The 70,182-nt window shown below is 39.4% G+C and overlaps 2 protein-coding genes and 1 long non-coding RNA gene across 3 annotated transcripts; all 3 read left to right on the top strand.

Annotated features, from left to right (window-relative positions):
* The first annotated feature begins 24,046 nt into the window (after positions 1-24,046).
* On the top strand, positions 24,047-25,039 carry LOC124264567 (UDP-GlcNAc:betaGal beta-1,3-N-acetylglucosaminyltransferase 7-like). The gene has a single exon (XM_046699317.1). It carries the CDS (start codon positions 24,047-24,049, stop codon positions 25,037-25,039), a length of 993 nt encoding a protein of 330 aa, XP_046555273.1.
* Positions 25,040-33,550: 8,511 nt separating this feature from the next.
* LOC124264573 lies at positions 33,551-44,427 on the top strand. Its single transcript, XR_006895171.1, has 4 exons — positions 33,551-33,630; positions 34,333-34,334; positions 39,377-39,383; positions 44,418-44,427. It is a non-coding gene; the product is annotated as an uncharacterized LOC124264573 (long non-coding RNA).
* A 16,743-nt stretch (positions 44,428-61,170) lies between these two features.
* On the top strand, positions 61,171-69,460 carry LOC124264574 (zinc finger protein 845-like). The gene is made up of 2 exons (XM_046699324.1): positions 61,171-61,223; positions 65,493-69,460. Exon 2 carries the CDS (start codon positions 65,595-65,597, stop codon positions 69,204-69,206), a length of 3,612 nt encoding a protein of 1,203 aa, XP_046555280.1. The 5' UTR covers positions 61,171-61,223; positions 65,493-65,594; the 3' UTR covers positions 69,207-69,460.
* The last annotated feature ends 722 nt before the right edge of the window (positions 69,461-70,182 follow it).

The raw sequence follows: 70,182 nt of genomic DNA, 5'->3' as shown, positions 1-70,182 counted from the left end.
GAGCATGTTTAAGTGAATTACCGTGGAAAGGTGATAATACCAGGTGTTCGTATCCTGCACCATCGTTGGCACCCGTCATGACTGACTGACTGACTGAGTTTATTGTTTTACGCCGCGTTTAGCAATATTCCAGCTACATCACGGCGGGGACACCAGAAATGGGCTTCACACATTGTACCCATGTGGGGATTCGGATCCTGGCCTTCGGCGTGACGAGCCAACGCTTAAACCACTAGGATATCCCACCGCACCCGCACCCGTCATCATGAACATATGCAGAATCTCGTCAATTGTACATCTGGAAATAATTTGGGGAAACATATGGTACAAGTCAGAATAGAGAATTGCATCCAACATCAATTTTGTCACTGAATCATCAACTTTGAAAACCTGTCTTACATGTTTACCATTAAACTTGCTAAAAGCTTTACTGAGGCATTGATGTTGTAACCTTGATCTAACAAGTTCAGAGCAAGATTTGTGTGACGCTCTTTGAAATCTTGGTAAAGGGCATGCCTGATTGTACCTCAAAAGTGGTAAAATGTGAACACCAAAGGCAAGAGAGCTGTTGGAATATTGATCGTCGTGACAGAGAAGAAGACTTCCCAAGTTGGAAAAAATTGAAACTCTAATCATCATTTTTTGCCACACAGCCGTGTGGAGAGTTTGGGTTTCTTTGTTTGCTTGTTGTTGTTTTGTTTCTTTCTTTTTCTTTTTCTTTTTTCTTTGTTTTTTGGTGTGTATGTCTTATTCTTCATTCAAAGATATAATTATGAAAACAGTTGAGGTCGTCTTTACTTTTTGTCCTCTAAATTTCACTTCGAGTTACCGAAAGTCAAATAAAAGGACCGCCTCCGTGGTGTAGTGGTTAGAGCGTCCGCCCGGAGAGCGGAAGGTCGCGGGTCTGATCCCCGACCGCGTCATACCAAAAGACGTTAAAATATGGTACTTGTTGGTCCCCGCCTGGCGCTCGGCATTAATGGGTACAACAAGGACTGGTCGGCTCCAGAGTCAGTATAATGTGTCTGAGTGGGGTATTCATGCTTCACTGCGGCATGGTATCCCAGTGGGCTAGCACTATAAAACCAGCTTTAAGTCTGGGCTAGTACAAGCAGCCGCACATACACATACACACGCATGCCCGTCGTCATATGAGCGAACATTCTCAAGCACGACGTAAAACCCAATTTCACCTCACTGTTTGGGCGTGTTCTTTGTTGCTTTCTGATTCACAGTCCCTGTTTGTATCTGACCAGAACATGGCAAATCATTAATCTGATGGCATGAACAACGATATATGCCCCCTCAGTACGCCAGTACACAACACACAAGGTACATATTGAAACCCACTTGTTTCTTGTGCAAGCGTTTGGATTCTGTTGACCTATTCTTGATCCCTACAGACAAGGAGGGACATACAGCAATGGGCACACTATCCCTGCGTCCAATAATTTTTGTACATGGTCATTTAATATGAACAGGATGCTTTTGAGGAAAAAGACATCTTCAGTATCCTGTTTATGCGTGTTCTATGTGCTTCCAAAAAGTAAAAAACAAATACCTATTCTTGTACACTTCTATAATGAGTGTTGTCAACATTTTAACATACTTTAACTGAAACGTGAATTACGTTCGGAAACAAGGAAGTACCCACCTTGGACACATCCTCCTGTAGAGTAAGAAAAGAGGTGCGTTATGTTACACTTCACACATCCCTTCCATGCACACCGAGTTAGCAACTAGGCAGTGATTAGAAGTGTTGCAAAACCCAATGGAGGTACAGCTGGTATAGTAATCATCACTGTAATAAGAATTATGTATCATTGAAGCACATTGTCAATATATGAAAGGGAATTTTGTCCCTCAATTAAAAGAAGGAACGTCTCATGATAAAGCAGAGGGTTAGGCTGTCATACTTCCATTCACCACATAGCTTATAAAGTCTATCAATGCAATTGATCTCAACATTCAACCCGATTCAATTCCATTTGACAGTGTACCATTTCATGGTTAAACATGATTATATGGAATCTACAAATGAGTTCTAATGATGGCGTTTAGGCACACTTTTTTAAAACTTGACCGAAATGAATGTTAGAAGCAGTCACACACATATTCACTTAAACATCTGTGTAACTTCTTACAAAAAAGTTGATAATTACCTGGGGAGTAGAGAGTACATTCTGTATTTACTGTTGTCCACATAGGTCACGGCGGACGGGTCTGTGAACCTGGCACTGTAGGCGACACATCTCTAACGTGTTTGATTCAGAAGCCACACGACACAGCCAGATCATGTTGGCCACATCTGGCAGCACACTCAAACAGGCTTGCTGTGTTCTGTTCCGTCCACATCACATGTTCAGTAACTCGATGGTTTTCAAACCCGTGCATCATTTTAATGATTCCACACACCACAGTTCCTGCTGACACTGACTACACCATAACACAGTGCAAAGAGGCACACAAGACTTCTGTTGCCCCCATGGTTTTCCGTTTAATGAAGAACTCCTGAATAATAACTCAGCTTTTGTGGTGTGTGTTCCGTCTCTCCTTCCTGAAAGCATTTTCATTACATACGTTCCTCCTTTCTCATACGTGTCTTCACGTCACAAAATATCTCATGTTATCGGAAATACGATATCAACAAGGAGACAAATATGTACATGAGACATTGACACGTGCAACATTCAACTGAACAGCATTGCATATAAATACTCATCTTGTAAGCGGTGGACACTGATGGCCATACACACATGATAGATCTAAAATAATTGATATAGATCAGATAGGATACTCTATGGCCATATACCGAACTCCAACAAAACTACGGCCCTTCAGTGGCTAATGTATACAAAGGCAAATGGGCTGTGAAACTAATAATGATGGGCGTAAACTGTTTTATTGATGATCTTTCTGTATAATGATTGAAGTGTCAAGAACTGTATCTCTATACTTCTATTGTTTGTTCAACAACAATTGAATATCAATACATGTTTTAGTTTGTTTTAATCATGCATGGAGATATGAACAATATTTACAGGGTTGTGCTTTTTCTGTCAGGTAAATTATCAAAATGTAATTATGGCTAATGCAATTTCATTTTGTCCCTAAGGATATTTCCAGTATAATCTACCCGTGAAGGTCTGAGTTAGAATATTGATCATCAGTAACCCATGCTTGTCGTAAACTCACTGTCAAAATATTATCCCAGTTGATAAGTACGATAACAATGTCAAAGGTACATATAAACTTTAATGGAGGGATCATGAGACCATAACAAGTCGGGAGAATTTCAATTGAAAAGTCAATCACAATGACGTCACGAGTCCACAAGCGGGACAGGGGTCAAACGACCATGTCACAAGCTCAATAACGGGTATGTCCACCATCGGCATTGAGAACAGCAGTGCATCGACGACGCATAGAGCCTATCAAACGTGCAAGGAAGGCTTGTGGGATGTCACGCCAGATTCTCTCAAGTTCTGTTGTAAGGTCAAGGACGTTATCTGGCGGATGAGGAAGACGGCGTAGACGTCGATCCATCTCGTCCCAAACATGCTCTATCGGGGAGAGATCCGGTGAATTTGCAGGCCAAGGCAGTAAGTCAACGTTGTGGTGTTGCAAGAAATCCATAGCAACCCTTGCCGTATGAGGGCGGGCATTGTCCTGTTGGAATGTTAACCCAGGGCCATGACGTTGCAGAAAAGGAATTGCCACAGGTCGAAGAATCTGATCCCCGTAGCCCACACCAGTTAAGTTGCCCTGAACAATCACCAAAGGAGTTCTTTGGCGTGCTGTTATTCCACCCCAAATCATCACGGAACCACCACCAAAGCGATTCCTCTCCAAGACACAGGCCTGTGCATAACGTTCTCCCACGCGTCTATAGGCACGTTGACGTCCATCACTATGGGAAATGTTAAACCTGGACTCATCTGTAAAAACAACATTTCTCCACCAAAACAAGGGTCTGCGGACATGATTTCGGCACCACATTCGGCGAGCTTGTCGATGACGTTGTGTCAGGATAGGCCGTATGGCGGGACGTCGTGGTCTGATCCCGTGATGACGTAAACGTTGTCGAACTGTGTTGGGGTGGATACGGCGAAGTCCTGGGATGGTTCGGGCAGTCATCACTGCAGTCTGAAACCTGTGGCGAAGATGGGTCACCCTTATCCATCTGTCCTGTCTTGGCGTTGTTACACGTGGACGTCCAGAACGTGGCCGATCGATGACGTCATTTGTGTTCTGGTAGCGTCTCACCAGTGCAGAAATGGTGTTCCGGTGGCAGTGGAAATGTGCAGCCACTTGTCGTTGAGACATTCCCCCACGGACCATCCCAATGGCCTCATGACGTTGTGCAGACGTGAGCCTTGGCATGCTATGCGTTCTTCAATAGCCGTTTAATTTTTGAACGATCGCAAGGGCAGGGGTTGAGCTTTCCAAAGTGACAGTATTGTGTGGCATTCATTTGCTCTGTTTCTCTTTCCGGAATGCACGTGCAACAACGTATTGCACGTCTCAAGGACGAACCCACTGACGTCACGGAACGTGGCACGTGCATGCATGTGGATACATGTCACTAATCTCTGAGTTTAAATCCTTATGTGTCTACACAGGTTTGATAAATTTAGATTTTATATTTTTGTATGCACAGTTTCTTTATGTGCCTAGTATACAAAACTGAAAAACGAAAAAAGAAATCATTTTCCAAACGTTTGCATCAATTTCAGAGAGGAGTGAGCTTTAGTTTTACGTCGCACTCCAGGAATATTCCAGCTAAATAATCTGTAAATAATCGAGCCTGGACCAGACAATCCAGTGATCAACAGTATGAGCATCGATCAAATGGGATACGATGAGATGAGTCAACCAAGTCAGCGAGACTGAAAACCTGATCCAGTTAGTCGCCTCTTACGACAAGCCATGGGTTACTGAAGATCAATTCTAACCCGGATCTTCAAGGGTTCACTTTACGTAAAGCCACCATGTTATGATTTCCAGGCATTTTCACTCCTTCCTTTCACAGATGAACCGGTTTCCGAGAATATTTTTGACAGACGAATGAGAGAAAGGGTATTGCATACACTACATTGTCTTGATAGATCAGAATATTTTTATTTAATATTTCTAAAAGACTTTGTTTTGTCCGATTAATAACTGAGCATACACTAAACGCCAAAAGAAACGTTACCCTCCTTCCTTAATGATGCAGGTACCTATTTTTCAACTGGCGTTGTGATGCGTTGACGTTCACTTCCCAGTCTGTCTGAAGCCCTGAATAAGTCTTATAACCGTGATACGGTGGCATCTGAGAGCATTGGCAACAGCATTGTATGTCGACCCCACCTGCACCATCCCAATGGCTCTGTATCTCTCTTCAGCTGTTAATCGTGGCATATTTCTCGTATTTGTGTATCATATCATGTATTCTAGGGTCTCTTCATACCCAATAGAGATCATTCTACATGTGAAATGGATGCAAATACTGTTTGAATCTTGCTGCGTTTTGGCGTTTGCTATGTGTAAACAGAAAATGGAACAATGTTACTTTGCATGCAAAATGTTAACAAAATCATTGTAGAAGTTCCTAAGCATTTTTCCCCAATATCAAGACACGTTTTACTTGTTTTCACCAATGCAAATCAGGAGAAAAATGCTTTAAAAAGACTGAAATCATAGCTTTTCACCTAAATATGAATGCATTTGAGATTTTTTCGTGATTTGCATAAAGCTGTGTTGTTAAACTAATACCTTCTACCATATCTTTGATAGTTTCTAAGTAATTCATAAAGGTAGGAGGGTAACGTTTCTTTTGGCGTGTAGTGTATATCAAACTACACATATTGCAATTTCAGAAATGTTACTTCATACCAGATCCATTGATGAGCGGCATACAACATAGTGCAGGAATGTTTCCCGACATGATTGAAATATTGATTTTGCTATTTGCCGACGATGTTATCCTAGTATCAGATACTTTTGTTGGTTACAAAATCAACTTAACATCCTAGAACGTTATACTCATGATTGGAAACTGTCAGTTAATTTTGACAAAACAAATGTTGTCATTTTTAGAAGAGGACGCTCAGTTGCACAAATTTGAGAAATGGTCCCTAAATGGAAAGTTGATTACTATTGCTAATCACTATACTTATCTGAGTGTACTGTTCACTCATTCAATGAATTTCACGAAAAGTGTTACTGATTTGACATCACGAGCCAAGAAAGCATTAATCAACCTCATGGCTGTATCTCAGAACTTAGGCGTTTTAACACATAGTATATACTTTAAATTGTTTGAGTCTGAAATTCAACCCATAATGTTATATACCCATATGTTATATGGGGGTTCCAAAAACATGATTGTATTGAGAAATTGCATCTTTTAGCTTGTAAAAGATTTTTATCCGTTGGTAAATAAACGCCAAATTGCATGATATATGGCGAATGTGGTAGATATCCTCTTTTTATGAACTCACAAATAAGATGCTTAAAGTATTGGTTTAAGATTCTCGGAATTCACGAACAACGAATTCCAAAATTAGCTTATAATATGCTTCTCAATTTAGATAATATTGGTAAAATAACATGGGCGTCACATATAAGAAACCTTCTATTTTCTCACGGTTTGGGGTTTGTTTGGTTAAATCAAACAGTTGGCAATGTTCCCCTATTTCTTAACCAATTTCGAGAACAATCAATCAACATGTACCATCAAGAATGGCATTTCACATTAGAAACAAGTTCACGTTATGATCTATATAGATCCTTCAAGAATCTCATTCAACCAGAAAAATACCCATCTGTGCTAACATCCAAATATCTCAGACGCAATTTTATTCTATATCGACTTGGTCTTTCAGACCTATTCATAAATAAGGGTAGAATATTGTCAATAGAGAAATGTTTAAGATTATGTCCTTTTTGTCATTCAGCCATGAAAATGAAATCCAGTTTACATTTTTCTGTCCATTTTATGTTGATCTAAGAACCAAATATATACCAGTACAATATCAGTCAAAATATCCCGAAACTGCGTTTGAAACAATTGTATCCTCAGATAATTAAAACCTTATTCTCCAACTTGTCTTATATGTAAAACATGCTTTATCTTTAAGAAATGAACTGTTAAGCATTGATTAACTTTATTCCTTTCATCCTTGTATTATTGGGTGTATTTATATATGTATATCATGTATTCTCCTTGTATGTGGGCCGGAGGCCTTAAATACAATAAACACTTTGACTTGACTTGAACTAAAAATGAATGTATATAACACTTAGTCACGGATAATCTTCTTACAGTATTCAATATCGTTTATGGACTCATTGAACATCACACTGTGATCTTATCAATTATACGCCAATGTGGCTTTCTGTCTGTCTTTACGGTCGTGGAAGAAATGGTCAATAACGGATGAATATGCCACTTAGAAACAGATGGTCTTATTACACACATTCAGTGTGGATTTAGAAAAATATAAAATCACCATTTATCATTTGGTTACTATTGAAACGTTTAGTTTGTTTAATAATCCTGTGATTAGTAAAAACACCCTGTAGCTATATTACTGGAATTTCAAAATCATAGAAATATGGAAATTTAATAAATATAACAGTTTATAACCAACAGGCCTTCTCAGGAACTTGTGGGATCTGCTTTGTCTGGCCTGTCCCATAAGTTATCATATTATTGGTAACGTTGTTCAGCATAAAATGAAGAGAGTTTGTTTGAAGTTTTGAATTACTGTTATGATTGATCCTTATTTGTCAATGATCGCCTCAACTGTTTCAAATTTAGATCTATGCATAAATATTTAGAGTGACAAAAACTCTCCAAAAGGCTGTATGACAAACGGATGATTCCAACTTTCTAATGGTCAGCTTCCCCTTCATGTCGAGCAATATTCCAACAGCTCCAGCCATGGTGTTTAAATTTCACAACGTTTGAGGTACAATCGAACGTGCCCTTTTTATCAGGATTTCAAAGAGCGCCATGCCACTCTTGCTCAGAAGTTGTTTGCTCAAGGTTACAACATTCAATGCCTCAGTAACTCTTTCAAGAGTTTTCATGCATCAGTGACAAAGATTATGTCCGATGCAATTCCCTATTTTAACTTAAACCATTAGTTGCCGAATTATTTCAGGTGAACAAATGACTAGACTTAGCATATGTTTATGCCGGGTGTCACCGGTGGGGCAGGATGCGCTCACCTTTCATAGTGATTCATAAACACATGCTCTGTCGTCGTTTCGCATGGTGAAAATCACTGGATTGTCTGGTTCAGACCCGATTTGTTTACAAACAGCATCATACAGCTGTAATACTGCTGAAACAAATATCTGCTCATGATAAAGTCATAATTGCAAATCGCCGCTGCTTTGGGCAGGGTAGCCTAGTGGCTAAAGCGTTCGCTCGTCAAGCCGAAAGCCCGGGTTCGATTCCCCATGGGTACAATATGTGAAGCCCATTTCTGGTGTTCCCGCCGTGATGGTGCTGGAATATTGCTAAAAGCGGCGTAAACCATACTCACTTACTCGCTCACTGCTTTGGGCAGATTTCTTACGAATGTGGAGAGGGATTTTGTGGCTTCTATTTATCATGTCGAAGTAAACATATCCACACACAGGCAGTTGCTTCTTTGCCATAATAGATCAATGATTGGGAGGAGGTAAGTTTTATAAATTTCTAAATGAAACTAAGTTACTTTCATGTCTATATGCAATATAAAGAACATCGTGACCACGGTTAATACGGGCCGCACATTCCCTTTGCAGCGGTCAAAGGAAGCCATGTCATAGGGAATACTTTTGAAAAACTTTGGTATACCATACCATACCATACCATACCATACCATACCATACCATACTCCTGCAGCAAAAAGTTAAGACTCACTAGTGTAAATGTAGCCACTTGCTTAAAGGTCACATGCAACGTAAAACACAACTTTGCAGATTCTGATACCTTTCGGTATGGACGTACCGAAACAAATCATCAAAATGCAAATTCAAGTTATAAAGTTGAAAATAACGCGATGATAAAACCGCGCGAAATCGGAGTTCAAACGATTCACTAATTTTCCCCTGAAAATTTCGGGGGAAAACGGGTTTCAACAGCTGGGCTGCGCTCATAGCATGTGCGCAGTGAAATAGGTTCGCGCAACTTGGAAGCGGGCTGTCTGGTGAATACTCGGTGAAGGCTTTGGTGTGAGCTATTTTCATAATGTTTTGTTGATATCTCACAGGCGCGAGCTTTTTATATGTTATGACAGTAAATAAACTGTTTATATAATTTCATTTGTCTATTTCACCACACGTTCTTTCTTACCGAGTCACTTTCTCAGTTCGATACTTTAAAAGCAATGTCATTATTTAGCGTTGACAGAATTTCTAACTGTGATATAGATATGTCGTTGTCACAGACAAAACTCAATGTCTTGTTTTATTGACACCTGTGTGTCTGCCTGCCTGTCTGCTAATGACAATATTCAATACACAACTGCGATCACTGACCACATGCAATTTGAACTTAACACCAATCAGGCTATACACCATAAACAAAATGCATTGATTTATGGCCCGAGTTCGGTCTCTGTCACATTATGTAATTACACAGACAGGCAGGTGTGATACTTGAACACATGACATGTTATGATGTCTGTTGATTGCAAAATGTTATACACAAAAATGAGCATGTATTTACAAAACCCAACATCTCTATATATACACACACAATGAGCCGTGGGGGCGGCATCTGCAAATGAACCAGCCGTTACACTTGAGTGCACACCCACCCGCTCTGACTGGGTTCGGTATCCCGGCTGCTTCGTTTCGAGGGAGGTAAACCCAAGTACAAAATATTGCACTTTTGATTTGCGATTATACGCTTATAATTTTGTTTATTTGTTGTTTCATAATCAGCAATGCATATTATATGTCATGAAGAAGTGATAATTGTGTTTTAATTATGTTTGATTTTTGCTTGCATTTCGTGACCTTTAAGTCAACTCTTTCTAAACTAGGATTTTGCGAAAGTTTCAAACTGTTTAAGGCGTACTGTTTACACATGAACTGGGAAGTATTGTATAACAAAATTCGTAACGTTGAAAGATTATTGTCATGGGTTAAACAAATGATGAAACTGAGTGAAAATCGGCGATTTTTAAAGAAATTTTACACCACAACACAAATGCTCACATGCACGATATTTGCACATGCTTTTATTAATTTAATGCATGATCCTCGTTGCAATTCATCTGCATAAAGTTTGCAGTTGGTTCCCCAAAGTTAGTGGAGAAATTCATCTTCGATGTAACCTCGTAAGCATATGCATAACATATAGTGTTTTTAAGTGATTCTAAACTTTTTGATGGGTATTATATCTTATCATAAGCTAAATGTCTGAGAATAGATGATCAGCGTGACACTACATCAGGTATTCGCTGTTCGATGAATGTTAACACTGATGAAAAGTCGCGCCACAATACATGACATTAGTATATTCTAATTGAGCACAACCCTACATACAACTTCATGACGATTATTACAAACAGAAATCATTCTTATTCCAGATCTTGGCGAGATTCAGTCGTGCATGTCGTAAAACATAGCCTTATTAGACAAATCTTTGATGTACATAGAGATTCGTTTTACAAACTAACCCACATTGTCAGAGGCTAAAAGGGTATCGTAAAGACATGCTATATTCAAACAACAATATTTTACCTACCACTGTTTTAATGATCGCATACTTACAGATTTCAAATTTGTTTTGCTTTTATTTGCGAAGTCGCCAGGGGAAAGATGGCAATCCTGTGTCAGTACTATGCAGATAGAAGAATGTGTGACTTTAGTTTTACGACGCACTCTGCAGTAGTCCAGCTATATGGCGTCGGTCTGTAAATAATCGAGTCTGGAGAAAACAATCCAGTGATCAACAGCATGAGCATCGATCTACGCAATTGGGATACAATGACAGAGGGAGCGTTAGTCCCCATATGGTCCCTAGTGTGGTGGTCTAACTTAGATTCCTGCTGATCTTTTTTTTTGTGTATTTTAGGTATAGTCATTTTTTATGTTTTCATCTTTAGGCCAAATATAAATTTGTGTAGTCACTTATCAATTTTAACAGGGTTTTTCTGCAGTCTAAACGCATTATTGTATATATTACTTGAAGTCACTATGTTACTGTCATTCTGCAGATTTGACCATAAACCTTCAAACCGCATTGCAAATGTGAACAGATATGGCTCAGTAGTAGCTGCGGATATTTTGCACAGTGATGTATTGAAAATCAGGATCAGACACTGATCTTTATCTTTGTTTGTTTGTTTGTTTTTACACCGCACTTAGCAATACTCCAGCTAATTGGAATGTAAATAATCGAGTTTAGACCAGATAGCCCAGTGATCAATAGCATGATCTACGCAACTGGGATACGATGACATATGTCAACCAAGTCAGCGAGCCTGACCACTGGATCCCGTTAGTCACCTGATACGATAAGCATGGGTTGCGGAAGATCAGTTCCAATCCTGATCATCACGGGTGCTTGATTGGTGGGAATAAAGGCGGTACGGCGCTTTTGGAGACGGTGCTATAGCTATATCTGCTGTGTTCAGAAAACAAATGAACGATTGCCATTCAAAACAGATATTTATGCCTGAATGCATGCATGATGCATCGTGCATCTCGATTTCAATGTAATGTTTGTGCGAATTCTTCCCTTTCCACAAACAAAAACATTTCTTACCCCTCAGTCTCAAACAATACTTTATTGGGCAATACAGGCTATACTACCACGATTCATATTTTCCTCAAACTTGACTTCCAGCGTATATTTTAAAAAATATAGGTTCAAAATACTCCATTGATACTTAAATGTCATTTCCAACATTACGACGTTTCTTTTTTGCCTTTCAGTATATAATGTATTTATGATGCCTCGTGAGTATCAATTGAAATAATTATCTAGCAATAACTATATGTTTTAACAATGTTGCAAACTGCATGTATAACAAGAGAATTCTGCGAGTTTAATAAATTTACTATTAACATACTGTTTTTATTGACATGTTTAATATTTGAAAGATATTTCTCTCTCAGATCTTTATATGTATCACAAACTAATAATACATGAAATTTATCTTCAATAAAGCCCACTTTACAGTTTGTACATTTAATTAGATCAATATTGTCTTGTTTATACCTTCTAGAAACATTGACATTAAAATTGTGTAGGGAAAGTTTAAATGTACACACGACTCTAATCTAATGCCTATTTTTTTCAAATGATGTTAAATATTTCTTTGGTTCTATAGCGGACTTCACGTGACCACATATTCATGTTATTGGTAAAACATTATTAACGAGGAGACAAATATGTACGTGACAGATTGTACACAACATCCAACTGAGCACAGGATTTACGTTTTGTAAAAATAAAGTCACGATATGGCTGGAAGTATTGCCAAAGTGACAATAAATTTTAACTCACTCATTCACTGCTGTATAAACATATAACGTGTAATACCAGTTTGGTGAATATCGATGGTATACATAGGCCATACACATGTCATATAGATCTATAATAAGCGATATAGATCCAATAGGATACGCTGTGGTTGTGTATGGAAACTTAACCTTAAGTGCCTTATATATACAGGTCCTGAGAGGACATTTAGATTAAATTTAGGCTTGCCACGTTTTAATCGTAGAATATGTGTGCTTTTAATTTATGGCTAGATTTCTCTTCTGTCGCCAATGGCTGAAGGAATGGTGTAAAATCAACTAGGGTCCATGCAGGTAGCAAAGTAATGTAAGTCCCCATGGTCCCTGGTATGGTGATCTACCTTCAGTTATTGGCGATTTATAGCCTATTTTATACTGTATTGTTTTTCCCTATAGTTAAAACGTTTTAGATTTAATTACTAGTTTTACATACATATCTGTGATATTCTAGTTGTTTTACTGTCCTTCGTCGGCAGTTTTTATAATATACATATATTTCATTTCAATATCAAATGTTCTCGTCACGATATGGCTGAAATATTGCCGATGTGACGTTAAATATTAACTCACTCACTCACTAATATATACAGGGCAAATAGGTTGTGAAACTAACAATGATAGGTGTAAACTGTTTTATTGATGATCCTTCTGTATAATGATTGAATAAGAACTGTATCTCTATGCATATTTCTTCAACAACAGATTGTGTTCTCAACAAACCACGCTCGATAGGTGTCCAATAGATACAAATAATAAGCACTCAATTGATACAACTGCAAATAAGATATTGAAACTAATGATGATTTTCATGAACAGTTATATTGTTGACACGAATACAAGTGTTATAACTGTATCTACTACTACATCTGTCGTTGCAATGTCTGAGTACACAATTTCATAAATCCCCAGCATATTCAGAATTACTATCTCTTTGTACAAAAATATATTTAAACTATGTTTACTTTGATGTGAATAGTTGCATCTGCCTTATTTTACAACACATTCTCCACTGTTCTGCCTCTTCAGTGAAATAATGAACTGATGGTTATTGACGTTTAGCTGATCTACACAGTATCATTTTCGCAAACATTCTGAAATGATTTGATAATACTATGATATTACAGAAAGGTGGCTGATTATTTTGGAAATGTCAATGGACGTTAGTCAAACCAGTTATTACTGTGTGCATGGCGACTGATAGAACTATGGGGTCGATATCACAAGTTAGCATCGATATCCCATGCACTATCAGGAATGTCAATATGATGAACGGGATAAGGGAAGGCGTATAAAGCGAAGACAATATATCGATAATGCAAGCAGACCACATTTCATAATAATGAGTGAGTGAGTTTAGTTTTACGCCGCACTCAGCAATATTCTGTAAATAATCGAGTCTGGACCAGACAATCCAGTGATCAACAGCATGAGCATCGATCTGCGCAATTTGGGGACCGATGACTTGTGTCAACCAAGTCAGCGAACCTGACCACCTGATCCCGTTAGTCGCCTCTTACGACAAGCATAGTCGTTCATAAAAGTCCAACATTGCATGCACATGGACATTGTTGACACATTTACATTTGTCTATTTTATATATACTTGTTTAGTGATGCCTTAGGAAAGGTCTTCACTTTGACTTAAAGAATTTATTGACAGTTTCATCGAAACTATTTCTGAATTTATTGTTGGGTCATCACACATTGCATGCTCCATTCAGTTTTGGAATAGCAAGACATGTAATTGGATTGTATAGGTTAATATTATTGTACCTGAAACGGCCTACGAACGGCCTGATACGATATTCCTGACACGGGATATTTATCACCCCTAAACACAATGAGTGTGATAACCCACCACATATTGTTCAGTGACAACTGACAACTGCATACAACCTTTACGGAAGCGAAGAACAAGGAGAAGGTTTCACCGCAAGGCGAAAGTGGCTCACTGAACTGCACCTTCTTATCTATCCAATCTTCAACCCATGTACACGCCTTCCCGATCTCCGTTCACAGGAAAGAACTTGCTTGTCGTTCCCAAAGTAAAAGACAGTGATGTATGGAAAGAGGTCCTTTGTCCATGCAGTCTCCCGCAGAGCCTCAGAGACTGTTGTGACTTTAATTCTTTTAGATCCAATCTAAAACACACATGTTCAAGATAGTCTTTGAACTGTAGCTCTTGACCATTAATCTCATCTTTATCTTGCGCGCTTTTGAGCATGCTTTAGTATGGATATATGCGCGTAACAAATATGCTATTATTATTATTATTATTATTATTATTATATATCAACGCATCCTGATTGGTTGACGTGGTTGACACCTTTTCATAGTATCCTACTTGCTTAGATCGATGTTCATGATGTCAATGATCTTCTAGAATGTCTAATCTAGACTCGATTTTGTACAGATGTAGCGCCATATACCTGGTATATTATCATAACAGTATTCGGGCGTCAGTAAACCCTACAACGATCTACCTACTAACCATGGCCGTTCCACATTGTCAGGGGAGATGGTAGCTCAGGGCCTCTCCACTCACTTGGTCCGTTGCAGGATACGAGTACTAAGTCAAGGAGTGAGGGTCGGAAGACCGTGACTCCTAACTAACCGCATTACATTCATGTACTGGAACACATACATTCAAATATAAACGCAATAACAGGTTCTGAAATCACACAGGGTATACTTCGTCTCCATTCCATTTCTCGTGCTACAACTTCAAACACAAGACTACCACACGGGGAACTGAGTGACGTGGATAAGCTTCCGACAATGCACAGCCCTCCTAGTGGTAAACATGTAATTTTAAATGTTTCGAACCTAGCCTGAACATGGTCACATGTTTCCAACATATCGTTTTGGTTTGTTAAAACTGTATGTGACCTTGAACTCCTGTGTAGCTCGGGATTGGAAGATTATCGGGCAGCATCGTTCGGCGACTCATACCCATTTTCACTGATTTGATGATTGTTTTAGTGTAAAGCTTACTCTATTCTACCTTTCACGACGAATGTGTTCTGTTACTACTTAACATAGCCTACGGCCAAACGCCATTCTCTATCAGTTTCCGTGTAAATCTGTCTCCATACCATGCCTAACCGTTAGTACCATGAACCAAACTGCAAATTTATATGCGGAATCCTGACAAGAGCTGGCCATAGCTCGGATAAGATTAAATACGAGATCAGGTCAGATATGTTAAAACAAGGGGAAGCAAAATAGGATGGTAATTTCTTGATAGGAAATGATAACCAATTTCAGACTTTGGAAATATTCGGGAAAACCAAGTGGATACTCTCGTATATGAGAGCGACTATTCTTGCCAGAAGTGAATAAGAGAGAATGATCCTATGTTTTTTTTAGTGTAACCACAAAGCATATACATCACACACACATATATTACGAGATTATAACCCAACACTAGAATTAGAGTCAACATTGAACTGAATGACCACTCATTCACAAAAAGTTCACATGTCTCTTGGTCACATCTAATAACTGGTTCTTGTTTACTGAAAAGTCATGTCTGATTGGTTCTTGGGTTTGCACTGAACCCTGTTCACTCTTGTGCGTGGCCACAAGAAAGTCATTATTGTCTGAACACACGATCTTTGTCCTATCACACAGTACAACCTGCAGGGTTTGGGTATCGAAGTTAGAAGACGACATGTTCTGCGTAATGCGAGTGATTGTTGTTTTGTTTTAAACATATTATACAACTTAGAACACTTTCCGTAGGTATTTACATGGTATTATTTACATTCATTCTACAAAGTGGACAGAGGAAGAACAAGAACAGAAGTATGGGAAAAGAGGAACCTTTGCAACAGTGCAAAATCGTTTTGAATGACAAATATATGTTTTGAACAATTTTAAATATGGGCGATTTATGTGAACAGTCAGATCTGCATTGCCATGTGAAATGGTAACTCATAGGTTATATCCACATTTGTAATACTGCGTAAATTGAAATTTACTTCGTTCTCTGTACTATATATAATTGACGACAGTCAAATGGTAAATGATAGAATTTTTTCGCAAACGACTCCACAAGAACAACTTGGGTTATCTCTTAAACCAGCACGGAATAGATCATAGTTCAGCTTACTACACATGTAACGTAGTTTTGTAAGGATGATGTTAGTGATTCTTAGTGATGCGAGTGATCACTCGTGTTTCGCTGAAACCTGTTCCTAATTCGTACGCATCTTGTAGACAGGGGAACATGGTGAAATCGTCAGTGATAAACTGAAGATGAGCCTTCGTGATCAGTGTGAATGAAGCTCGTGGAACAGCGTTCGTCGGTAACAGCAGGTGTGGAGCCAGTGCGCCGTGAACCGCGAATTCGTTGGTATATGACCAGATTGTGACCACATGAATACGTGCAACGTGTAGTAAAACGTGGAAAAGGTATTGTGACTATGTGTCCCAGTCCAGCTCGTAAGGATGGGAAAGCCGCATTAACTTGATGCTCTCTAATGGTTACGAGGTGCTGCATGGTCCCCAGGGTGTTGAAGTTGAAAATACGATGTGCGGGTTGGTGCATCCACCGATCGAGGGAAAACAAAGCACTTTGAGCGTAAATGGCAGATTGGGAATCAGTTCGCTTCTGCCGAAAAACGCGCCGCCGGCAAATGTCGGTAGCGAACTGCTTACGTTTGAGAATATACGCTCGGTGGCGGCACGGCTGCAGTTGACAAGAACAACATTTTCGATTGATGCATGCGTGCAGAATGCCGACTCTGAGTCAACCATGTAGAATGACTCTTTCTGGCATATGCAACACAGGGCATCATCGATAAGAATAAATGAAATGGCGTATAAAACCATGGATTGTTTCCCTTGTAGTCCTATAATAGTGTATGATCTTACAACATTCAGTTAATGTTTTGCAGTTAAAACACTAAACGAATAATATATACATATGTGATGAACTGAGAGAAAAATATTGAAACAAGGATAAGAATCTATCCCATAAGCAATATTGAATCAACAGCAGAATGGGATGTAATAGATGAATTGAGAATGTATGAGACATCAATTCAGAATGCAGGTATTTATCACCCTAAACACACGAGGTGATAACCTCCACATATTGTTCCAGTGACAACTGACAACTGCATACAACCTTTACGGAAGCGAAGAACAAGGAGAGAAGGTTTCCTGCAAAGGGCGAAAGTGGCTCACTGGAACTGCACCTTCTTATCTATCCAATCTTCTAACCGTGTAATATATGTCCAAGCATCCTGATTGGTTGACTTGGTTGACACCTTTCATAGTATCCTACCTGCTTAGATCGATGTTCATCATGTCAATCATTAGAATGTCTAATCTAGACTCGATTTTGTACAGGTGGCCGCCATATTCCTGGTATATTGTTATAACAGCATTCGGGCGTCAGTAAACCCCTAACAACGGTCTACCTACTAATTATTATGGCCGTTCCACATTGTCAGGGAGATGGTAGCTCAGGCCTCTCCACTCACTTGGTCCGTTGCAGGATACGAGTACTAAGTCTAGGAGTGAGGGGTCGGACGACCGTGACTCCTAACTATCCGCATTACATTCATGTACTGGAACACATACATTCAAAGATAAACGCAATAACAGGTTCTGTATTCACACAGGTTTACTTCGTCTCATTCCACTTCTATGGTGTAAATCAACTAGGGTCCATGCAGGTAGCACAGACTGTAAGTCCCCATGGTCCCTAGTATGGTGATCTACCTTCAGTTGTTTGGGATCTGAAGCCCATTTTAATTGTATTGTCCAGAAAAAGATTCTACTTTTAAAGATATATGCTAGCTAGCTCAATCTGTGATAATCTAGTGGTAACTGTCCTTCGTTGACAGGGTTGTAATTTTATATGTATGTATTATAAATTTTGTTTAGTCACGATATCGCTGAAATATTGCCGATGTGACTTTAAATCAACTCACTCGTTTCCACTTCTTTGCTTTTCAACACAAGACTAGGCATCCATGTGACCGGGGAACTGAGTGACGTGGATTAGCCTGACAATGCTCAGCCCTCCTAGTGGTTTGGAAGGTTAAATGGTTCGAACCCAGCCTAAACATGGTCACATGTTTCCAACATATATCGTTTTGTTTGTTAAAATTGTATCTGACCTTGAACTCCTGTGTGTGTCGTGTTTGGAAGGTTACGACACCCAGTTTCACTGATTTGATGATTGTTTTAGTGTAAGCTTACTCTATTCTACCTTTCACGATGAATGTGTTCTGTTACTACTTAACATAGCCTACGACCAAACGCCATTCTCTCTATCACTTTCCGTGTACCTCGAGACAATCCGTCTCCATACCATGCCTAACCGTTAGTACTCATGAACCAAACTGCAAAGGTATATGCGGAATCTGAGAGAGCTGGCCATAGCTCGGATAAGTTAAATACGAGATCAGGTCAGATATGTTAAAACAAGGGAAGCAAAATAGGATGGTAATTTCTGATAGGAAATGATAACCAATTTCAAACTTTGGAAATATTCGGGAAAACCCTGGATACTGTATGGAGCCAGAGAATAAGAGAATGATCCTATGTTTCTTTGGGTAACCACAAAGCATATACATCACACACATATATTACGAGATTATAACCCAACACTAAATTAGAGTCAACATTGAATGGTAATTTGTCACTGAATGACCACCATTGACAAAAAGTTCACATGTCTCTGGTCACATCTAATAACTGGTTCTGGTTTTACTGGAAAAGTCATGCTCCGACTTGTTCTGGGTTTGCACTGAACGCTGTTCAGTCTGTGCGAGGCCACAAGAAAGTCAATGTCTGAACACACGATCTTGTCCTATCACACAGTACAACCCGTGGCTTGGGCATCGAAGTTAGAAGACGACATGTTCTGCGTAATGCGAGAGTGATAGTGATCACTGGTGTTTCGCTGAAGATGTTCCCTAATTAGTACGCAACTTGTAGGCAGGGGAACATGGTAGAAATCTTCAGTGAGTAAACGCAAAGATGGGCCTTCGTGATCAGTGTGACCAAACATGTGGAACAGCGTTCGTTGGTAACAGCAGGTGTGGAGCCAGTACACTTAAATGAACCACGAATTCGTTGGTATATGGCCAGATGGTGGCCACATGAATACTTGCAACGTGTAGGTAAAACGTGGACAAGGTATTGCACTTTGAGAATGAATGTAGATGGGATGGACTATATCGCTGTAAATACCCATATAATAAAAAATCAAAATAACATTCATACATTTTGAAATATAACACGCTCAAGTAAACTTCAACCTGTGTGCAAACCACAGTTGACAAGAACAGCATTTTCGATTGATGCATGCGTGCAGAATGCCAACTTGAGTCAACTATGTAGAATGACCCTTTTCCGGTATATGCAACAGGGCATCGATAAGAATAAATGAAATGGCGTATAAACCATGGATTGTTTCTGTAGTCCTATAATAGTGTATGATCTTACAACGTTCAGTTAATGTTTTGCAGTTAAAAACACTAAAACGAATAATAGATACATATGTGATGAACTGAGAGTATACATTGAAACAAGGATAAGAATGTATCCTAGCAAGTAATATTGAATCAACAGCAGAATGACGTAATAGATGAATTCCCAACTATCCATAATGTATGAGACATCAATTCCGAATACAGGTATTGTATCTATATAAAAGATATAAATATAATTCCGTTGGAATGAATATTAAGATATTGAACAGTCTCTTAGTGACTCGGTAATTATAAAGGTGGGAAAACAAGATGATAATTAATGTTAAAGCTATTAACAAAAATAATAACTATAACTTTAGAACATGGAGCATTTATCGACTACTGTCACTTTTCAAATTCTGAACCATTATATGGTATCAAGTGTATATAACACTGACAAAACAACTGGCCTTTAACAGGTTGTTGAACTCTATCACAGTACGAAATATGATGTGTCGAAATTAACATTAGGAACAACTGACTGAGTTTAGTTTTACGCCGCTTTTAGCAATATTCCAGCAATATCACGGCCGGGACACCAGAAATGGGCTTAACACATTGTGCCCATGTGGGGAATCGAACCCGGGTCTTCGGCGTGACGAGCCAACGCTTTAACCACTAGGCTACCCCACCGCCCCATTAGGAACAAAGCAAATGTTTCATTTACCTACACGTGTCAGTTTTCGTCGTGTAATATTCCAGCAACTCGTGACTTTGGAGTATTCTTTTGAGACTTTTGAAAATCTGTTGATTCCGGATTCAGATTCAATGGCTTCTTCTGATTTCTCCCTAACTTCATACGTTTCAAACGTTGTTTGTCACTGCTACAGCAGCAGAGGCCTCAGTAGAACGATTTACTAGTTTTATGGTATACACGTGGAGGAATTATGAAGTATCAGTTGCAAATATTATGTCTGAGGCAATTCATTATTTTCATTTGTACTGATTATCCTCCTGGGAGGGTACGTAAGTCCCAAAACTTTCAAAGTAAATTTAAATTTACCAATTTTTAAACGTAGTATTTTTGTTATTTTAAATTTCGACAAAATTTTCCTACAGTCAGCAGCGGCTAAAGGGTTGGTGTAAATCCAGCTGGGGCCCATGCAGGTAGCAAAGGTACTGTAAGTCCCCATGGTCCCTAGTATGGTGATCTCCCTTCAGTTGTTCGGGACCTATAGCCTGTTTTATATTAGTCTTCGTAGATAACACAGTTTTAGATTTCCATGCTAGTTTTAGACACCATATGTGATACTCTAGTTATATCAGTCCTTCGATGACTGATTATTTAACATTTAAAATTATTTTGTATGCAATCCTTTCGATGAAATATTGCCCAGGTGACGTTACATTTCAAAAACGTGCGTTTATTGTGGGACAACATGCTAAAACGCACCTGCACGACAATCGAGTTATTTTAACTGATTATTAACATTTAAAATGATGCAAAATTTCTCGGCTGAAATATTGCCCAGGTGACGTTAAATTATAAATCACTCACTCATTCATTTGTACTGTATGTTCCCGTGTATGTGTCAGGTGATCAACATACCTAACGTGCGTGTGTCATCTGTGGGACAACATGCTAACCACGCACCTGCACAGACAACCGAGTGGTTGAAATCATGAACAACCCCAATATCCCATAGTATTATCCAATAATGGTTGTCACCCCTATAACCCCAAAAACCTCGCAATCAGCAATTAAAAGCTTGATCCAACCATTATTGGCATGTATACCTCGCAATCAGCAATAAACGTCCATTTTTCGTCAACTCTACAAGTAACTTTTCATTGGGCGTCTATTCTGAACCAGAATATTTGTTGACAAAATGTTTCGCAAATGCAATAGATGTTAAGCCTTGTATTCACATCACTTCAACAAGTGATAAATATGGCACATTATTATGATAAGCTTTACGATAAACTGGTGTGTATGTGTAAGTACCGTACTTACATTAAATACACAACATTAACACGAAATACTCCCAAGTTCACTGAACTACGTTTTAAGGAACATCTTCATAACCAACTAACGTTTATAACGAACATCTTCATAACCAAACGACGTTTATAACGAACACCTTCATAACCGACGTTTATAACGAACACCTTCATAACCAACTGACGTTTATAACGAACACCCTCGTAACAAACTGACGGTTATAACGAACACTTTCATAACAAACTGACGGTTATTACGAACACCTTCATAACAAACTGACGGTTATAACGAACACCTTCATAACACGGTTATAACGAACAACTTCATAACAAACTGTCGGTTATAACGAACACCTTCATAACCAACTGACCGTTATAACGAACACTTTCATAACAAACTGACGTTTATAATGAACACCATAACAACTGACGGTTATAACGAACACCTTGATAACAAAGTGACGGTAATAAAGAACACCTTCATAACAAACTGACGGTTATAACGAACACCCTCATAACATACTGACGGTTATAACGAACACCATAACAACTGACCGTTATAACGAACACCTTCATAACAAACTGACGGTTATAACGAACACCTCCATAACACGGTTATAATAAACAACTTCATAACAAACTGACGGTTATAACGAACACCTTCATAACCAACTGACCGTTATAACGAACACCTTCATAACAAACTGACTTTATAATGAACACCTTCATAACCAGCTGACTTGTATAACAAACACCTTCATAACCAACTGACCGTTATAACGAACACCTTCATAACAAACCAGAGGTTATACCGAACACCTTCATAACAAACTGATGGTTATAACGAACACCTTCATAACAATCTGACGGTTGTAACCAACACCTTCATAACCAACTGACGTTTATATCGAACACCTTCATAACAATCTGACGGTTATAACGAACATTTTCATACAAACTGACGGTTATAACGAACACCTTCATAACAAACTGACGGTTATGACGAACACCTTCATAACAAACTGACGTTTATAACGAACGGACGGATCACGCCTGGGGCGTTTTCTTTTCATGGCCAGTTGTTTTATACAAAAGTCGAAATCCTTATAACGAACTTTGTCTATAAAAAAACAAACCGAAGTTTTGACTTAAGTAAACGATTCTTCTCGAATATGAGAAAACGAAGGAAAATGCATTTCCCGGAATAAACTGAAGATTTTAACTCACACATAGTAGACAAGATAAGTTTAGTAAATATTTTACTTGAGTTGTTTTGACTTTTTTGATTTTAGAAATGCATTTGTGTTATAAATTCAGCTGTTTCAAAGTGTCAAACTCAGTTTGAACTTTGAGTACAAACTTAAGTTTGTTTCGAGAAATCAGGTCCAGTGCTCCCTTTGAGTTCGTTATAAAAGCAATTTACAGCATGCCCTCTATGGCGTCATACTTACAAATGCAAATTAAGACGTTAGTGACTGACTAATAAGGTTCAACCCGTATTTACATGTGAGTGCGTGTGTGTACGAGTGTAAATACCCATATGATGAAATATTCGGAAAAAAGATCACTGGTGCCAATAAAGCTCCCATAAAGCAGGAACTACGGTACAGTAGCCATAGTCGAGTGCAGTCGTTGTGTTGTTTCAATAGGATTTCCCGAAAACAGTACCCAGGTTGAGTCTGGATAGTAACTTGCAGTGAAAGGTGAGAGATAAACATCAGAGCAAATCAGTTATATATTTACGTAACATCAGCGTTACCTAATTAATGTCATGTAAACACAGAGATTCAAACTGCAAGAGAGTAAGAGGCTCTCTCTCTCTCTCTCTCTGCGTGTGTGTGTGCGTGTGCGTGTGCGTGTGCGTGCGTGCGTGCGTGCGTGTGTGTGTGTGTGCGTGTGTGTGTGTGTGTGTGTGTGTGTCCTCATTCGTCGTGATTTGCCAGTTCGTTTCAATGCGTGTTTTTTTCCTATATAATTCCAGATATAAACAACCACAATCTATTTCTATTTCAACAAGAGCAATATGTTCAAATATACAGTGCGGTTACAGGTGTGAGATGTATCAGAGTTTATCAGCTCATCGTCCTTATACTGATCATGGTAACCTACATTGGGTACTTCTTCTTCATCAGTGAAGCTATGTGTCGCATGGGCTCGCCAACTTGTTGCGCAACCGAAACAATTCAGAAAACTATCATGGGAGACATTTCTTCTAAGCAACCAACCTCCATCGTTAAACATATTCGGTTTCTCGTACACAGCTACATCTGCAAGGCATTTCCTAACAGGGACAAGAAGATATGGTTACTGGTAGCTGTAGTCTCAACGTTCGGAAACTTCAAGAGACGCAAAGTCATCAAAGAGACATGGGGATCCGCCTTACAAGACAATGCCCCAGGACACGTGTGCCTCATATTCGTTGTCGGGAAACAAAACCAAAGCAATCTTTCACACCGGAAACAATTCCTGAACGAAATACACCATTACGGGGACGTTACACAAATCAATAAAGATGAGACATATCTAAATCTTGTTCATAAGAGTATAGGTATTTTGAAGTGGGCCAACTTCTTTGTACCAAGCGTGAAATTCATCCTCAAAATCGATGATGACGTTGTATTAAATCCATCAAACCTGTACTATAGACTGTTAATGCATAGTTACCAATCTAGATTCATCATGGGATACGTCGGAAGAGGAGCAACTCCACAAAGGGTGAAAACTAAAGAGAATTATCTGCCATATAATTACTATTCCGGAAATGTGCTCCCTAACTACATCTTCGGGCCTTCCTACGTCATATCCGGTGACCTTATCCGTGACCTCTTGACCGTCATTCCCAAGATTCCCTTGTTACACATAGAAGATATATTCATCACAGCCATATCTGCTTCGTATACAGAAGCTGTTCACATTGGAAGATGTGGCTTCATCTATCCTAAAAGCCAGAATGTTGAAGAGTTTCGATGGGGAACATCGTTCGTCTCTTCACACAGCTACCAATCAGCCGAGTTATCTTCGGTCTGGAAATATGCCCGAATACAATCACATCACCTGAGCTATTCTGCCCTGTTTCTTCAGCAACTGTGAACCAGCAAAGTAAATATCAAGGAACCTCAATGTTCAAATACGGATCTTTATGTCATCAAAATTTACAGTAGTAACGACGCCGTATTTATTAAGTTTCATATTACATATTTTAAATGCAACGCTATTATTCAGGGCATTATCCTGAAAAAATAGCGTTACCGTTATTATAGCTAAAATGGATAGAATTTAAAAGAATAAAAACAAACAACGGTATCGGTTTGGAAGGATCTACTGCAAATAACAAATAACGGAGGTCACTGACCCACTTTTTACAAATATGGAAACGTCATAGAACAAGGCAGATGACGTCAGTATTGAGAGTGACGACATTCGACCTTGACCTTTGCCCATACTACCAGCCGCCATTTGTTTCAGTGCTAAGCAACGTTAGAGTTCTAGTCGATGTTTTCATTGCTGTAATTTATGGTACAATTGTTAAGGTTGGCACCGACAAGAAAGTACATAATAACACAGATACATGTGACAAATGTGAATCAGAAATATCGTCAATATTGAACCAAGTTCAAACGAGCCGTAGGTGATTGAACATCAAGAGCTGAGCTCCTTATGATGTCACCTAAGAACGGGCATGATAATGGCCCGTCGTCAAGCAATTTGGGGGCATTATCAAGTTACAGTGGCCCGCTCATTTCGGATAACATGCGGACGTTTTAATGATAATGCTATCCATTTTAGCTATAAAACAGAATATTATTAAGCGATAATACCATATCAGTACTAACTGCAACAACTGTAATCATGGTCAATTACCAAATCGTTTATCAGTTTCCTATGTTAAAAGTCGAACCGAAATACATAAACATGACGTATTACATATCACAGAATATTATTAAGCGAGTATACCAAATCAGCACTAACGACAATATTAAAGTAACAACTATAATCATGTTCAATTACCAAATCGTTTATCAATTTCATGTGTAAAAAGTCCAACCGAAATACAGTAAGATGATTTTCGTTGTTTAACAATAAACTTGTAGCACTGTCATCCGTTTTAAATGCACCTAGGCATCACAATGACGGATGTGTAGGTTGTATCTGTTATCAGCTGCCCTTGAAGAAGCCGGGGCGTCCATCCACGCTGTTGAACTCAGGTAGCAATTGGCTGATGTTGGATTATAGTCTGCGGTCTTACAAAGTAAGCTTGTCTCATTGACGCAAGCCTCTTGGCACTCTTTCTCCGAGATGGAGGGTAGTTTCTTGTCATTGTGTTCGCGTAGGATGTGACCAACATATCTGGTGAATGTCCTTCCATATCGGGCACAGTCTGCAAAGAAAAGTAACCTTTGTAACTTGGAAAGTAACCTTTGTAATACTCTGGAAACGGCTAACTTTTATCAAGGTGTTTTAATATCTGTATTACGTATGTAATCTTCATATATTAATGCTGGGCTGATTGTAACGAAACACCCGCCAATATCATCTTGATGTCGATGACTGAACATTGTGCGACAATGAGCCTATACATTTGTGTTCTGGTTTGTTTGTTGTTGTTTTTGTTGTTATTTTGTGTGGGTTTTTTGTTGTTTTTTTGGTTGTTTGGGTTTTTTTGTTTGACGTCGCACTCAGCAATATTCCAGCTATATGGCGGCGGTCTTTAAATAATCGAGTCTGGAACAGACAATCCAGTGATCAACAGCATGAGCATCGATCTACGCACTCAGGATGATGACATGTGTTAACCAGGACAACGAGCCTGACCAAGCGATCCAGCTGGAAATTGAAAGTACGATAATCTTCGGTATGGCTGAAATGTAAAAAATCGAATTATCTCAAAACATATTATACTAAAGTAATATATCTACATGTCCATTGTCGAAAATCAACTCAGGTCAAAGGTTCGCACGTGTTCAAATGTTGGAAACACACTTACTGAAAACCTCTAGAACTGGCATATCTGATTCGAAACGGGATTTCTGAAGGATTCATTGAATGCATTGAAGTTGTGGTTTGCCTTATGTGACCGTTACTAAAATGGCTTTAACTCTTCATGTAATTGTTTAAAGATTCAGTATGTACACACTTTGAATGCATCCACCATGAGCTTCAGAGAAGATAAGCATCATGTCGCAGACACACTGTCCCTCCAGACAGGAGGTGTTGGCCACTGAGCAGTCAGCAGATGTCTCGCAGGTTCCTAAAGCTGGGCCGCCTGGAACAGTCACTGCAATAGAATAACTCTTAGGTAAAGGGGCGGATACAGCTTTTTGAGAAAGGGTGTGCACAGGTGATTTTCACCCGTTTTTCGCGAGAGTTTCAATGGTCATTTAAGAAACTTTCACTTTACCCCTGCACACACCACCAAGTGGACCAAGATCCAGATGACAATGTTCCGGAGAAATCGAGCTAGTTATTAGATTATCTCTGATAGCCTGATAGGTCTCTATAGCTCTGATTACTGGCGTGTGCAGCCCTATTTTACTGGCATCAAATATAAATACTGACGCTAACGATGGGGTAACACCTCTTAGTATTTCACTGGTTACAGTTTACTCATACTATGTGATAATAATATAATTGTTTTGCTGTCCTTTTTAAAAGAAACATATTCATTTCAGGTACAGAGAATCATGTTTTCTTTGGAAGTGCGTCAAACGACTCTTGCACAGATGTTTGATCACGGTCACTACACGGCCTAAAACAACATTCAAAACGTTTGTGGCAAACACGTAGAGGACTAAGTCACATCTGGAGCATTAGTGACGACAAGGAATACCGATGCAGTTCATTATTTAGATTTGTAGAATTAGTTTCCGTTTGGGGGTATTCTAGGTGAAGTATCGACTTGTCTTCGCATATGCTTGTGACATGTTCCACTGATGGTGCAGGATCCGCTCCCTTTTCGAGAACACCTGGTGTTCTCACTCTTTGATAGTGATATAAATACACATACTCATGTAAAAGACGGACGATTGCAATCTAGCCTGCCAATTTACAGAGATTTCCTGAAGCTATGAAAAGGATTTGGTCGCTTTCATTATTATGTAAACTTACATCCAGAGTAAATCATTTGACATTTGGAGTTATCAAATGTGTTATATCTGTTCTAAATATTATCAGAATGAAATATCAAATTGAGAATAATTAAATTTAATATTTGCCGAAACATTTTCTTTGGTGGTAAAATATACTCTGCAAACAAAGAAACACACAGGTGTGATTTATGTATACTAATGTGGGGATAACTGTACTGTGTTTGACGAATTGGGGACGTATACCGAACTGAACTGAGAAGTTTATTCAGTAGTATTTGGGCTTAAGGCCTTTGATACAGTTTACAAATACAATTTAAATTACACGTGATCATAAACATTTGAGTTTCATATTGATCTTATTTTGAATATCTCATTGAGATAGATAGCTGTTAGATGCTGTACATTACTATTTTGTGACTATTTTGAGACAAAATTGCCTGAATGGTTAGTGGGCCTCTGTAGACTGATTGTAGCTTCTGTAGTTCTGGCTTGATTATACTTGTCACAGACAAAAAATACATGGTTGCCATCTTCATTATGGTTATGATTACAAAGTTCACAGATGGGGTTGATTGCCGTTGTATCTTTATTGGTTCTTAGCTTGTTTATCTTGAAGTTTGTTAGCGAAGCTCTAAATTTGAAGTAGACTCTTATTAGGTGTTTGTTCCTGATGTTCATGATATATGATTCTCTTTCAAGTGAAAACTTGAATGAAACGTAGTGGGTAAGGAAACTTGAACTGTTTATCTCATGATGCCAGTTTTGGTGTGATATATCTTTGAGGCTCTGTTTTAAACATGATAAGAAATTATTTACATCTCCGACATCCTGTGCGATCCATACATGTGAGAATCCTATCTTGAACAATGTTTCTCTAATATCAGAAGTCCAGTTTCTTTTTCATCGAGTGATTTAAGCATTCGGTAACACTGGTGTGCGTGGCTATCGGTTGTCATTCGTAGAACTTTTATCCAGTACTTGATGACCTTTACTTGTGTTGATATATAAATCAAATGTCTTCCAGTCTCGCCAAGAATTGCCTTGTTTGAAGCAAATTTTCCAGCTTTGAGAAGGTGTTTAAAGTAGTTTGACTGAACTTTTTCAATTGAAGCTGAATACTTGCATCCCCACACTTCTGCTTCATAGAGGAGTATTGGTAAAACTTTAGTGTCGAATATCGTACATGCAGTTGAAAACGTTATTTCTTTATTTTTCTGTAGGAATCTATTTATTGCAAGGCATGCCTTACTAGCTTGCTGTGCGAGAGTGTCACATGCGTTTGTCCATACCAGTCGTGATGAGAAGATAAGTCCAAGGTATTTGTAATATGTGACGGTTTCGATAGGCAGTCCTTTATAAGTCCATTTTTCATTCTGTGCTAGTTTTCCACCATTTCTAAAAACTATAATTTTGGATTTATTAAACTTCAGTTGTAATCCTGATTCTGAGCAGTAAGCCGATGATGGTAAACGAAAATAACACAACGTCATCCGCAAAAAGTAGGAGCATCAAGTCTTCAATATCTTGGGTGACGAATATTACTTGTACATGATCTATACATGGCTGTTACAAGTTCATTTATATATAATATAAATAACACTGGGCTGAGAATGCAGCCTTGTCGAACCCCTGCAGATGTTGAGAATATTTCCGTTGCGTTGCCTTGCACCATCACACACGCCTTGATCGATGAATACATGTTCTTGAGAAGAGTAATGACTTTTCCATGACATCCTTTTTGAAGCAGTAGAGTTAACATTCTTTTCCTGTCCACAAGATCGAAGGCCTTTCGGAAGTCTATAAAACAACAATAAAATCTACCCTTTGGTTTACAAAGATATTTTGAACATAGTGATTGAAGCGTGAATAGGTGATCTGCTGTAGAATATCAGGGACAGAATCCAGCTTGACTCTCTGATATAAGTTCGTTTGTTTCAACCCATCGTCTTAACCTTTTTTCGATAGTATCAGTAAATATTTTACCCATAACGTTGAGAAGTGAGATACCCCTATAGTTGTTTGGATCCTTTGGGTCTCCTGATTTGAAGATGGGGATGACCATTCCATTGTTCCATTCTTCTGGGAAAGTTCCACTGTCAAGTACTTTAATGAAAAGCTTTTTCAGATATTTGAGGAAAAAATCACTAGTCATTTTGAACAGTTCTGGGGGTATACCATCTTGACCTGGTGATTTACCGTTGACAAGGCCGTGGATTGACTGTTTCATTTCTTCTTCCTTGATTTCATATCTAGAAAGGCATCACTGTCAGCTAAACCATCACAGTCTTCGCATGAGTGTTGGGGATTTGTCTCCTGTCGTAACATCGGGGTTCACTAAGTTCCTGAAATAAATCTGCCATTCGCCTGTGTTTATTGTATTACTTGAAAACGAGTCGAACTGACGTTTCAGAGTCCTCCAAAACTGTTTACAGTTACCGTTCTTGGCAGCGTTTTCTACTTCGTCTGCTACTTTTCTGTCATAAAGCTTCTTTTTGAGTTTACAACACTGTTTGAAATTTCGTTTTGCTGCTAAGTATTGGTCAGTATTAAAGGCGCACATATATCGTCTCATTTTATGTAGCATACTGTATTTTCCGATTTCAAATTCTGGCAATCCACATCAAACCATGCAGGTTGCATCCGTTTCTGAGTTAACTGCAGGCCAGAATAAATGGGACGTATACCGGTGGTGATATAGCCGCAAATTTAGTTATATCGGCGACGCGTAATTCTAGCTCTAATTCAACTCTTTTACGCTGTTTTTTCATGAAAGAAATTCATTATTTAAACCAGGTCAAAGTTCCTCAAGGTCACAGGTTAATCATATCACTCCTTGAACTTACACCATCGCCAGAAAAAGTAGCTCCCTTTTCAAACTTCAAAATCTCTTTTGTGCACACTGACTAAATCTGACAATGAAGAATAAATTATAGTGTAATAGCTAAAAAGGATGGAATTATCCTGAAACCGTCCTCCGGGCCGCTGCAAATTATAATGGCCCGTTGATTCCTTAAGGTTTTAATTACTTTGCGATATCTTGCTAAGGGTGGACAAAGACGTCCTTTGGGTGGATTATTTTTTATCTGCTTGAAAGGGGAAGCAACTCTCACCAACCGGAAGTAATGTAAACGCAGTATTGCTATCTTTCGCGCAGAAGATCACGATTGTAAGTTACGATTTACAATCGCGATATTTACAATTCCCTTACAATAGCTTTGAGGAACGACAATAAATTGTTATTTACGATAATTATAAAGTTGATCGTTGGGCTTACAACTGATTGTAGCTACGATCGCTTTGAGGAACGGGGTCCAGTTCTGTTGTGACGTCACGCTCCATTTTGACGTCATAAATCTTGTACTATGATCTAACAGGGTTGGGTCAAGTAAACTTTCAATTGAATTAAGATACTGTTTTGACTCTTTTAGCACAAATTCCATCCATTTTGCTAAAATAGGGGAGTTAATTGAAGACCTCGGGCTTCAGCAAATGACAATGTTCTGAAAACATCGTTACCCCAATAGTGTAAGGATACATTAAAAGGTTTTGGTGAATCGGTTATCAAATTGTGACCGTATATGCTGATTATACGGTCGGAAATTTATAGCACTGACCAATCAGATCTCGTGTTACATACTAAGTTGAATTAGAATTTATGTATTATGTACATAACCAACAGATTAAAAAAAATTGTTCATATCTGGCACACTTGGTCACTGACCGAAGTTCACCATGGCACACATGAAACAATCGAACGTCAAGGTGAAGATCACCTGTTCTCAATATCTTGCATGGACCCCATGAGAGTCCAGAACCAATTAGATTTGTGATTTGTGGCCTGGAGAATGCTAAAATAATTAATGGATGGAAAATTGTGTTTGCTTGCTGCGCAATAGGAAGGACGAATGGCCGAAGTAACGTTGTGCCGTTAAATGGGAGAGGGCGGCCAACATTATAACACAACTGCAGCCAAACCTGTCCACTTCCTCTATGCAGTTTCGAGCATAACGTTTCCCACAACGTTATCCGTTTGTACGACAGAAGCAAAAAACGCGACTCGTCACTAAACCAAACACTTCTCGATCGCTGTTTTAGCCATGCTCTGTGTCCTTGACATCACTGTCGTCGCAGCTGGTTGTCTCGGATGAATATCTGAAGACGGTTCCTTACACTCTGGGCTCAAATCCTGATATTGCCGCGCCTGTAGAGGTGGCCACGTGAGTGATTAGCCTGTCTTGACTTGCAGTTGTGACACGTGGACGTCCAGAACAGCCACGTGTTCATCCCTACGTCTGATAACAGTACCAAAGTGTTGCAATGGTGCTTGGCGATACGTGGACAAAAACTGGCTTCGACCGAAGCTGAGTTCCCTGACTGCAGTCGGCCGATGGCTTTGAAGCGATGAGCTTTTGTCAGTCGTGGAATGTTTTTGTAGCGAGCAGTTTTGTCCGAGTCCCGTGCTGGGATTCGAACCACGGACCTTCTGATCCGAAGTCGGGCGCCTTCTCCACATGGCCAAAGAGGTTAACGTAAGGATGACTACGTGCCCTGCTACTTTTTCACATTTTGATTGCTGTAAAATTGTTTATAGACAAATAAATTTAAATCCGTCACATGATTCATAATTCACGTTGCATGTCCATTTCATGTTGTTGTGCTTGACCGTCACCCTCCCACGTGGTTGCGTTTCTCCCACCTTTTTCGTACTTTTGGACCGAACTTCATTCTTCCTGCACAAATCACTCCCGATGCATACAATTCATATTTGATATTCATTTTGTAAGAATATCAGCAAAGCTCCGTCATATATTTCCAACTTTTCTACTTTTGCGTTTCTTGTTTTGCAGAGTATATGATGAAGGGCGATGAATAAGGGATGAAATAAATGGAATAAATCACAGATGATATTTGATAAATATATCTTAAGTAATCAGTAACACCCAGCACCGAAACAATTTTCATGAAAAAGTAACTGATTGTTGCTTCACGCCGCACCCAGCAATACACGCGGCATGCTCCACACACTTGACAGGTTGTATTGATATCTATGTTAAGAGTGTTAAAGTACTGTAGTCATGGTAGCCTCTTTACAAATCTAGGAGACCTGCACCTACTTACAATGTATTTATTAATCAACGGATGTCTGGTTTATGAACTGTGAATGACACGACATGTCTCTGTCTTAAAACTTTTTTACAGGACAAGAATTATTTGTACCTGGAAGCAGTGTGTAAAATAGTTTCCACATTTTGCTAGCCAGTCGGGCTATCTATGCCTGAAAGTTACTAGCCCACAAAATAATTCACTAGCCCGAAATTTGAATGTGCAAACTAAGCGAAAGATTGCAAAAAGGTAAAATACCATCAAAAACCAATAAGAAAACACATGTCTGAAATATTTTGTTTATGCTCAAATATGTGATCTTAAGCTGCTAATATGATTTATCAGACCATGATTTAAAAGTGTATTATACCTTGACAAGTGAAAGAGTCCGATATATTTACAAAATGACTCCTGAAAATTCACTAGCCAGTCGGGCCAGTGATTGTGGAGATTTACTGGCCAGACTGGATTTTCCTAGCCACGGGCTAACGGGTCAGTGCCTATTTCGCACACTGCCTGGAAACGTAATTAGACATTCTCAATAGAAAGGTTATTGTCACTGCCATGTTCTCAAATTTGAGGTTACTTAGTGGATAAAGTGTTAGACACATGCCGAAGTCCTGGATACGTGTTCACACAAAGTGTTCACTCTGTAGGAAAAGGTAATCAAAAGGGGAAGTAATTACCTGGACATAAAGAGTACATTCTGTATCCTGTGTCGTCATCGTAGCTGACGCTTGCCGGGTCTGTCAACATGGCGCTGTAGGCGACACAGACCGCCTTGTTTGGGCTGTAGCCACACGCCATAGCCAGGTCATGTTGATTGCATCTGGCAACACACTTCAACAGACTGTCCGTCTTCTGTTCCGTCCACATTACATGGTCAGTCACTCGCTTGTGTTCAAACACGCCCAATGTCTTAACATAGCACATCCGAGTTGTGCTGTAAACTCCAGCAATTATAATGTAATTCACCACCAAGACAGTTAATGTGAACATGTTTATCTGTAAGATGTCTACACGAAAGAGATGCAACGGTCTGCATCTACCAAGCATAAAGATATCTTAAAAGGTTTATCATGTGAACCCTTGGTGAACAATGGGCATGCATGTTAAATAAACCTATTCCAATTAGAAAGAATCAGTATGAAACGAATCAATACTGACTCGTTTCAGTACATAAAGACTCGTGAGGCGTGATTGTTTATGTTTAATTTACAGGGTTTTTCCATCAACATTCAAAGACGAAAAAAAATAATGTATATATATTCAGAAATATCATCCTCGATAATCTCCAGGGTATGCGTTACGATCAATCTCCACTATACCCTGGATGCATCCACAGCATGGCCCGATGATTTTATTACCTCCCTTTGCTGGCTCCGCACTCTCATAGTAGCCAATGATCTAAGCCGCCGTTACTTCCGAGCTTGCCAGTGTCAACAATGATAGCAGTTGCAGTCGCGAAGGTGTGTTCGCAGTGCCACTCAGATTTTGGGAGAAATAATACAGACAAATTGACAGATCTGAAACTTTAATAAAACATATGGAAGAACTCCTTCTACCTCTTTCAGAGGATGAATCCAGGGTATAGTGGAGATTGATCATAACGTATACCCTGGAGATTATCGAGGATGCAGAAATATAAGCGACCAAACCCATTGCACATCCACAAGAAATGTCTGCCAAGGGAGTCATTACCTTATGCACAGTCTTGATTCAATTACAGTTTATGCTGTTTCAATAAATAGAACGCCCCATGAAATACTTGAAGGCTAAACAACATCTGTCTGCTGGATGGTGAAGACCAGTTAACAATATTAATGTAACATATGTTATATTGGGGATTACACTTTCTTAGTAAAGTACAGATTCTAGTATTTTGGGGGTTGAAAAAAGGCACCTAATCGCCAGCACCTAATCTCCAGCACACAAAGTCAGCCGCCTAACCCACTCAGCCACCACAACTTCGACTTGTGGAAATGCGCTGGCTGAGCTGGTTAGGCGACTGACTTTGTCACGTTCCTTCAACTTTCTTTCCAAAACTTTCCAAAATACTCGAACCAACGAGTAAATACTTGAAATTTCAAGTTTTTGAAGGACAATTGAAGCAACGAGAAAATACTTGAAATTAGATTGTTTTTGAAAAATATTGAAACATCGAAAAAATATTCGAAGCAACGAGAAAATAATGGAAGTAACGAAAATATAATTGAAGTAACGAAAAAATTCTTGAAGTAACGAGTAAATATTGGCAATTTCAAGGTTTTGATGGAAACTTGAAGTAACGATAAAATGTTATAGCATAAAGTGTAATAGCATGTTATAGCTTAAAGTGATGTGTCATCTGCAAAGAGACGGATATTGCTGTTAATTCCTTCAGCGATGTCGTTGATATAAACTATAAACAATAGGGGTCCTAAGACAGAGCCTTAGGGAAACCCAGCCTAGATTGATCTTTGATTAACCATTCATAACAACTAGCTGAACTCTCGATAACTCTCAAACCATTTCAACAAGCTTATGTATAATATCGTATCTTAGAGGTTTTAAATATCATCTCTCACGTAAAACGTTACAAACAGTATACAAACAATTTATTTTGCCTATTTTCGACTATTGTTGTCCCATTTGGGACAATTGTACCAAACAGAAGGCACTAACAGTTGAAAAACTAAATTTTGATGCGCTTAGAACTCTTTTCGATGCTGTTCACGGTACGAGTCATAATCAAATTTATAATGATACCAATTTCCAACCACTAATCACTCGAAGATACATCCAAAAACTAACATTTCTTTATAAAACTCCAAAATATCCCTCCTAAGGGATCTGACACTACAAACTACAATTTAACTACTATCTGTTGGAATGCTACCCGTCATTATCACTACGCCGTTCAACTACTACATGTATCTGTGAGAATGCTACCCGTCATTATCACTACGCCGTTCAACTACTACATGTATCTGTGAGAATGTTACCCGTCATTATCACTACGCCGTTCAACTACTACATGTATCTGTGAGAATGTTACCCGTCATTATCACTACGCCGTTCAACTACTACATGTATCTGTGAGAATGTTACCCGTCATTATCACTACGCCGTTCAACTACTACATGTATCTGTGAGAATGCTACCCGTCATTATCACTACGCCGTTCAACTACTACATGTATCTGTGAGAATGTTATCCGTCATTATCACTACGCCGTTCAACTGCTACATGTATCTGTGAGAATGCTACCCGTCATTATCACTACGCCGTTCAACTACTACATGTATCTGTGAGAATGTTACCCGTCATTATCACTACGCCGTTCAACTACTACATGTATCTGTGAGAATGTTACCCGTCATTATCACTACGCCGTTCAACTACTACATGTATCTGTGAGAATGTTACCCGTCATTATCACTACGCCGTTCAACTACTACATGTATCTGTGAGAATGCTACCCGTCATTATCACTACGCCGTTCAACTACTACATGTATCTGTGAGAATGCTACCCGTCATTATCACTACGCTGTTCAACTACTACATGTATCTGTGAGAATGCTACCCGTCATTATCACTACGCCGTTCAACTACTACATGTATCTGTGAGAATGTTACCCGTCATTATCACTACGCCGTTCAACTACTACATGTATCAGTGAGAATGCTACCCGTCATTATCACTACGCCGTTCAACTACTACATGTATCAGTGAGATTGCCACCCGTCATAATCACTACGCCGTTCAACTACTACATGTATCTGTGAGAATGCTACCCGTCATTATCACTACGCCGTTCAACTACTACATGTATCTGTGAGAATGTTACCCGTCATTATCATCGCGCTGTTTATTGTCTGCTTGATAACTGATGTATATGAGGGGGAGTGGGGGTAGTCCCGTAAGTTAGACCTTTGGGTCGAGGTAAAAATCCTTTGATGTTTGATGTTGTGACAGAGGTGTTGTTTTAAGGGATCAAGACACTGGTGTTCTACAAAAGGTAAAATGTGTTCACTCAGGAAACCAAATAAGACTATTTGACTATAGATCTTGTTATTTGACGTCATGCAAATTATAATAATACCTTGTTAACCTTTCATGCTAATAATACAACAGCACTCTGTATAAGTAACATCACTACTGGCAATAGTATATCCACAATACAAATTAATATTCTGTGCCAACCAGTTAATCGAATGCCCTTGCATATCATGTACAAAATCAATTACACTCACCCTCCCCATAATTTTTAAGCATAATTTTTTAACATTTTTATGTACAAAATTGCCGACCCCCAGTACATGTGTACAAAATTGACGCTCCCACCCCCCACCTCCCCAGAACAAAATTGGTGACCCCCTCTTAAAACCATCATCACCCTCCCTTGCCATAAATTATGAACGGTCCCCTGTATAGTGATTAAAACATGTTATACATTCATGATACATAAAGCTGAATTATATATGTTACAGTCAATCTGTCAAACCGGTCATTTGGTCAAATGACTGTAACGATCAGTCATTTGGTCAAAAGACAAAAATTCTCAGTCATTTGACCAAATGACTAAATCATTTCGGTTAAAAAATAAAACACAACAAAATGAAGTGAACACTTTATTTATCCAGTTTCAACAATAGAGTTTTGCATTACTTGTTTGGAAAAGTGAGACTTGAATGACACCGTCTGTTGCACAGAAGATTGTTTTTGAAGCATTTGCATTTCTTGGTCCCACATCTCTTGCTACCAGCACAGTTACACTTGACGAAACCCTGGCCTCCCGATAAAGACTCGGCTCCAACAGCAATACGAAGGAATACTGAAGTTTCAGTGTTGACTTCTGATAAAGTTAAGAGTTTCTCTGGGCACAAATCGACCACACCCAGAATGTCCCACGCATCCTCATTTTAGTAATTTGACCAAATGGCTGAAATATTCAGTCATTTGGTCAAATGACTGGTCTGACAGGTTGACTGTAAAATATACACCAAGAACAGTACAAGAGCTGGAACATGTAAGATATCTATGTAAAACTAGCAACCTTGAAATTATTTTACGGTGGACGACAGTCAAATATAATAATGGGCTACAGATCGCCTACACCTGAAGGTAGATCACCACGGGAGCACTTATCTGCTAAACTGGATGAAATAGTCCTGGATCCAATGGCGATGGAGCTGGCTACTGCCCCACGATCCTTGGATCCATCTGTAAACATGTAAGTATCATATGTGTGTCCTAATTGATTATGCTTAAGTTGATGTATGCGTTGATTTTGTTTCAGATTTATTGAATGAAATTTATGTTAACTCCACGCTTGGCTTTATAAATTGCCATGGTGGTGGAGACAACAGATGAGTGAGGGCTTTATGTAACAGATCTGTTTTAGGAGCAGAAAATGTCAGATTGTAGTGGTATTCCAAGGGGAGGAGTAAAAGATATTCTGTTGTATTGTAATGTGTTCATAGAGAGGATTAAGTACACAGCTGTAGCCTGGATTAGATTTAGTAGAGTGTAGTTTATAAATATGCTGCAAAGACAAGTTAATTCGACGTTGTGTGTAAGAGATGGCTCATCAGTCTCCACATATATACTTTGAATTGGACAAGTCCTAAATGCTCCAAGGCAAATCCTGAGGCCTTGGTCAGGAATTGAATCTGGATTTTAATTGCGTTTACAAATTCCACCATAAATGATGGAGTCGTAATGAAGATTAGTGCGGATGAGCGGTCTGTACAGTTGGAGGAGGAGTTTTCTATGTCCTCCCCATTTGGAATTTGAATTAAATCCAGTGCCTTCAGATATGTATTCTTTAAATAATTATGTGCAATAAAAAGGTTAAGTGATGGTCAATGGGACCTCATGTGGCTTGTATTTTCTACAAAAATGAAAGCAGTTGGTTGTGGGTTTTAAAAAACCATTTTCAAGACACCATCTACTAGATCTATTTGAATACAAATGTAGTTTCCTTTAAATAGTATGCATGTTTTTACCACGATAAAAATGCTAAAATCATCCACAAAAAGTAATCCATCAACTGAGACATTTCAAAACTTTTATAAAATCCTTTATCTTGATATTAAACAATGTGACAGACAAGATCCTGATTATAGTGATGCGACTGGGGAGCCAACGCGAACTTGCCTATCATTTAAAAACTTGAATATAAATTCAGGCAAACGTTATGTAAATCTTATTTTGTAAATACAGTATTCTTTTTCAAGATCCAAAAGTATAGACACTGCGTGTTGTTTATCAATAATGGCATTATTAGGTTATTGATTTCTCAGTTCCAAACTAGTCGATTATCTACCATGCGTTTCATGGTTTTGCAAACGCAGCTTGTTAATGAAATTTGGTCGATAAGAAGAAGGGTCGGTTTAGGGATGGGGACAATTATAGTGTATTAGGAAATTTTCCAGACGTCCAAATGTAATCAATAATAATTAAAAATTTCTAAGCATGATTCTAGTAAGTGTTTCAGGAGTTGATTACATATGTTACCGAAGCAACGTGGTGAGCTTGATCAAGTGCAACATGGAGCTCATGAATAGAACATATTTCATTAAAATCCTCCCCATTATCTGAATCAAAGTCCAATTAATACTTTTCTTTTCTTACTACTAGTTTTCATATGTACTCATTGGAAGCCGTGACCAGGCTGTTGACCTGAACACCGCAAAAATGGAATTTTCAAATATGTCCGAGAAGCATAAAGCGTCAGTTTAGAGAATGATTGTTGTGTACATCCTTGTGAAATATTGACCGGCTTGAGTTATGAACTAAACGGCATCAAAACAAAATCCCGTTTCTATATCCCCACACCCTCCTATTCTTTTCACAACAATGATCAAACCATATTTTATTAATGGGTACCGATACACATACATAAAGGTCTCATTTAACTACGTCTAACATACATTGACTGGTTCTGAATCAATACTCCCCATCGAAATAAGTCTGTCAGATATTAATGAGTCCATAGAAAGTTAATTCTAAAATGTTACCGACGGTATGTCTCTAATATGTTTAAGTGATTGTTGATTAGACGTTTTTGTAACGTCTTGCTATTAGATATGTACTGTAAATAGACGCCTGCAGCTGACGGTTATTTAAGTCAAAGGGTCACAAAACTCAGCGCCTATTCATAAGCCGTCGTATATGCTTCAGAAGGGGATTTTTACATAAGTGGCGGTGGGGTAGCCTACTGGTTAAAACGTCCGCTCGTCACGCCGAAGACCCGGGTTCGATTCCCCACATGGGTTTAGCGTGTCGTGATATTGCTGGAATATTGCGTAAAACTTTGCTCACACATTCTTACATGAGGGGAAGGGGAAAGGCGCACGGGTACACGGAATTAATCCTTTCAGACATTCATTGGTAGGATTCATGGTGGTTGATGGCCTTTCAAGGTGCGGTCCGACTTTCACTGCTCAAGCTGATGATAATAATATTCATAGAAAAGATGAAAACAAACGCGATTCTGCAACGATGGGTATTGTTTGTTTGTTTGTTGTTTAACACCTCTCTCAGCAGTATACCAGCTATATGGCGGCGGTCTGTAAATATTCGAGTCCGAACCAGACTATCCAGTGATCAACATAATGAACATCGATCTACGCAATATTGGGATACGATGACATGTGTCAACCAAGTCAGCGACTCTGACCACCCTATCTCTTTAGTTGCCTTTTACGACAAGCATGGGAAGACCGATTGCACCGATGGGTTGACACTGCTAACATATAGTATAAGTCACTAACTCACAACGCTTGGTGAATATACTGATACGTGTGTTAAACGATACACTCCCCGTTTCACCCTTCTTCGACTAACACTTAATTACTGACGTACTCATTCAGCGGTATTATGTAGTCAGTATCAACGCAATCTATAACTTCCGTTTCTACATTGCAAACCACGACACTAATGATTGCCAAAGGCCTGGCGCTGAAATGCTTGAAGAACCATTTGAAAACTACCTGTATTTTGTATTTAATATGTTTTGAAAACATTTTATGTCCGTTTCAAATACTTACATACATCCTCAGAGATACTGAACGCAAAGATGTAAATATTGTTAAAAACAACTTCTATCAGCGTTAAGGAAATGTGTAGCTTTTACATATACTGCCTGTCTGAGTATGGTTTTACGTCGCTTTTAGCAATATTCCAGCAATATCACGGCAGGGGACACCAGAAATGGGCTTCACACATTGTGCCCATGTGGGGAATCGAACAGGTTCTTCAGTGTGACGCTTTAACCATTAGGCTACCCCACCGCCCCTCTTTTATATATAACCAGAGGGGCAAAGAAAGCATTTCGGGTAACATTTTAACTAATCGAAACTTGAAAGAACTGTTTGTTTTCATAGACACCATCCATGGTTATTGCAAAAGCTTGTCAAAGGAACTCAGTGCCTTGAAATTGTTTTGGTTCAAGGAAAACTGGGATAAAAAATAACTTAGCCATTCATATCCACAACAGGGCAATAACGGCCATCCAGTGTGTCACTGTATTCGGGTCATTTATGTTACCATTCCATCAAAACCTTTGCAAACCCAGATCATCTGTCGTTCTGAGGATATGCTTTTCAAATAGGGGACAACTATTATAACGTCATCGTCGTCATAGACATGATCATTTGTCCCAGTTACAAGCTGACTCTTCACAACAGTATCGCCAATTTCTTGTACTCATCCCAAACAGTCCAGTCCGTTGGTAAATGAGACAAACGCACGCGTTTAATTTCTTGTCAGGCACCCGAAATAATAACATCTTTCCAGCATCGTGTTGCAAAGATGTTTGGCAACAACTGGTCATCAAAAGGGACCAGTTCAGCGGTGGCTTAATATGTATGTATGCACAGTTACAAAAGACATAAACCAACTAGTTATGCTTCAAAACTATTCCTATGGTCAAACGTGTTACCTTGGAAACACAAAACCAATATTAAATCAAGTACTTTCCTGAAAGCAAAATGCACCAGTTCAATGCATGTCTATTAAACGATCGGACTCCGTTTCAACCTCCTCTTGCTAACACTAAATTACTAACGTAATGATTTAGGTGTATATTGTAATCAGTTTCAAAAGAACTTCTTATGCTTCTGCAGTACTAGCCACGATCTCCGTCAAAGCCCTGCTGCTGGGGTGGTGGAAGAGCCATTAAAATGTTTGGAAACCTCCTGTTATTAACAAGGGTTTGAGAACATTTTTATGTCCGTTTCAAATACTTATACATCATCACACATACTGAACTGAAATATGCAAATATTATTGACAAGAGTGAGTGAGTGAGTTGAGTTTTACACCGCACTCAGCAATATTCCAGATATATGGCGGTGGTCTGTAAATAATCGAGTCTGGACCAGACAATCCAGTGATCAACAGCATGAGCATCGATCTGCGCCATTGGGAACCGATGACATGTGCCAACCAAGTTAGCGAGCCTGACCACCCGATCCCGTTAGTCGACTCTTACGACAAGCATGGGTTACTGACGGCCAATATTCTAACCCGGACCTTCACGGGTTTATTGACAAGAACTTGTAATCGATGTATAGAGGATGTGTAGCTTTTTTAATATAAACAAAGGGGTAAAGAAATTATTTCGGGTTTTTCTTTTATCGTAATGAAACTTTTATTGAATTTAATGTTTTTAACCTCCTTCCATTCCTGCAACGGGGTGGTGGGGTAGCCTAGTGGTTAAAGCGTTCGCTCGTCACGCCGAAGGCCCGGGTTCGATTCCCCACATGGGTACAATTTGTGAAGCCCATTTCTGGTGTCCCCCGCCGTGATATTGCTGGAATATTGCTAAAAACGGCGTAAAACCATACTCAGTCAGTCAGTCCTGCAACAGTTTGTCAAACGTAATAAATGTGTTAAATTTGTATTACAATATTTGGGTCCACTGGGGTAAGACATGAATATACTATTCCCAAATGCATTTCGACATCACGGCACATGTTTTCATTTAGTGTGGCACTGTATTCAGGTCTTTCAAGCATCGAGTGTCGTAAATCCTCTAAGAAGTTTGACAACAACTGACCATCAAAAAGGTTGTTATATATTCCAGGTTTCAGAAAGATTCAACGAACTGGTTTTATGTTATGCCTAAAAACGATGCCTATCTTCATTTGCCTTGGAAACGCAAAACAAATATTTAATCAAGCCCTTGCCTTAAAACTAAAGTCACCAGTTCAATACATGCCTATCTAATAGCGACGACACCGGTTGTTTGCGAAAGGTTGAGCGTATCCTGCTCCATCAGAGTCACCCTTGGGAAAACACATGCAAAAGTAAATGTTCATCTGGAAAATCAAACCGAAACATACCGAGTCTTATTAACCTATTCAGACAATGACCTACTTTTCAGCCGATCCGAATTTTCTCGTGTTAAAGTGAAAATAGACATCACAAACAGCTATGGTTACACTGAATTTCAATTTCGTGTTTCGTAAGAAAATGGTATTTGTAAATGAATTGTAATTCTAAACTTTATAACATCGTATTTCTGGATTTTATGGCGAGGTGTAGGCAGCATGACCTTAACTAAGACGTCACAGACTGCCCGTTTGATGAGGTCGTAAAATGATTCACAATGCATCTGGCTAACTGGTTACACCTGTTGTGTGTTTTATGGCGCTTATTCGGCGTAGTTCTGTAACACACAATGCGATTGATATAACACCAAGTCCGTACCAGACCGCCAAACTTTTCTAGCGGCAGAGCCTCGTTTGAGATTTCCACGATTTCCAGGTTTCTGTTTGTCAGTGCTAGCTGTACGACAGAGCAGGCTGCACGACATGTTTGCAAGGATTATAAGGAGCATAGTGCTGCAATATACAAGTGCTTAGATGTATCAAATAATACTGATTAATATTTATGTATCCAGTTTAATGAATTGGTCACAAAATTCTTGACTTGTTATTGAACAAAGTTGCGCAATAGGACGGAACCCAGTTAACAGGAAACGAGACTTTTGTGTAATCAATGTTTTGACTTGAGGTATTGCTTCGCACGTCATAGTTGTCCCTTATGCGTCCGATTCGGAAATGACCACCATAAAACGTTTTGATTAAAACTGGAAATTATTCAGCTGTTAAAACCCTGGATAGAGAATTGAGACAGTGATCAATGCCAGTGAATCGTTAATCGTTTGAACTACCTTTGCGTATTAATCATGTTCGAAAACGATAGTCACTGCATCCTGTTCACTGATAATGTCAGTATTTACCAATGATTCTGTGAGGACTCTGATCGATGGTGCTATACAGAAACCACATTATAGATTAGGTATTTTATTATTGGTATCTAAGTTCCATGCTACTCGACTGTAGGTCGGGCTTATGCAAAACACAACTGATGAATGAAAGTGATCGATAGTTTGACCGATAAGTACTATCTTGTCAAGGTTCCAAAAGTGTACCAACTGGCATCGCAGGGAAGAAAGTTAATTCCAGCAGCATTATTTCTTATATCAGTCTCTTTAGAAACCACGGGAAATAGTTGTCTTTGTGGATAGGTCTTTGACTTAAGAGACCCAACAAAATTAATCGACGGATCGATCATAACAGTTTTTATATCGGTTGTGATAACTTCTCCATCCTGTGTATGACAATTACGATAATGGGGAGAATATACCACCTTCTAGCATTAAGTATGGAAGCAATTTAGGGTTATTTTTGTTGTTGGTTTGTTGTGTTTTGTCTTATTCCAAGTGATGTAAGTTGAAATTTCAAATCTATGGAACGAACCAACATCTTGCAATTTCAAGAAAAAACATTAAACATTCAAATAGCCCTATAGTTTTCGAGTTTCCATGACAACATTTTTTACTTTTGCTGGTAACTACGGTAGTGTTCATTTCATGGACAGATCGCAAAAACTGTACATTATTTCTTCACCAAAGTTATCACATAAATAGGTCTAGTAGAGATCTGGCACCTTGTGATAGTTGAGGGCTTTAGAAAAAGGCATTTCTCCAGTTTCCATGGCAACAAGTTTGACTTTGGATGCTAACTGAAGTAGTGCTCATTTCCTGGACCGAGCTTAAATCTGACTTATTCAATATTTCTTCACTAAAGTTGGCATATGGATAGGACACGTGGAGATCTGGGCATTCAGGGGGGACATTTTCCAGTGTCCATGGCAACAAATTTGACTTATACATGAACTTGCGGCTGTGCTCATATCCAGAGCAGGAAAATGTACAATATGTCTTCACCAAAGTTGGTACACAAATAGGTTTAGTGGTGAACTGTTTTTAATGGCATATTGTTCGAGTTTCTGTGTCAACAACAATTCCATATCTGTGATTGTTCTTAGCTTTATCTCAACTGGGGATTTTTGTATCTTTGAGTTTAAATGGTATAGTATAGAGGTCAAGAAAACATTGTTTCATATGCAAAATAAGCATCACCCATCATGCAATGTTGTGCATAACCCATACTTATAACCCTGCAAACCATCAAAGACTGAAAAGCAGAACTCAGCTTAGTTTAGTTACTTACATATAATTTACAAGTTCAGTTTTATAGTATATCAGAGGTGATGTTATAGAACATGAAACCTAATACAGAAGCAGTGAGGTATGTATGAAGGGAAAACGATACTTTTATCTGTACGTTTGATCAGTGAAACCTAGAACAGAAGCAATGAGATATGTATGAAGGGAAAACAATACTTTTATCTGTAAGTTTGATCAGTGAAACCTAATACAGAAGCAATGAGGTATGTATGAAGGGAAAACGATACTTTTATCTGCATGTTTGATCAGTGAAACCTAATACAGTAGTATGTATGAAATGTATGAACAGTGAAGGATTAAAATATCTAAAACAGTACCTTAATTACTAGGTGACTTTTTCAACACAAGTACTTGCCATTGGTGGATATCGATGACATTGTTATGTACAGCAATGCCAAGTGGACATCAGGACAAGATAAAAACGTTGGATTAGGGAATCGAACCTTGATCTTGGGAGTAACGGGCTAACGCTTTTAACCACTAATAATAACTCTAGGACATGAACAAGAGGAAACAGAATTGGCTGCTCGCATTTCTCATGAGCTCTGGTCCCTTGAATTGAGGTGAAGCTTTCAAAAAACTGTTTTAATTCTTTGAGAAATAAAAAATTGCTTATTGTTTTTACTGGTTACGATCTCAAAAGATGTCGAAAATTGGTGTCTTGACTAGTATTATGACCAGTGGTCCATGTTTTTTAACTTACTGCGTGAAATGGGAACACGTTTTCTCGGAAACTAATAAAGTTCTGTGTATCTAGGTATACTTGTCAAAGCTGAGTTCGGACCCGTGAAGATTTGGGTTCTACAGAATTGGTCTTCAGTAACCCATGCTTGTCGTAAGAGTCGACTAGCGGGATCGGGTGGTCAGACTCACTGACTCGGTTGACTCTGTCATTGTATCGATCGATGCTCATGCTGTTGATCACTGGATTGTCTGGTTCAGACTTGATTATTTATAGACCGCCGCCATATTGCTGCAATATTGCTGAGTGCGGCGTTAAAAAACAACCAACCAAAGCTGAGTTCGATTATCAATACCGTTTTGTTTGTAATTATTACATTGATGCATGATATTTAACTTAGTGCACTGTGTCTGCAATGGGGACAAGTTATCTAAAAACAAGTCATATGGTAAAATGACTGGATATATTAATCTATGATGTACTTGTCAAGATTGAGTTCTGGCAACTGCGAAGATCGTTGCTCATGATTACTTCATTCATCATTGGATGGTCTGGTCCAGACACGGGCATTTACAGACCGCCATCATATAGAACGAATATTGCCGAGCAGCAACAAATAAACTTCCTGATGGAACAATTTGAGGAAAAACTTGCTTTTGACTGATAAATGTCGTCTGCTCACATGTAAGACATCACACGAACAATATATAACAGCATAGAGTGTGTGTGTCATTAAATACATTGAATGTGTGAGTTATTATGTAGCTTTCTTGGTTGACACATGTCATCATATCCCAGTTGCGTAGATCGATGCTCATGATGTTGATCACTGGATTGTCTGGTCCAGATTCCATTATTTACAGACCGCCGCTGGAATATTGCTGAGTGCGGCGTTAAACAAAAAATATAATAACTTTCTAATTAAACTTTAAAATAGTTAAAAACCAGCCAGTGCCCAATCACATAAATGGGCAAGGAATGTAATTAACAATTTCATCTGCTCTAATATGTTTAAATCATCACATTCTTTCTGAGAAGCATTTCACCTAACTGTGTTGACAGAAGTACTATAAAAGTGGAATTTCTTCCTTAAATCACACCAGTAAATGTTCTGTAGACACTGGCAATAAATTATCATTACATACTTCGTGATGAATATTTTCAATCAACATCGATTAACTATCGTTATTGATCACATAAATAATGGACACATACGGCTGTGGAATTGCAGATAAACTTTGAATCAAAGAGGAACAGTAGGTTGTCTTGATAGACCAGTAGATATAGATTCGGAAGATCGATATAATCGTGATGAAGCACTAATTGTGCTTTGTCCACAATGCACATTGCAAAGATATTGACATGACCCTACTGTGTGTTCACTATGTTTGTGAGTTGCATATGAATGAATATAAACATTTCGGTACTCAGCATAAGCTTCAAAACCCAGCGGTGAGTTTGACAGGAAGGTACACCTTTCATAGTCTCAAGAAATAAGGTTCTTAAGAGCAATTCATCACTAGAAATCACTGCAAATTCTGCAAAGTTGAGCTTTTCGGAAAGGTAACATAACGTCAAAATGTGGCCAACGTTGTGTGTAGCTTTAGTTTGGACAACTGTGGTCAGTGCTGATGGGAGCTGTGGGAAATGTGATGTCCACGCCTTGTCCGGGTTTGAAGACAGGAGAGTGACCGACAATGTGATGTGGACGGACCAGAATACAACCACTCGAGCTGAGTGTGTTGCCCAGTGTGGCAAATATGACCTGTCTGAGATGTGTGGCTACAACCCAAACTCAGGTGTCTGTGTAGCATACAATACAACGTTCACAGACCCGTCAAGTGCCAGCTATAATGTCGACAGTGGATACAGAATGTACTCGTTATGCAAAGGTGAGCTGGACATTGTTGTAAAATACCATCGGTTCACTGTGGTTCACTTGAAACATTCAACTTCAGCTGAATACGATTAAGTGTAGCAACAGCTTAGGCATCACGTATGGAAATGATGGGTTTTTTCTCTCTCTCAGTGAGTGAGTTTGATCTTACGCCACTTTTAGCAATATTCCAGCAATTTCACGGCGAGGGACACCACAAATGGGCTTCACACATTATACCCACGTGGGGTACAATCGAACCCGGGTGTTTGGCGTGACGAGCGAACGCTTTAACCACTAGGCTACCCCACCGCCCCTGTATTTCTCTGTGGAATGGAATCTATGAAATATGATAAGATGTGAGAAAACGATATTGTCCGTTTATATTTTAACATCTATCATGTGAACGAACGTCCATGACGTATTGCTGAAGTAAGGTATCATATTTTTGCACTGTGAACAGCGGTCACATTCAAGAGCAGGTGATGGTGTCTGAACGATATCCCTGGTGTATTCTGGTATTTTCTTGATGAAGTTCTTTCTCATGTAGTATTACATTCTTTCCTTTATGATTTAAAAACAAATTCTTTTGTTTATACATTCCAAGCTTTCAACGAACCCGCCAAGTCGTAGTATGACGAAGACATTCTTTTAAAATGGCCTCTAAGTTATCTAAGACACTGCAAGTCCCTGAGTAGAGATGTACCAGTTTGGGGAGCCCGGAACCTGTGGTCGTGGGTTCGAATCCCAGTTAACCAGAATTATGCTTATATGAAGTTTGTCAAACACTGTACACGTGGTCATGAAGTTCACAGAAGTGGTAAAAGTGGACACGTATCACCTTGGGTTGCCCGCCCCCAGCAAGCTGAAAGGTCGTGGTGCCACTGAAATAGTGTTTCAAGCTATACACGGGATTACACTTTTTCCATCCGGGATTCGACACAAACTGGCGATTTGGTGCCTTATTCTGGGAGTGTGGGTGCGAATTCCATATGAACCCCCAAATTACTTAGTCTACAATTTTTATTTCATTCAGAAAATGGTATGGCACATGTGTTACATCTGACTTCTTTCTAAAGGCTTTGTTACTAAATCTTATTTAACAGTTTCAACTTTCAACGCAGACTATATAAAACGTAAATTCTATTTTAAGCTGAATTGTAATTCTCTAAATAAACTTCCCTCAAACAAAAAGTGTTTTGGGCATATAGAAGATTTTGTTTTTCACCAATTTTATAACCCGGTTTGGTAAATATAGCGATCAACCATCATCATCTGTGCTTTTCGTTTCCGGAGCAGAGCTTTTCAACTATTTCATGTTTCAAGTTAATATCCAGATCTGGGGCGGTGGGGTAGCCTAGTGGTTAATGCGTTCGCTCATCACGCCGAAGACCCGGGTTCGATTCCACACAAGGGTACAATGTGTGAAGCCCATTCATGGTGTCCCCCGCCGTGATATTGTTGGAATATTGCTAAAAGTGGCGTAAAACTACTCATTCACTATTATCCATACTAGTCTAGTGGTACCTTGTGATTATTTGGGGTTTATTGTTTTGGTGCTCTATGATGTCTGACCTATCAGATGAACACTTCAAGTTTGCTGATTTTATTGTACATGCTAGCACAAATATGAGGGTATTTATCAAAATAGTTTGGAATTAATCAGCTGGGAGTGTTCAGTGTGACGCCACTTTATCGATCTTTTGGGGTTTTTTCAGCATCTTCACCACACTTTGGCACGTGCACCTCGACTTGTTCTGGGACGAACGTGGTCTGCAATGACGGCTTTTGTGTGTGTGACATCATGTACTTGAAACTGGGCAGCAGCTGTGTCCAAGGTAAGTATTAAACATACGTAACAGGTCATCATTACATACACACACACACACACACACACACACACACACACACACACACACACACACACACACACACACACACACACACACACACACACATACATACATACATACATACATTTATATAGCGCCGATATCCAGTACAACTGCTCAAAGGCGCTTTGTTTTCCCTCGATCATTGGATGTCCATCACAACGGCATATCGTATTTTCAATCTCAACTCCCTGTGGATCATACAACTCTTGCTGCCTACTAGGCGCACCGAGTTAATGTGGCTTTCCCATCCTTACGAGGTACCCATTCACAGCTGGATGGACACATAGTCACAGTACTTTGTCCAAGTTTACTGCACGTTGCTGTACCCGCATCTAGGTGTTTGCACGTATTCATGTGGCCAGCATCTGGTCATCTACCAACGGAATCGTGGGTTCTTTTAAGTGCACAGGGTTGTGTACTGTGCACTAGGGGTTGTGACAACACTGAAATAGTCTGCACACAAAGTTGACTCCGGGGTTTTTTACACCCGGTCACAGGTGGGCTCGATCCCGGCACATCCAAGCTCGCTGGATTACTAGCCTGGCGCCTTAGCCAGCTCGCCCACCATCATTACGATTGATAACAAGCTAAGGAACCAAAAAATGACAGAGCACGTTCAGCCACCACCCTATCCCTGTTCAAAAACTGATTCTGGAATAGGTGGACACAATCACATTGTGGCGGGGACACCAGAAATGGGCTTCACACATTGTATGTCAAAAACAAATAATAAGGCTTCATCGGCGTTAGGAGTGGGTGGGGTAGCCTAATGGTGCATGACCATTCTTCCTGACACGGTGAGAGGTTACATGATTTTGTCATAAAGTGCCCATAATTCACAGAGATAAATACACTTGCACAACACTCACACAAGCTCTAGGGATACCTGTGGAAACTCGTTTAGGATAAGACAGTAGTTAAATACACTGACAGGCATTCGAGTGCTTGCACAACGGAATACAGTAAACACCGTGAAGATCAGTGCTTGTCGTAAGAGGCGACTAACAGGATCGTGTGGTCACATGTCGTTGCATCCCAATTGCTTAGATGGATGCTCATTCTGTTGATCACGAGATTGTCTGGTCCAGACTCGATTATTTACAGACCGCCGTCATCTAGCTGGAATATTGTTGAGTGCGGTGTTAAATAACAAACCAACGACCATCACCTGGGATACACGAATGTGATGACAAAGATTGAGCTCAGGTCACAATCAGTTGAAGTTGAGCAACGTTGGGCGCGGAGAGTCCTTGGATGGGTAACCGTGTTTAGCCGCTTGACTCCTGTTAGTTTCTAAGACTTCAGTCCTGCCCCACAACGAAGCACATGTGATACATGTGGTCTCACCTTAGGCAAGCGAGTTTGTTCAAAATTGCATCTGTCCACCCAGCAGTAAATTGGGTACCTGGTATGATACGATGGTAGTCTGAATTTGAATCTTGAGCGTCTGACAGGACACCGGTTGTATTCTCCACAGAGAGTGGTCTGTACTCGTTGATCAGGGGTAATATGTCAGCGCTTTGAGCATGCAATGTGCATGGATAAATGCGCAATATAAATTGACTATTATTATCATTGTGTTCACTTATTTAACACGATGCGCTTTTCATTCCAGACTGCGGTGAATCTGGATACGGATCCCGCTTCACCGTCTTTCAGAACAAAGTACTCAATGGCTACAACGACAAAACTGTTTCATCCATTGAAACGATAGAGGCGTGCATGAGTCTGTGTCAGGCGGAAACGGATTTCATTTGTGTGACCGCCGACTATAAGCATACCACGGACACTTGCTATCTGAGCCAAACAGCTTGGAATGATGCACCATCGAGCTCTACTGTAAATAGCACAACATATCACCAGATAATTCGTAATTGTGCATCAAATGCTTCTTGGTCGATGTAAGGTTGTCGAGTATTCCTATAAACTGAGGGCAAAAGAAAAGATTTATCATATGAGATCAATTTCAAAAGTTTGAAATGTCATACGTTGGTGATAAAAACTATTAATTGTACTGGCGATCAATCAGCCCTCAAACAACAATTCTACACGGTTTAATTTATTAAAATATATTTCTATTTAAGACTATTAAATGTTAATTATCAAAATATTGCATAATGTCAAATATATTTCTAGTTTAAAGTTTTAAACATTGATAATCAAAATATTGCATACTGTAAATATGTTTCTATTAAGACTTATATGATATATGAGATATATCTTGTATAGCGGTACAATGATAAAGTATCGAGTCAGTTTTGTTCAAAGCCAATTCGAACGATATGTTGTACTCTGCAGCAAAACGAACAGTGGTAAAAGCATTCGCTCGTCACGCGGTAGACCCTGGTTCGATTCCCCACATGGGTACAATGTGTGAAGCCAATTTCTGGTGTTCCCCGTCATGATATTGCTGGTATATTTCTAAAAGTGGCGTAAAACTAACCTAATTGTCTGGTCAGGGCTCCATCGTACAAGTTGTGCTGGTCGCGTGGCAGGAGTACTGTTGTGTGGCGTCATGCAAGAATTAAATATTTTATTTTAATTTTTATGCAAATTATGTGAGTTGTGGGTGTTAATTATGGGACAGAACATGTTCAGTCTATTCGTGAACATCTGGAATCATCACTGACTTTCGGTGACCTTTCATTTACATTTTCTTCTGTCTTCAACGCCCAATGGAGAATCATTATCAGCTGGTCAATATTTATTAAGGTTTCATGGAGGACATTTGCAAATTGAAACATCAGTGCAAAAATCGATTACCAGTGTTTTCTATCCGGTGCACAATTTACTTGTCTTTTCGTGTGTTAGTGACTGGCGCCACTTTGGGAAGAATTACCTTTTCGCGAACATCTAGTTTCATCCCTGTTTGCAGTGTTTCATAAACGCATGCACATAATGTTGTTAGGGTGGTGGGGTAGTCTAGTGGTTAAAGCGTTCGCTCGCCACGCCGAAGGCCCTGGTTCGATTCCCCACATGGATACAATGTGTGAAGCCCTAAGCATTGGGGATACGATGACCAACCGAGTCAGTGACATCACTAGTTGCCTCAAGCCACCATCATGACTTTCTGGAGATCAGTTCTAACCGGATGAACAGGCTCACTGGAATATATGCTCACATTACATTCACTAAAGAATCTAAATATCCAGTGGCATGAACGAAGAGGCGACTAACGGGATCGGGTGGTCATACTCGCTGACTTGGTGTACACATGTCATATGTCGATAGGGATGTTGTTGATCACTGGACTGTCTGGTCCAGACTTGATTATTTAGTCCGCCGCCATATAAACTAGCGTCCAAAAGAATTCTCAAAATATGTCAATCTGTTCGAAAATAGCTAAAAGCACATCTCTCGAACACAAAATGTTTATTCCCAGTGAACACTTGCACGTGCATTTCGTATTTAGTGAAAAAAACACGAATTTACACGCGTAAAATGGAAAATGTGCACATAGTTCCCCGTATCAAATCAGGGTATAAAGCTGACCAGGTGTATTCACTTTCATCATGTTCATTGATTAACAACCAAGAACATGCCTCGATTAACCGCAGCATGGAGGGAGAGAGCAATCGGTATGCTACAGATGGGAACAAAACAAGAGCATGTGGCTAGGACCATGGATGCTGCAAATCCACCATCGCCAGACTTGTCACACGTCTACGACAGGCTGGCAGTACCGCAGACAGGCCAAGGAGTGGTAGACCGAAGGTCACTGCCCAACAAGGAGACCGGTATTTACGAGTGCTTCACCGATACGTCACTGTGACAACAGCCTTGGACATTCAGTCAGCAGACAGACTGTGGCCAGTCGACTCCGCCATCGTGGTCTCCGTGCCTATCGACCGTTCAAGGGCATGACGTTGACGTGCCAACACCGACAGGCCAGGATGAGATGGACCAGGACTATGCCACACTGGCAGCAGCGAACCTGGTGAAGAGTGCTCTTTAGTGACGAAAGCAGGTTCGAGCTGTTCTGGAAAGTCTGACGGACGAGATCGCCCGTTCTGTCCCCAATTGAGCACCTTTGGGGACGACTAGGACGTCGTATTCAGAAACGCCAAAATCCGCCATTGACGAGGAACGCTTTGGCAGTTGCCCTGCAAGACGAATGGCGTCGGATCCCTAATTGTGACGTCAGAAGACTCACCTACTCAGTTCGACGCCGGGTTCGGGCCTGCATCACAGCTAGGGGTGTCGACACCCGGTATTGAACAATATATGCTGCCCAGAAAGTTGTAACAGCTCCCAATCGATTCTGCTTTGGTGATCGAATACTGCACAATGCACCCCAATGTCATTCATGTGCCATTAGATCACGAGCTGCGTCGTTTCTCTTCTTGTTATCCATAAATACTGTTGCTCAATTATTGCTTTTACAATAAAACTTTTAATGTTGCCATAATTTGATTTTGTTTTGTTTTAGACCAGAAAAATATTTGGTGGCGTTTCTTTTGGCCGCTAGTCCAGCTGAAATATTACTGAGTGCAGCGTCAAACAGCAAACAAATGAAAACAGTGAGTGAGTGAGTGAGTGAGTGAGTTTGGTTTTACGCCGCTTTTAGCAATATTCCAGCAATATCACGGCGGGGGACACCAGAAATTAGCTTCACACATTGTACCCATGTGGGGGAATCGAACCCGGTCTTCGGCGTGACGAGCGAACGCTTTAACCATCAGGCTACCCCACCGCCCCAATGAAAACAGTGACATGAACATAGCGTGTTAACTTTCTGTAACTGAAAGACTGTTGAGGTTGTTGAGAGGCATATAGAAGTTGGTGTTCAAGTATGAGACAAAAATTATGGATGTCAACTTCTTCTTTATTGTATACACAACGTTTCTGGGCTATTCCTTGCACCTTCGTCAGGTGTCAGACAACGTTTCTGGGCTATTCTGTGCCCCTTCGTCAGGTGACACCTTACGAAGGGGCAAGGAATAGCCCAGAAACGTTGTATATACAATAAAGAAGAAGTTGACATCCATAATATTTTGTCTTATGCTTGAAAGACTGTTAAACCGACTTCTTTGTGCAACAGGATCCGAATTAATCTCTGTTTCACAATTATGAACATAATCCCCGATGTAGGCTGTTTAAATGCCAAATCGCCTATGGGTAGCTCCATGCCCCCTGACCGCCATACGGTAAGAAGTTAGACAATTGCTGTTACCTTGCCTGGCAAGGGTGTTATGTAGGAAAAGCAAAGAGAAGTTGTTATCCATAAAGTTTGTCTACATTGTACTTCCCAACTTCTAAAATGCCGCTGAAGACCCGGGTTCGATTCCCCACGTGGGTACAATGTGTGAAGCCCATTTGTGTTGTCCCTCGCCGTGATATTTTTGGAATATTGCTTAAAGCGAAGTATAACTAAACTTACTCACTCTAAAATGTCACTCATAGAAGTTATCGTTTGACTTTCTCTCCATGTGTTGTTCTGGATTAATAAATGCTCACATAGTTAACCACAGGTTAAGATTAGAGTCTAGAGTTGATTTAAGCAAAGCTGTGAACCTATTTGAAGAACAGAAAGTATGTTATGTCATATGTTATGTTTTATCAAAATATTTATTTTAAAGAACAATGCACGAAATATCAAAATTTGTTGTAAGGCTTTGGCTGCTGGGTCAACATGTTGTTGTCCATAACGTTTGTCTATATTGTACTTATTGAAACTGAAGTTTCCTGAACGCTCGCGATTCTATATTGTATTGTCTTGAAATGATTTAGCATTTTACACTGAATACAAACTAGTTTTAATATTAATTTGTGATAATCTGGTCGTTATACTGTCCTTCGCTGACAGGTTTTTAAAAAGTATAAATATATTTATTCTTAGTACATACCTTTTTGTAGTCACGATATGACTGAAATATTGCCGATGTGATGTAACATTTTAACTCACTCACTCCCGAAGGATCGATGAAGGACGTAGATGTGTGTGTGTTATATCATTTCAATTTCTGTTCCCTGGTAATTTTTCGTGATTGATATTTTTTATCTTGTTTCAGTTGTTGAACCAAATGTGAATATATTTGATAATTGGAACTTTATTTCATTTGATTATCTATTTTGTGTAACATGTCTGTATATAATGTAACATCATCATAATTTATGCACCTATGTCAGTAAAATGTATTTTTCCCTTTGTCCTTTCCTGTTTTTGCGGAGACCATGCGTCATTGAAATGATAAGGAATTTTAAACCAATTCGAATAACTGTTATTTTGTTGGGACAAACGACTACAAAACTATTTCCAAAAGTTCAAGGCGAGTTTTCGTTTAGTCATCATCTGTTAATTCCCGGTGTTAGATGTGTACATATGTTTTAGAGAAGGATTGATTTTCGAATGTATTCGTTGAACTAGCGATGCCATAATGGCACACCACAAAGTACAATCTCCACGGTACGATTACCTCCGTCCACGTGAACATCATGTCACAAACAGTGAACAACTCTTTCAATTGTGTCTTCTTCACCAGCAGTGAACGTCATAGAATATACACATTGATCACTAAAATCATTAATTACTTGTTCTGTTATTATTAAATTTGATCTGCTTATACAATGTCTTAATGTCTATTATTGATTATTGACAGAATGGGAATATGTTGTTTTAGATAATCGTTCTGTTTACTATGGAACCAAGGAGAAAATAATGTTTGGAACAATATTGTATTTTACAACTGCTTTTAATACGATATTTACTTGTTCTTAATGAGGTGGTCCATATCAAGCTCAAGTAAATAAGACGTACTGTGTCTTTAGAGCCATTATGGATTACAGATTTAGATTACAGAATGTTGAAATTCTGTATTTACCTATGAATATAAAATCGATGTCCTATATTTGGGTGAAATAACATTAAATACTAAAACTACTTTAAGTCTTCCTCAATGAGGCATTGGTCTTCAGACAATGATTGTGTAGAGATGTCTCTGATAAGATGGCATTCCTGATAAGAAAGAAAATACTGGTCGATGACGGATTATATCGGTGAAAGATAGTAGGCTATGACACGACTATAGTCTGTTTGTAGTGAAAACGTACCGATGAATTTCACTTTAAACAAGAAAGAAAATCAAATAAAGTGAAATTAAGATTGCGAATCCTCATAATTTTACCTTGCCAATTGAACATTTAAATTTTATTCAACTTAGGATAAAAGTTGTTAACAAACGATCATAGATTCAAATCGCTATTGTTGGTTTGTATTACAAGGGGTTAAGTGCAGTAGTTGGAACACTGAAACAAATGCACGTGTGGTACGTGATGAGCGTTAACTTAGACCAACTCTACTTGTTCTCGGTGTTTCATTTAATGTGCACACACCCTTGTAATACAAACCAATATTAACGATTTGAAACTAAGATCATTTGTTAAACAACTTTTATCCTAAGTTGAATAAAATTCTGATATTTAAATGTTCAGTTGGCAAAAGAGGTAAAATATGGGGATTCGCAATTCTTGTTTAAAGTGAAATTCATCGGTACGTTTTCACTGCAAACAGACTATAGAAATTCTTAGCATGAATTACGAAGACTCATCACTATGCGCTTTTTCACAGTCTGTTACTGACAGGGGCGGTGGGGTAGCCTAGTGGTTAATGCGTTCGCTCGTCACGCCGAAGACCCGGGTTCGATTCCCCACATGGGTACAATGTGTGGAGCCCATTTCCGTTATTGCTGGAATATTGCTAAAAACGGCGTAAAACTCACTCACTCGCTGTTACTGGCATTCCTCCATAATGTCGTATATCTTCTATACCTATTTCGTTATTACTTGCGTTCATGAATATACTCAGCGGCAATAGAAACGTCAGTACGAATTCAAAATTGGATAGGCACTGTAATCAAATCATTACAGAAATGGACATAAGAAGCGGATCAAAAACATTTTTGTGTACAATTTCTTGACACATCAATGAATAACTCAGCACAATTCCAAGACATTACGTGAACGTTTGCAGTCTATTCAGACTCTTGACTTCAGTAATTTAGTGTGACAACCACGAGCGGCAATAACTGCAGCACAGCGTCTATGCATGGAGTGCACCAATCGATTGATGAAGGCCATTGGCACCCTGAATCACACTCTGAGAAAGGCCTGGCGCAATAAATCGGCTGTGTTCGGCCTTGGTATGACATTATTCAGTCTCCTCTGAATTTCATCCCAAAGATGTTCAACTGGGTTTAAATCAGGACTAAGGGCTTGCCACTGCATAATGTTGACACCGTTCTGCTGTAGGAAGTCCCGTGTAGCTCTGGCAGTATGGGCCCGGGCGTTATCATGCTGGAAAATGTTGTTCCGGTGACGTGCGAAATGTGGTATGACGTGGGGTCTGAGAGCTTGATCGATGTAGCGCACCGCTGTGATGCCGCCTCCTCTCCCTGGACCAAGGTTCTGGAACACCACAGGACCCACTCTCTGGTTCAGGTCTATTCAACCCCATACCATATGCTTGCACCTCCCCATGAGTCTCTTTTCATAACACATTGGCCACGCTGGCCACGTCGTCGCCATATTCTTGTTCTGCCATCTGCAGTTGATACGCAGTACCGACTCTCATCTGTGAACAGAACAGTTCTCCATTGCCTGTATCGCCAGTTTTGGTGTTGTAGGGCGAACTGTAGACGTTCACGCCGATGAGGAGGGGTGAGGATAGGTCCCCGGTAAGGTCAACGGCAATGGAGGTTCCCGCTGTTAAGACGTCGGCGTACTCTTACGTGTTGATAATAACGCAAGGAACAGAAACTTTGAATAGCAAGCTTGGCAGCTCGGATTTCAAGTTTATGTGTGTCTGTTGCTCCTCTGCTGACCAGCCTCCCCCAGTTGTTTGCCCTTCGCACGCCCCTCCCCAGCCGGTGAGGGACGCATCGGAAGATAACTCGATCTCTGGGTCAGGGGTATAAACAGGGTTTGGTAGCTTCCCTATGTTGTTTATCCACCAATTTAATTCAGGAATAAACAAAGAAGGCATATCAACTCTAGCATCAAAATTCCCTTTATGTATGCCTAAAAGTCTATTCTTCTCAATTTCCATGCGTTTATAGTGTAACCAGTTTGCTTCAAATAAGGCCATTTTAGGCGATACAGGGCGTTATCCTCTTTTTATTCTCAGCCAAGTTAGAGTGGTTAAATATTGGTGTAAATTACTAAAGATGGAACGACAACGATATCCTTATCAATGCTATAATTTATTACAAACTCTTGATGATAATGGTAAGACCAGTTGTAACTGGGTTTCAAATGTTAGATCTTTGCTATTTACTTGTGGGTATTCTTTTGTTTGGATCGCGCAAATCTTTGGCGATGAAGAGTTATTTCTATTTTCATTAAAACAAAGGTTACAAGATATGTATTATCAAACCTGGCACAATAGTATTTCATCTTCATCCTTTTTATGTCTTTATGATTCGATTAAGTCAGCTATAGAACCAGAGAAATATTTAACATCATTAGAAAATAAGGATTTGATAAGAGTCATGTGTAAATTTAGACTTTCCCTACACAATTTTAATGTCAATTTTTCAAGAAGATATAAACAAGACGATATTGTCCTACTTAAATGTGCAAACTGGTGGCAAAATTGGGTTTTATTGAAGATGAATTCCATGTATTATTAGTTTGTGATACATATAAAGATCTGAGAGAGAAATATTTTCCACACATTAAACATGTCCATAAAGACAATATGTTAATGGTAAATTTATTAAACTCTCAAAATCCTCTTGTTATACATGCAGTTGCAACATAGTTAAAACATATATTTATTGCTAGATAACTATTTCAATTTGTGCTCACGTGACATTAAAAATACATTATATATTAACTGTAAAATGGGCCATAAGGCCGTATATTACCGAATAAAGTGTCTGTCTGTCTGACTAAGCACATTTTTATTTCTCAAAGTCAAACAGTTTTGTTTAAAGCTTTACCTCAATTCAAGGGACCAGAGCTCATGAGACATGCAACCCGTGAAGGTCCAGGTTAGAATATTGATCTTCAGTAACCCATGCTTGTCGTAAGAGGCGACTAACGGGATCGAGTGGTCAGGCTCGCTGACTTGGTTGACACATATCATCGTATCCTAGTTGCGTAGATCGATGCTCATGGTGTTGATCACTTGGTTGACTGGTCCAGACTCGATTACTGACAGACCACCGCCATATATCTGGAATATTACTGAGTACGGCGTAAAACTAAACTCACTCACTCACTTACTCTGCTACAGATACCCGTGACTGCGTGCTCACGGATTTAACTTTCCCTGTCAGTACGGAGTCTACGGACACACTGAGTTGATTATCTGTGTTATTCTCTAAAATACCTAAAGATAAGGCTTAAAAATATTGTTGAGCTTTATTTTGAATGTAGAAAATGAAAAACTGTTGAATATCTTTACTTGCAAGATCTTTATGAATATTTCATTATGGCATATGTACATTACTTTTGGGTTGATCCCACTAATGTTTTGCAGGACATTTTTAGTTATGCTAAGTAAATATATAGGTAAAGACTGTTATGTTATTTTATCGCATCCTAATGTGGAGGACATTTTTAGGCGCTATATAAAAGACTGGACAATTATCAATATTAATATAAACCATTTTAAATAAATTGGGGCATTTTGCAGTTTTATGCAAAAGGTAAAGACTGTAATATTTTATCGATCAATAAGAAATTAATTGTTTGGCAAAAGTGTAATACATTCGAATTTAGAAAAGTATAAAACTTTATGGATGAAAACTTCTCTATTTGTTTTTAGATACATTCGATTTTAGAAGAAAAGAAAACATTTATTGATATACATTCGGCATAAAACATGTGGCATAGGCTACAGTTCTTTCTTTTGTTGTTTTATTGCCGATGTGACGTTAAATATTAATTCACTCACTCATTTGTTGTTTCGAGCATATTTCATACAAAAGATTTATCTGATAGCGAACATTTAAACTGTTGCTACTTCAAAGTACACGATTGTCAAGCGAATGCTGACAAAATGAGATGATGCGAGTTACCTCCCTTTTGTTGTTCTCCGTTCACATGAGACAGTAACTTCCGATCGTACGAAAGATGAAAAGTCTGAAAATTCATGAGGTTTGTTCATAATTTTGAGGTTTTAGTGCATTGAAATTCCAAATCATATCAATGTGATCAACATGTAACAGTGAATAGGTTAAAGACAGCTTACTGTCAATATGACCATTGTGTTCGACAGCCGCGAGTGATGTTTGACATCAGTCAGATGATCGGCTGCTAGATATGTTATTGATGCTGTCAGTAGATCTATCTAGCAGCCGACACGTTTCGCTAACTGACTCAGGTTGTGGCTCTCACGCCTTCCCTTCCCCTCGGTCCTGGGCCATGGTTAGTTTTTAGGTAGAGGACAGTCAGTAAGGGGAACTTGGCCTGTGAGAATAGTGCACTTTAATGAAGTAGCTGAGGAAGAAATACGTTTTGTTTACTAGTACAATGCCGCCCGGTAATTCCGCGCACCTAAACACATCGATCGCAACACGGCAACTAACGTCTCTTATTTTTGTGGTTTACGTGACTAAACATGCTGGTATGCATCATATTTACCTAGAAATATAAGTTTTATTGACGACTATAAGATTCTAACGTTGCATTATGCCATACGGTTGACTTTACCGGCGTTCTGACGACATCGCTTGCTGTCCGGTAATTCTGCGCAGCAACTGATCCAGTTGACATCCAGTTGGAGATCCGAAGTATGGAAGCGTATTAGGGCCAGATTATTTTCAAAAATCACTTCATCAATGTAAGGAAGAGTGTTTCATATTAAATCCAATTATGAATAATGAAGAAAAAGGTTTAAAAGTCTGAAGAAAACGAATTTTCATAAAACTGTCAATTTATCTGTCAATTACTGTTATTTACTTACCTTTAGTGATTAAAAGCCAGTCCCTTGTAGAAATTTCAAGCGTAAATGTGGTAGCAGACGATGTATACCTCGATATGGAAGTACGCTATTGCAGCTGCGCAGAATTACCGGACACTCGGAAACACCGGACTCGCTTGTATATTTTTACCAGATTCTTGATTCTGAGCAGCAGAATGTTTGTAAAAATGGGGGTTGAAGTGTTGTGTCACATTCATGAGGTAATCACACTTTTATGACAAGTAGTGCATGACGATGTTAAACAAACATCAACAGTGTACATGACCTGACAGTCGAAACTTATTCAGTCAGTTAGGAAATAAGCCAGTATTTGGGGTAAAAGATATGTATGAACTTTTTGTGATTATCTTTATGGTTTAAATTATAATCTACACAGACTTTCATTCACAACAGATGTTTTCCTTTGGTATTTAATGACAAAACAGCATACTGTGTTGCTATAAATTGTATAAAAATGAGAAAATAAAACCCTGACTTTGAACCTAATTTTGAGATTGCTGTTATCAGAACCATAACATATATTTTTAGGGACTTATAATGTAGATAATAGGATCGATATGTACAATTAGTGTCACCTACTGTCAAACACTTAAGTTCCCAATATATCGCAATATGTATCGCAATAACGGGTACCTTAATCACAGTCTATTGCAACACAATACATACTCTTCAAAAAAAGAAACTTGACATGCTGTTTTGGAGTTTATTCACTGAGTGCATATAACTGATTCAAAAACGACATCATTACTCAAATTTCCAAAACATGATTATCCAGAAAGTGTTTGGTAAAACCTCAGAGGGCTATTAAAGCCACTTGGTCAGAGTGTAAAATGTCAGTATCTGGTGTGACCACCATGAGCATCAATAACAGCTTTGCAGCGGCGGCCCATAGAAGAAAGGAGATGCCAAATGCTGTCTTGAGGAATGTTTTGATAGTCTTGCTGAAGTGCTGCGTGCAGGTCTTGTAGTGTCTGAGGTGGCGGATTACGCTGGCGCAAGCGTCGATCAAGAGTTTCCTTTAGATGTTCAGTGGGGAACAAATCAGGTGATCAAGTAGGCAATGGTAACACTTGAATGTTGTTTTGCTGGAGGAAGTCCTGGCAAACACGTGCAAAGTAAGGTCGAGCATTGTCTTGCTGGATATGTCCACCGTTGACGTTAATGAAAAAAACGATGTGACGTTGCAAAATCTCGTCTCCATAGCTAACCCGATTTAAAGCACCTGCCACATGCACAAGTGCTGTCCGGTCATTATGATGGATATCTGCCCATACCATGACACCTCCAACACCAAATCTATCGACCTGCTGTGCACAGTTATCGGCGTAACGGTCGTTCCAATGTCTGTATACACGTGAAAGTCCATCAGCATGTCTGAGAAGACACCGAAACTCATCTGAGAACAAACTTGCCCTCCATCTTGCCCTCGGCCATCTCACTCATTGTCTGCACCATTTTAGACGTTCAGCCTGGTGATGTTGTGTCAAGACCTTACGTCAAACTGGCTTTCTGGTAAAACAATCCGGCTTCCTATAGCAGTTTGCGCACTGCGATCCAGGGCGGCGGTGGTAACTCTAAGTCAACCTGACCTGGGTCTGTCATTTTCACTCCCAGTATTGTTGTATCGGGTCCATAGGTTTGAAATTGTCTGTCTGGACAAACCGAAGTGCCTTGCCACCTCATGCTGCTATGCCCTTCCTTGTAAATGGCCACTGGCATTGTGTCATTGAGGTTCTGTCAGTCTTGCCGTTCTTTTGTCGTCTAAAGTGGCGTAAAGCAATGCATATGGAGTACGGTTGATGTGGCTTTTTCAGGATGCACATGCATTTCATGAAGGGTGTTCACATTTTCTGACATTAAATTACAAAATGAGAAAAGTTCATCATCTACTAATTTCATTCTCAATAATTCTTTCTTTGTGTAGACAATATTGTGGATAAATTTAAACTGGAAGTCAATCAATTTAGTATCTTTTGTACATCTTCTATATTTTCTAAAAATATCTTGCCATGGAATTGCAATATCAAAGATATTTTGCCATTTTTCACATGTTGAAGGTAGGTTTTCAGTAGTTATAAGTTTATCATAGAAATATATGGATCTCTTTGGTGCTGAAAGTAAATCTATCAGTGATGTGTTAAGATAATGATTATGAACAATCAATAAATTCTTTCTTATAGTATCTTTCATGAAGGGTGTTTTTTAGCGATTCAGTGAGTGATGAGTGTAATGTTACGGGGTTTTTTAACATTTTGTCATCAGCAACCATTCCTCCACATGTTGGGATTCAGGATGGATTGATTTGTGTCAAATATGTTCCTAAAAATCAAATTGTTGCTATGTCAAGTTTCCTTTTTTGAAGAGTATATTTGCCATTACACAGCCCTAGTGGATATACCAGATATGGATCTACACACCACAAATGAATTTCACATGTATTATCATCACCCCCTCACTATCATTTGATCAGTTCCTGTAAGTTTTGTCAGAAGAATATTTGCAAACGCTTTGGTGTTAGCCAGGATTGTGAGTTAAGCAGCATAGCTTTGCATGGGTTGTTGCAGTGTATGAAATAGTGGTGTTCCAATTAATTGAAATAATCGAAGATTGGTCGCAGTGACCAAACGACCAAGCAATCGATCACATTTTCTCGTAATCGAACACAAACAATTCTGGAACTGCTGTTTTAGTCTTTAAAACACTTGACGATGGAACATTTTCGAAGTAGTCGGGGCCTGCAAACTTGTTTAATTCTTAGAAAACTCACTTCACTAACTGAAAAGTCATGACTGAATATTTCTTGAAGACTCCAGAAAGTTTATGGTCATGATATATCAGTCATCACTTTAAAGTAGCGAGTTGCATCATCTTATACATATCTGCAATAACAACCTGGATAGGAAAATCTGAAAAATGATGCTAACCAATTTTTTCGATGATTGTTCGTTGGTAATGAAGCAATCATCAATTGTGAGATTTCAACCAATTCCCAACACTAGTATGAAATAAGGCCCGTCCGACCACCCAAGACGGGTTAGATTCAGACGGAAGGCCTAGATTTACAGCTAGCCAGCCCGATGGTCTGGTAAAAATTTAGACGTTATATACATGAGTCACATCTTGGTGTCTGGTCTTGTAAAATCCATTTTGGACTGGTAACATTTTGAAGTTACCAGCCCTGATGTCTGGCTGGAGTTTTGGCTTATTTCATACACTGATTGTTGGTCTGAATTTTGAAATCACTTACTTAGTGCAACAAACATATATCAGGGTATCCTCCACACTTTTTACACAATGTAACTTCAGACTCCCAGAACACTTATCAGCACACTTAGAGGAGTCTGTGCAGAAGAACAAAAATTGTCCATGACCTTGGAGATAGTTCTTTTAATACAGAGCAGGTCCTAATAATTCCTTATTATTACTTTGTTCTTGTTTCACAGGATCCATGGATTCCATGGGAAGAGATGGTCTCCAGTGGATTTAATTTTGAACATTCTGAATCTCCCAGACCTGCCTGAAACCAAATACTGAGGACAAAAAGGATGGAGGGCATTTGTGTGTGTGGAATATGCAAAAACAGTTTTGGAGACATACAAGAAATGTCCAAACACATCGTAACCCACATACGTTTAAAACAGTGCAAGAAATGTGAAGAATTCCTTCCTGATTTAGCTTGTCCCTTACCTCACTCCTGCAGCTGTCATGCACCACGACTGTTGACAGGTGCTTGTGTGGATGGATCTCAGGAGAGACTTGATCCCGGAGGATGTTTGGCAGGTGCTTGTTTAGATGGACCTCAGGATAGATGTGATTCTGGAGGTCTGTTGGCAGGTGCTTGTGAATACGGCCCTCAGAGTAGACATGATTCTGGAGGATTGTTGGCAGATGATTCAGGAGGAGGACCTTTGGATAAGGAAACGAAGATAAAAGTAGCCAGTCAGATTCCAGAATGTACAGGAGCGAGAGACAAGAATCTTGCAGAGAACAGCCAGATGCATGGAATGACTAATGAAAATCAGGATGGTTTAGAAAAGAATGTGGATCAGGATCTGTTGGGATATATCCTAACAGCCCATCATATGAGTGGTGAGTGGTGTAATATGAAGACACAGAAAGAAGGAAGATCTGAACAAACTGTTATGGATGCAGCAAAGAGTGAAAGGAAGACTGAAGGGAACACCTTAAGAGACAGTCAGGTGGTTGATAGGAATGGCATCAACATTCAAAAGAAGTCGTTCAACGAGGGTATGAGTGAAAGTTGGAAGAATGACAATGGAAAGCAAGATAGCGAAGTAGTTGAGGAGGAAGACCATGGAAAAGACGACAGTTTTGCTTCTTCAGATGTCTCAAGTGGTTCTGAGAATGGAAATGAGCAAGAAGTTGAACACGTAGAGGAAGATCAGAAATATTGCACAAATTCCTCTGATTCTGATGACACAAACACTCATGAAAACAAAGATAAATTGGAAGAGGGAAAAGGTGATGATGCTAAATCTGAGGAGGTTCTCAGGTGTCAATTATGTGATAAGGAGTTTGAGAGTTCAAGAGCCCGTAAAGTGCATCAAGCAACACATCCAGGCGGGTTCGTGTCAGATTGTGATTTGTGCGGCAAGCATTTCAAGAATGGGAGCAACTTGGCCAGGCATATGAGGATGCATCGTGGTGAAAAACCGTACAAGTGCAAAGTTTGTGGTAAAAAGTATGCTGATAGGAAAACTGTAACGATACATGAAAGAGTTCATACTGGAGAGCGGCCACATAAGTGTGAGCAATGTGGTAAAGACTTCAGTAATCCGAAGAGTTACAGGTACCACATAAGACAGCATCTTGGTAAGAGGGTAAAGTGTGGAACTTGTGGAAAGACCTTTGCTTCTTCAGCCAACCTGAGTGTGCACGTGAGAACCCATGGTGATCAGCAGTTTCTGTGTGACATATGTGACAAGGGATTCTACCAGTTAGGCAACCTTCGGAGACATCAGAAGACTCATCAACAAGATGGTGAATCTGACACAGAGATGGTGATGAAGATTAACATGCAGGGAGGGAACTTGACAAAATCTACCCACATTCGGAGACGGGCTAAACATCCTCGAGCAGCAGTTAGACAATCTGTTTGTAAAACTGACGGGCTAGATACATATGGTGAAAGTCAAGCTGGCAAGTCACCTGTGTCACGTCTAAAACAGAAATATGCCAAGAGAAAGATTACTAAAAGTGGAGTGAAACCAGAAGAGTGTGTATTGCAGTGTGATTTGTGTAGTCAGGTTTTCAGTGATTATAGCAGCCTGAAGAATCATATCGAACTCCATGTGAGACCCATATCCGTTAGAACTCGCTCATCTTTGAGATCAGGGTCTGCCAGATCTGTAGACTCCGGTCTCAATTGTGACCTGTGTGGGAAGACCGTCTCAACAATGGTGGAGCTGAGGAGGCACATAGCAGGTCATGTTGGCTCAGAAGAGTTAGATGATGGAGATGAGGAAGGAACTGCCTGCCTAGATGGAGATATTAAAAACAGACCACAAGGGATCCATTTCAAATGCTATTTGTGTGAGAGGACTTTTAAACAAAGACATTTACTGAAACGTCATTTTCGGACACATCGAGAAGAAAAGGGTCAGATTGTTTCATGTGATGTATGTGGGAAAGATATCCTAAGCAAAAGATCTCAAAGGCCACATTTATGTGTGGGATGTGACAGTGGCTCCCAGTGTAGGGATACCAATGCTAAAATGGAGACAGGGAATACTGGTAAAGAGACTGATGAGGCCAATGGAGATAATTCAGATAGTGTTGTTAATGTTAGTGCACTTTTTAGTGACGATAGCTCCAAATCAGATCAAACTAATTCTGGAAGAGATACACATTTGTTGGAAAAGGAAAACAGCAAAAGAAAATACAAAAAAGCTCCCAAAAATAAAGTGTGTGAGATCTGTGGTAAAGCCTACAGTTCTTCCAAGAGACTGAAGTTGCATCGACAAGAACATGACACACCTCCAGAGCCAACATTTACCTGTGAGATGTGTGGGAAGTCTTTCAATCGACTCAGTGGTTTGACACGCCACAAAAAGTCTCACGCTTCACCAAGGCTTTTTCCATGTGAGTATTGCGAAAAGAATTTTAGCTGCAAATCAAAGATGGAAATTCATATCAGGACTCACACTGGTGAGCGCCCTTACAAATGTACAGACTGTGACAAGACGTTCGCCGCCAAGTCAGGGTACCATCAACATCGCCAGCTGCATTTGCTTGGAAAAGTTAGTTGTCAGGTGTGTTCCAAGATTCTTGCCAATCAGTCCTACCTTAAACGGCACATGCGTATTCACACTCAAGAGAAGCCATACAGGTGCAAGCTATGTGGTGAAGCCTTCTACATGTATGGGACATTCCGTAACCATCGCCTTGCCCATCAAGGTATACCTCCCAAAGTCTACACCAAAAAGCAACCAGCGACGTGTGAGGTGTGTGGGAAGTATTTTCTCAGTAAGTATTACCTGATTTCTCACATGCGTCTCCACACAGGTGAGAAACCATTCACCTGTGAGGTATGTGGTCGAGGCTTTGTCCAAGGTCATGGGCTTCGACGTCATCTCCAGTTCCATGAAAAGGAAAAGTCTCGCCCAGAGAAGAAATTTCAGTGTCAAGTGTGCCGCAACTTCTACCCTGACCTGAAGAACCTCCAGCGGCACATGATATACCATAACAGAGAGAGGAACTGCAAGTGCCAGCTTTGTGATAAGGCTTACATCAGACCAAGTCACCTTAAGAGACATATGATAGACACTCATAAAATGAATCCAAAGTCTATGCAGAAGCCTCAGACACTTCCACAGCCGTGTGAACCTGCTCCCCCTCTTCTACAACCTCCCCCTATTCAACAGACCCTTCTTCCTTCTCTTCAACACCTCTCAGCTCCATCTCCCCATCCTTCCGCATCTCCATCTGTCTCTGCTCTTCCTCACACAGCAACTGCTCATGTTCCTCCTCTAGCTCCTCCTCAACCTCCTCAAGCCACATCACTTGTTCCTCCAGCAGGTCTTGGTTGTGCCCCTCAACCTGCACCTCTTCATCCGTCTCAGCAGCAGCAGTATCAACAGTCTCCAAATAATCTGCAAATGCACACTTTAGCTCCAGCCATGTTTAGCTATTACTGAGGCCAACTATATTTTAGTTATCAAAGGTGGTGAAAGCAATGAAATTAAACTGCATCAAGATGTTTACCAATCCATATGAAAAACATTAAATTCTTCTCTTTTAAACTGGAGCAGTGATTGAGAAAATGTCATCTCTCTAAAAATGGCCCAGGCCTCCCCAGGATACTCAGAAGTCAGTCCTTAAATGATAAATTTTTCAATAAAATTACATTTCTTCAAATTTACATACATTACTGAGAACAGTTGACAGTTCTTAATAGTTGAAAATTGGAACACTGGATGTGACAATACTTAAAATGAAAAATACTCAAAGGAATATACTTGTACCATGTGATTTAAACAATATTTTATTTCCATTAATGTTTACATTTTTCATAATACACGACATAACAAAATGGAAATAGGATTAGCAAACAGGCCATATGGCCTTTGTCAATGCTTCTCCGCATATAGTTCGTTATGTGTCTTTCTTCTCATACCGTGGATATGTCAGGATCTGAAAATACATGCTACACATTTCTCAACATTTTGGTGAAGGATGTTATGGTGAAGCTGTAGAGTAGGCTCCTTAGAGTCATTTAGGCTGCCTTTATATTATCACTTTGAAGAGGGTTGCTGTCGTCAAAAGCTCCACAATTCACTTTCGAGAGTTGTCTCCCTTGGGCATGCAAGAAGTCTATGAGTATAATTGTGGGTCATGTCCCAGTTCACACTGATTATGTTTCTTGGTTTGTTAGCTCCATACCCATGTTCAAAGGTTTCACCTAAATGGTAAAAGCATCACTTCAGCTTTCCTGTGAGAATTGCATCACTTCAGCTTTCTTGTGAATTGCATCACTTCAGCTTTCTTGTGAGAATTGCATCACTTCAGCTTTCCTGTGAGACATGCAGCTTTCCTGTGAGAATTGCATCACTTCAGCTTTCTTGTGAGAATTGCATCACTTCAGCTTTCTTGTGTGAATTGCATCACTTTAGC

The sequence above is a fragment of the Haliotis rubra genome, unplaced genomic scaffold, assembly GCF_003918875.1.
Source record: "Haliotis rubra isolate DU_JTF1 unplaced genomic scaffold, ASM391887v1 Scf93, whole genome shotgun sequence".
NCBI classification, from domain to species: domain Eukaryota; kingdom Metazoa; phylum Mollusca; class Gastropoda; order Lepetellida; family Haliotidae; genus Haliotis; species Haliotis rubra.
The sequence above is the reverse complement of the archived record's forward strand: the minus strand, read 5'-3'. Positions and strand labels throughout refer to the sequence as shown.

Coding starts and splice junctions, on each gene's coding strand:
- LOC124264574 (XM_046699324.1), top strand. CDS start 65,595: ATGGAGGGCATTTGTGTGTGTGGAATATGCAAAAACAGTTTTGGAGAC.
- LOC124264567 (XM_046699317.1), top strand. CDS start 24,047: ATGGTAACCTACATTGGGTACTTCTTCTTCATCAGTGAAGCTATGTGT.